Source organism: Lolium perenne, chromosome 5 (genome assembly GCF_019359855.2).
Source record: "Lolium perenne isolate Kyuss_39 chromosome 5, Kyuss_2.0, whole genome shotgun sequence".
In the NCBI taxonomy this organism is placed as follows: domain Eukaryota; kingdom Viridiplantae; phylum Streptophyta; class Magnoliopsida; order Poales; family Poaceae; genus Lolium; species Lolium perenne.
In genome coordinates this window covers 170,162,267-170,234,355 of record NC_067248.2, presented here as the reverse complement: position 1 = coordinate 170,234,355, position 72,089 = coordinate 170,162,267, and the positions used below count along the sequence as shown (strand labels likewise).

Genomic DNA, 72,089 nt, shown 5'->3' with positions numbered 1-72,089 from the left:
GTATGTGGTCTCTTATGAACTTATTCATATGCTTGCAAGACATTAGACGACATTCCACCGAGAGGGCCCAGAGTATATCTATCCGTCATCGGGATGGACAAATCCCACTGTTGATCCATATGCCTCAACTCATACTTTCCGGATACTTAATCTCACCTTTATAACCATCCATTTACGCAGTGGCGTTTGATGTAATCAAAGTACCTTTCCGGTGTAAGTGATTTACATGATCTCATGGTCATAAGGACTAGGTAACTATGTATCGAAAGCTTATAGCAAATAACTTAATGACGTGATCTTATGCTACGCTTAAATGGGTGTGTCCATTACATCATTCATACAATGATATAACCTTGTTATTAATAACATCCAATGTTCATGATTATGAAACTAATCATCCATTAATCAACAAGCTAGTTAAGAGGCATACTAGGGACTCTTTGTTGTTTACATATCACACATGTATCAATGTTTCGGTTAATACAATTATAGCATGGTATATAAACATTTATCATAAACATAAAGATATATATAATAAACACTTTTATTATTGCCTCTTGGGCATATCTCCAACAAGGCTCTGGTTGTGATGGTTCATCCACACCACTTTTGCAGAAAACCATGCAGGGAGTACAAATTATTAATACTAGGATAATGATTCAGTTGGAACTTGGAATAAGAAAAATCTTTGTTGGGTCGTTGTGGACTCAAACACGCACCAAAAGAAAATAAGCTAATACAAGCATGCATGTTAAACTAATGTCTGCGAAGGACTTAAGCCCCAAAGTTAGCACTTGTATGCATTGAGTAAAAAATACTCCCTCCTGTCCAAAATATTTGCATATAAGCTTTGGTCAGAGTCAAACTTCGTAAAATTTAATCATCTATATTAATAAAAATATAAACATAGATAACAAAATAATAATATTTTTAGAATTGATATGAAATATATTTTCATATTATATGCATTTGACATGGTAGATCTTTGTATTATTATCTATATTCTTGATCAAAGTTTGCACAGATTGACTTGCACAAAAAATGATGCACAACATAAAATAGGAAGGAGGAAGTATTGCATCCGTTCTAAAATAAAGCCATTTCGAACAAAGGTAATAACAAATACATACATGCGCGCTCTAGAAAAGAACAGTTGTATCCACAAAAGGTATTAATAAGATGTTGGTGCACCCTCCACCGAGCAGCCTTGGGATATGTCTCACCCTGTGTCCGCTGGGGCTGCAGGGCTGCCCCATCTAATGGAAAACCAGAGGGCACGGTTATGAGCCACGGGACATCTACTTCCATTACAACCTTATCGCTAACAGTTGGACCAGATAAATCTTAAATTATTTAAAGGGTCGTGCTGACCCCGTCGGGCGACCGACGCTAGGAAAAAGATCGGTTGCTTTCCGCAACGTTGGATTAACATCGTACGTCAGGAAAATCTCTCACATGGTCTAGTTACTTTTCCTACTGTTGCGCTGTCAGATGGTCACGTCGCTTTCTCGCTGTCGCTGTTGTGGTAGTGTGTTGTTGTTGGATGTTTATACGGAGTACAACAAAAGTAATCCAACTTAGGTGCTTACAAAAAAAAATCCGGTTGTGTTGTTTACAACAATAGCTAGCAATAATTATCCATACCATCTTTTTGGGTATTAACAACAAATCAGTAAACCATTTACAACAATAACTGTTAACAAAAATACCAAAACATTTGAGTATTTACAACAATATTCAGAAAATGCTTTTACAAAAAGCAACAATTTCAGCACGAATAATTTTTTGTGCCAAAATATCTTTACAACAAATATTCAATATATTTACAACAAGAAAATTAACAACAAAATCAACATTTTTATTTGTGTGTTTACAATAAAAGAGCTTCATGTGAGAAAATATCTTTACAATAAATCAGCAACATATTTACAACATTAATTAACAACAAAAACAACAAATTATTTTAACAAAAAATAATCTAATATCATAAAATATCTTTACAACAAATCATCAATATTTTTACAACAAATAATTAACATTAAAACCAACAAAAAAATATTACCGTTCCATGCCCCACACCTCCTGAACCCACACCTCCTTGACCATCTCTGCCAGTACCTCCCGCGCCGACGACAGCACCGGTGTCGACATCACAACAAAGATACCTGGAGGTCAGGGTGGTGCCGTAGCCATACGGTTCGAGGCAACGGGCGCCGTCGCCGGAGGTGGAGATGCAGCTAGATGAGGAGCAAAGGTGCACTCGCCAGGAGGAGCAGGGTGACACGCTCACCGTAGCCGAGCGGTTGGAGGCAGAGAGCTAGCTCGCCGGAGGTGGGGGCGCAACTAGATGGGGAGAAAGCGGCGCACTCGCCGGGAAGAAGCTGGGGCGGCGCGTTCGCCGGGAAGAAGCTGGGGCGGCGCGCTCGACGGGAAGAAGCTAGGGCGGGGGTGGCGCGCTCGACGGGGGGGGGGGGAGCTGGGGCGGCGCGCTCGACGGGGAGGAGTTGGGGCGGCGCACTCTCCAGAGGAGGAGCAGGGGTGGAGATCTCGTTGGGGAGGAGTTGGGGCGGCGAGCTCGCCGGGGAAAGTGCAGAGGCGACGATGTGCTTCTTCCGTAGGTCCGAGTAGAGAAATAGAGGAGATGAAGAAAGATTTCCGTCGCGAGCCTTAGGATAAGGCAAGGTGGGGCCCATCCACGTGCGGGTCACGAGCGATTTTGTGAGCTTGATCGGTGGGCTGATGGAAAGCGTTGCTGACCGTCGGGCGACCGACGCTAGGAAAAAGATCGGTTGCTTTCCGCAACGTTGGATTAACATCGTATGTCAGGAAATTCTCTCACATGGTCTAGTTACTTTTCCTACTGAGGCGCTGTCAGATGGTCACGTCGCTTTCTCGCTGTCGCTGTCGTGCAATGCTCGGGTCGCTGTCTAGCTGAACTATTGGGCAGGGAGCTCACATGGTAGTGTGTTGTTGTTGGATGTTTATATGGAGTACAACAAAAGTAATCCAACTTAGGTGTTTACAAAAAAAAATCTGGTTGTGTTGTTTACAACATTAGCAAGCAATAATTATCCATACCATCTTTTTGGGTATTTACGACAAATCAGTAAACCATTTACAACAATAATTGTTAACAAAAATACCAAAAGAATTGAGTATTTACAACAATATTCAGAAAATGCTTTTACAAAAAGCAACAATTTCAGCATGAATAATTTTTTGTGCCAAAATATCTTTACAACAAATATTCAATATATTTACAACAAGAAAATTAACAACAAAATCAACATTTTTATTTGTGTGTTTACAATAAAAGAGCTTCATGTGAGAAAATATCTTTACAATAAATCAGCAACATATTTACAACATTAATTAACAACAAAAACAACAAATTATTTTAACAAAAAACAATCTAATATCATAAAATATCTTTACAACAAATCATCAATATTTTTACAACAAATAATTAACATTAAAACCAATAAAAAATATTGCCGTTCCATGCCCCACACCTCCTGAACCCACACCTCCTTGACCATCTCTGCCAGTACCTCCCGCGCCGACGACAGCACCGGTGTCGACATCACAACAAAGATACCTGGATGTCAGGGTGGTGCCGCAGCCATACGGTTCGAGGCGCCGGGCGCCGTCGCCGGAGGTGGAGATGCAGCTAGATGAGGAGCAAAGGGGCACTCGCCAGGAGGAGCAGGGCGACACGCTCACCGTAGCCGAGCGGTTGGAGGCAGAGAGCTAGCTCGCCGGAGGTGGGGGCGCAACTAGATGGGGAGAAAGCGGCGCGCTCGCCGGGAAGAAGCTGGGGCGGCGCGCTTGCCGGGAAGAAGCTGGGGCGGCGCGCTCGACGGGAAGAAGCTGGGGCGGGGGTGGCGCGCTCGAAGGGAGGGAGCTGGGGCGGCGCGCTCGACGGGAAGGAGCTGGGGCGGCGCGCTCGACGGGAATGAGCTGGGGCGGCGCACTCTCCAGAGGAGGAGCAGTGGTGGAGATCTCGTCGGGGAGGAGCTGGGGCGGCGAGCTCGCCGAGGAAAGTGCAGAGGCGGCGCTGTGCTTCTTCCGTAGGTGCGAGCAGAGAAATAGAGGAGATGAAGAAAGATTTCTGTCGCGAGCCTTAGGATAAGGCAAGGTGGGGCCCATCCACGTGCGGGTCACGGCCGATTTTGTGAGCTTGATCGGTGGGCTGATGGAAAACGTTTTCCTTAACTAAAGGGAAACAGTTCGTTTCAATCGGCCTACCGTAATAGAAAGATCGGTCATGGGCTCCCACGCGGGGTGAGTACGTGATGCGGTGAAAACTCTAGCCGAGTGCACAGGTTTAACACATGTACTGTTGGGTCGTATCAGTGTCTTCGTCCGTGTACGAGTTTTTTTTCTCCATTCATGCATGTACATGGACATCGCATCAGCGGCTAGTGCAACCGATAGTTAGCTTCCACGTACGAATTAGATGGAATTTGTTGTTAGCTATTGTAATAAATAGATAATTATTTAATTGGACTTTTTTGTTCATTATTGTTATAAATAGCCAACTTTTTTTTTGTTAGATTTCTTGTTCCTAACAATCAAGTGAATCAATCTTCTGCGAATTTTTGTAAAAATAGTTAGTGATTTTTGTTGTAACTCAATCTGTAAAAACTTAATTTTTTCTTGACCACTTCAAACTATTTTGCAAACATATGGATTTTTGTTGTTGTAATAGTCTATGGTTTTTTGTGAATTTGTTGGCGACTTTTGTTGTAAATCAATTTGCAGGAAAAAATGTTGGTTTAACCACTTTATTGGAATTTATTTTTTGATAAATTTTGAGATACTTTTGTTGTATAGTATACGTTTTTTGTACACGGGATAATAATTTTTATTGTAATACTCTCTGCCGTAGGGGTAATGATCGCGGTGGCATATTTATTGTAAATATCGGAAAGTTCAGAACCAAAGTGACATACCCGTTCGTTTTAGTAGAGAAGGAGGGTACCACGGGTTACGGGTTGACTTTCATAGAAACAGAGGGGGAAAATGCAAAAGTACACTCTTGCTTATTTCAGACGTTGGACTTGATCCAATGGAGAAAATACGACCGATTTTGGGTTGGCCGGTTGGCAGACCGACGCCTAGCGTCGCCCTTAACCGAATCAGCTCTGGCTAGTGGCAGAGAAAGAAGAGAATAGCAATGAGGCCAACTTGTAAGCAATGTCATTGTGGGGAGTAACTTATACTAGTTTATGTTATTGCCTTCATAGTGAATGGTAACTTATATGTGATTTATTTATTATGTTATAGACTCATTTTGTCTTGGGTGTGTGATGTTATGGTAATATAGCTAGTTGTCACCACACACTCTTTCTTTATTTATTGCGATGTCATGTCACTAAAATATCTTGGGGTGTATGATGTTACTACCTTGGGCCTTCGATGCCGGTATATCATCCCACTTTGTCCAGTAATCGGTGCTCCAACCGATTCATTTGTTCTCTCGGAGCTTTCAATGTTAAATAATGACCTAAATTTAGCGTCAATAATAAGATTAGTTATAACAATCATCTTCCTAATCTTGTTATTTTTTCTCTCCTAAAGACCATTATCGTCAATCTCGTCAGTGCAACACGCAGATGGCCGCCAATTCCATCTTATCACGCCGATTGCCGCTGTCGTCGCTGGCTTCGATGGGAAACACAGCTCCTACGCCTTCAAAACAAGTGTGACATCACGACATGTGCTCACTGCAGCATGTTCGCTACAGGTAACGCAGCTCGGCGGCGACTCGCCTTCATGTTCACCACTGGTGTCGCAACTCATGAGTGACTTGCCTCCATGTTGCCGCTGATGACTCGCCTCCATGTTGCCGCACATGACTCGCCTTGTCGGTGAGTTGGACATGGAGGATGAACTCCTTATGGCAATGCCCTCCACAACATGGTCATCACCTCTTTGCCACTGGTGGCGCAACTTATCGAGCAGCAGGCCTATCTCTTTCGCTCGTGACACAGCTCGACGACGATGGAACAAATGCTCCGACACCAAATGCTAAATAGTGATGTAAACTTAGCACTAGTAACAAGATTAGTCCCAACATTGAATTGAAAGGGAAAACAAATCCAAAGCCTCTTCAAGCCTTCACAATCAAGTCGTCGCTAAAACTATAGCATATATATCTATACTATGATAAGAAAAATTCTTCATCTGATAATTTTCATATAGTGTTCTGAGAATATATCATTTAGGCCATTAACTCAGGAAAAAAAATATTACACATGTCATAAGCGTTTTGAGTGGGAGTTTCACAATAATATCTGATCCGCATTTTGAGCTCAGTCGACTAGCTTGTTGAACATTTGTCAAACTGGTGCACTGCACATCAAATATCCTAGGATTATATTTCTGATTGTTCTAAGGAAAACATATCGTTTCCTTGCTTCACGCATGATAAACACAAATTGTGCGCCCCATATCCATATGGCGCCATGGTTGAAGTGATTAACTGCAACGCAACAAAAAATGCATGTACGAAGTGGAAGGATTGACCGCCAAAAGCTTCAGTGCTTTCAGCCTAAAAGGATATACACATTTCTCCGGACAAAGGATTAGCATCTGCGTCCCGAGTGATCGGTTCTGCGTTAGACAATATTGTCTTGCCCACCATGCTTTCTGATTCATGCACAAGTGGTAGCACTGCTGACTTATTTTCCGTAGCCTCTCATCCCCCAATTGGTTCACCTAACACGAGCACGAAAACAATCGCTATTGACTTTGTTCGAAGGAGCTTTTAGGCTGCTTAGTCGAGGATATGCTCGGTATTGAACTTCCGGATGGTCCTTCGATCGATCCTCTTCGTATTGGTATCAACAGATGGGCCGGGGGAGATAATTTTAGATGGTATACATATATATACCCATAGACAAACCCATCTCCTTGCCCACATACACTAAAACCTATTGGCCGTAATAGGTGGTGGGTGAAATAATAAATTAGTGACGTGTAAATTTTTGATGGGTGAGTAGGTAAAAAATGTGGAGTCCAATTATTCACAAAAGAGTTGTGTGCGTCAAAATTAGGTCGTAAATTCCCTATTTCTGTTCGGCCCAATTGTCGATTTGGGGGTCGACCAGACAATTTTAGATTACCAACTTTACCAAGGTTCCTAAGGGGTGCAACCAGTTTTTCATTTTCGGTTCTACTAAAGCAAGATATTCGCTAAAACCTAATATTTGAGTATAAATATGAGAATATATATGATCTATGGCAATTCAAAAAAATGATATAGTTTATATTCAAATCGAAAATATTTAAAAATACCTCAATCAATAACAAGCTTGTAATTGCAAATTCACAACAAAATTAATTTAGCGGTGGGTGAAACACTAAATTAGTGACGTGTAATTTTTTGGTGGGTGAGTAGGTAAAAAATGTGGAAACCAATTGTTCACAAACGTGGTTGTGTGCATCTTATTTAGGTTGTAAGTTGCCTCTTTTTGTTCGGGCCAATTGTCCTTTGGCGGGTCGTCCGGATAATTTAGATGAACAACTGTACGTACCATGCTAGTACCTAGCTAATGGGTGCAATCATTTTTCATTTTCGGTTCTACTAAAGCAACATGTTCGCTAAAACCTATAGATTTGAATATAAATATCAGAATACATATAATCTGCAACAATTCAAAAGTTTAAGTGACATAGTAGTTTTAATTGAAATACGATTGCAAATTCGTAGGAATTGGTCTATTTTTTTGTACTAACTCCGTCTAAAAATATGTTTCTTAGTTTTGTTTAGATGCAAACACATTTTAGTTATAAATACATTTGTATATAGAAACAAATTGAAATGCTAATTTTTAGACGGATGGAGTAACAAATAGTGTACATATTTTAATTCACGGTCAAATGCTATAAGAGAAATATTTTACAAATTGCATCTCAAGTTCACAATCAAATGTGATAGCTAGGTACAAGCAGAATTGCTTTGAACTCGAGGCCTGGTCTAGCATTGTCTCCTCCAGCGAGAAGATTGTTGGGATATGGAACGGTTGGCTATCTGTTTTAGGAATGAGTCCGCGCGCTGATCGAGTTTTTATCCGATTCGACCTATCCGAACGCGCGGAAGCGGGATGGGTCGCCGCGTTGAAGATGCCCTTAGTTAGCTAGGAAATTTGCTTGTAGTTAATCCTTGGATGAATGGCAGTCAATAGAAAGAGTAAATAGGCTTTGCTTGTAGTTAATCCTGGATGGTTCAATGGAAGGAACAACCGGAGCGAGTAGCCCTGCTGACTTGTTTTCCCGCTGCCTCCGATTCCCATATGTTGCATCTATAGACTAGCAGACATTTTCTTGGCTTTGCTTGTAGGGGCTTTTGAGGCAGGCGTAGACTGAAATAACATGTGTGGTATATAACTATATATTCATCCATATGCATCTCATCCGCTTCAGAATTCAGAAAATATATAAAAATGATTGTATAATAACTTTGTATATAGTAGGTGAGATATATTATTACGCTGGGACATTTGTTATACCGTGTCAATTTTTTTTCCTGGAATGACCGGAGCTTTCAATCAATCACAGAACTCTCTGTTAGAGGACCCATACAAATGGAACTGAGGGCATCTCCAACGCGGCGACCCATCCCGTGCCCGCGCGTTTGGATTTTGGATGGGTTCAGCCGAACAAAAACGCGGTCCAACGCGGCGACGCACCGCGAATGCGGATGGCCGCGGTGTCCGGAACGACGCAAACCCGGCCCAAATCTGGGCTAGGTTTGCGTGGCCATGGAAATGCACGCGGCGTCCAATCGCGTCCGGCCGCTGGGCTGCTCGTCTCCCTTGGGCCCACCCGTCGGTGATCGGGGAGGCTTATTAAATGTGGACTGGAGGGATCTGTCCCTCCAGTCCACTCTCCACTCCACTGTCCACTCCCTGAGCGCAACCGCCGCCATGGCCCCGAAGCGACGGTTCGCTCCCGGAGCCAACGACGAGGAGGCCAGCAGCAGCCGCCGTCCTCCACCGGTGCTGTGGGCCGGAGGAAACCGCGGCGGCCTCCATATCGGAGAGGCCGCTCGCGGCGGCGCGGCATTGGCGCAACCGGCGCCGTTGCTGCTCCAGCCCAAGCCGGAGTGCTCGGAGGAGGACCCCGACCTTCGCGCCGCTCTCATCATCTCGGCGGCGGAGGAGGAAGCGAAATGGCCGCAACTCCAAGCGGCCATTCGCACCTCCGCGATGGAGGAGGAGGCCAGGCAGGCGGTTGAGGACGCCGAGGCCTGGGAGTTGTTCGCCCAGGCCCGCGCGGCGTGGTGGCAGGAGGAGGAAGCGGCACGGCGGCAGGAGGAGGCCAGGCTCCGGCGCGAGGACAAGATGCGGCAGGAGGCCAGGCGCCGCGCGGACGAGGAGCGGCGCCAGAAGGCCAGGCGCCTCGCCTGGCAGGAGAGGGAGCAGTGCCTCAGGGAGGAGGCGCAACTCCGCTCTACCGCGGCGGAGCAGCGGGCGGCTCCGGACCCCCATTCCGCCTGGGAGGAGGCCCTGTGGTCTCCGTAGCCGGAGTCCCCGGCGCGGTCGAGCCACAATAGTGCCTCGCCGCCCGGGGACGTCGTCGAGGCCGACGCCGACGACGCCCACAGGGACTAGCCACCGCGTCGTCGAGCAAACCCTAGCTTAGGGTTTTTTTTTAAATTTGTTTTAAATTTTAAAGCCCATATAGAGGGCTTCTTTTGTTAGTTATTTGCCCAAAAGGACTATGTACAAATTTGCCCGAAATATTTTACTCCTTGTCCCCTCGGATTTGGCGTATTTGCCATGGGCCATGGAGATGTAGTCATCATGCCACATCGGCCCTGCGGAGTGAGTCGCATGACGAACAACTGGCCAAATGCTTATAAGGAGTAAAACGAGGCACAATTTTCATTAAATGGGGTAATTCAGAGAATTTTCTGTTCCAAAAAGAGTGAAAACCAAGAAATGATTTGTTCTGAAATTTAAGGATACTATGTTGTTTTATCTCTGCAATATTCTAAATTTGGTGTATACTGAATCAAAGGAAATCATACTTTTTTTTCATTGTGAAGTGTATTCCCCACTTCGATCAGTGCATTCTACAATCTCATTCACATGCATTGTTGTACCATATTATGATGAGCCTTCGGTAAAAAAAAAAAATGTTTTTTCTCTTCCTCTCTGCTGCATTACTATTACCTGTGCGCAACCATTTATAACTCAAAAGAGAATTCCATTATAAGGGAAAATTTTAAAACCATAAAGTAGCTATTATTTTCAACCTATGACAAATACTCTCCAAATGAGCTTAAAAGTTCAAACAAAAATACCACGAGCTTCTCCTATTTATGTCTAAAGGTTCCATGAAGATTTTCACATTTTTTTTCCATGTTTGAATCGCCCAACAAATTCAGAAGGCTGATTTGGTTTTGAAACATAAATAGTAATAGTTTTTCTCTTTCTCTTCAATCCATTTTTCTTTTTCCTGCCTGTGCCTTCTTGATGTTTGGAGAGAATTGCATTGGGGGAATTCTAAAACTATAAAGTAACTACTAGGGACCCTAAAACTATACTAGTATTGTTTTCTCTGTGCTATAAATATATTTTCAAAATTGTCTGAATATTTTTTTTAAATCAATACAGGCTTCTCCTATATGGCTATATATTTCTTGAATACTTATATTTTTTCCAGGCTATATTTGTACTTAAAACACCGGAGGTTGGAGCCAACGAGCTAGATTTTTATTGAAAATGGCAGGTGTCGAGCAACAATAACACTACACTTACGAAATTTCATTACCGGATGAGGTGGAGATCTGTGAAGACATCGTGGGCCTAAAATCACGAGAGCAACCGAATTTGCAACAAACGAGCTGCAACCACCTAATCCCGTAGGTAAGTGTAGCATTTCTCGTCGAGCAACCAGTGGCAATGCTAAGAGCATGTCTAACAGACCTCCTATTTTTCTGCCCCGTAAAACGCGAGTAGAGGGCCCTGTATTCACTTTCCACCGGCCGAAAACTCGTCCGAGCTAGCAAACCCTGTATCCCCACCTCGTAAAACAGAATCGGAACGTTTTACGGGGTGGGGATACAGGGTTTGCTAGCTCGGACGAGTTTCCAACCCCTCAAAATAGGGTTTTAGACAACAATTTCTGACAACAATTTGTGATCAAACATAGCACATCCAAAACATGTGATGCATAATTTATAGTTTTAACATCACAACGCGATCAACGCGCTCATAGCCAATGTTCAAGCCACCACCAACACCATCAATGCGATCAACCATCAACGAGTCCATCGCCAGCGCCGCCACCACTCGTCGGAGACTCACCTTGAGGAGTCAACGCACCAACAACACGTGCAGCACGAGCTTGACGCGCAAGCATCTTCCTCGCCATGATGTCCGCCTTGGTCTCCTTCCACCACGCCAGCTGATCCTTGTCCATGTCCTCGGTGCGCATCATCATGATCGCCCTCTCCTCGGCCAAGAGCTCCTTCATGGCCTTGGCTTCTTTGAGTGCGAGCATCCTCGATTCCAGTTCGGCCTTCACCTTGGCGTCTTCCCGCCTTGCTTCCACCTTGGCAAGCTTCACCTCCTTCTTCTTCTCGGTGATGAGGAGCTTGGTCTCCAATGTCTTCATCGGCAATGCCTCCTTGGACTTCATGAGTTGATCCAACTTCTCCTTGAAGCTAGCTGCTCCGCCTTCTACCTTCACCCTCTCCTTGGCTTTCTTGGAGCCCTCGGGCTTGTCTTTGTTTTCCGCACTCATGTCCTCCGCTTCATCATCCATGTTGAGAAGAGCTTCCTTCTTGCACTTTGGTTCATTGTCCCTCAACTTCCACTTAGGAAGATGTTGAAGCAAGGAAAAGCAATGTTGGAACTAAAATTCCTCGTTCTTGGAGCCGGCCATGTCTTTGTACCTCAATTGAGCATACTTGGGCTGCACAACAACAATATTAATGTGATGTTTGCACATCATCAACACATAGTATGGACAACAACAAAGTTGGAAAACTTACATAGTCATCCGGCACGCATCCATAGGGGGGGGGGGTTGTCGGCCACTTGGTCCATGGCAGCACTCCAACGAGAACAAGCTGGTTTGATGGTGTTCCACCGGCCTTCAAGGGAGCGGTAGGATCTGTCGGCGATACTCTTGGTGCGAGGCTGCAGCTGATGGTAGAGATCCTCGATGCGCTGCCAATCGCGCTTGCCAACTTGATCCACTCCGGTGCACGCATCCATCCTCACCCTACCCCAAGCACGGACCAAGGTCACGTCTTCAATCTCGGTGTAGTTTTAGGTGCGTGGCTTCGGCATGGAAGAACCAGCGGCAGATGGATCAACCTCAACCACCTCCTCGTCATCGACCGCTTCGTCACCCTCACCCTCACCCTCCTCCTCCTCGGCATAATTATCATCAATCCCTTTGCCATTGTCCTCCCCATTGAACGCATCGATGTCGGTGCCCAAGTCCACCGAGAAAATCGTTGAGCATGTCCATGTACGATGTTGTGGACTCAACATCGAACACCTTGTCTACGTCCATGGAGGGTGGAGGCGCGAGGCCGATGCGGCTGATTTCCTTTGTCTTCACCTTGCTCGGCGGGGCACCCCTCGGCCCGACCGCCTTCGCCTTCGTCCTTCCCCCTTCTTGGTAGCTCCGGCAGTCACAACCGGCGGAGATGCGGCCGCCGCGGGGGCTTCGAAGACCCTCTTCAGGATCCTCTTCCTCTTCAACGGGATGGCGGCGGAGATCATGGCCGAGATGTCGCCGGTGTTTGGCGGACCTCCGATGGGGACATCAACCACCGCGGGCAAAGGTGGTGCAACGCCGGCGGTCGGCGGGGCTTGCGGGCGATTCATGGCAGCGAGATCCGGCCGCGTCGTCGCCGGAAAGGGCGGGGCGGAGGAGATCGGGAGGCCGCGGCGACGGTTGGGTTTCGCTGAAACCCTTCGCGCGCAGTGGAGGGGAGAATGGTGGTTTGGCCCTCTATTCCCCTTCCCACCCCGCACAAGTAGGGGGCGAAGAGCCGCCCCGTAGCCAAAACTGGAAAAAATCGATACGGGGGGCTGATTTACGGGGTCTTCTAAACGGCCGGGTAGAGCTCTACCCCGTATATCGTCGGTTCTTTTACGGATGGCTTTTAGGAGGTCTGTTAGACATGCTCTAAGGGCATGTACAACGCTCCTACGTCAGCCTTCTCTTAACAGCTCCACGTAGGACATTTGCAAACGTGGAGGCGAGAGATAGCGAAGAAAGGCCCGAGCCTTCCCTTCCACAAGGGAACTTCTCTTATCAAGAACGGGAAGGCAACTCTTGGCGTTGTATGACTTGCTTTCCCTTATCAACGCGTTTGCCAAATCCAGTGCTCCGAAGCGCGGAATAACTTTGCTCGTCGCGCCAAATTCTTCCTTCTTCCCGTGCTGAATCGTCCTTTCTGATAGCATATATCCACGTTCAATCAGAGGAACCACAAATCCTACCGCTGCCGCCGCAAATCCATCCCAGCCGCCCTGCTCCGGCCATGTCTCGCCGGCCGGTGCGGAATGGATCTTCTGCAACTCTGGGCACGCGCAGACAAGGTTCTCAATCCCCAATTCCCATGTGTGCCCCCACCGCCGGACTATGCCGGATTTGGCACCAGCGCCTGACACGTTTGGTGGGACGGGTCTGCTGCTAGTAGCTGTCGGAGACCCCGGGAGGTCGAAGGCTAGACAAACCCAGATCTGCATCTGGCATAAGCCTAACCTAGATCTCTAGGGCCTACAGGGTGACAATCGGTAACACAACAGTGACTCTACGACTCAAGAAGTAATACAAGCTCCAGAAGATTGAGCAAAGAACCAAAGTATTACAAGCAGAGGTCACTGACCTGACATTTCATCAATCAACGGAAGCGAAGTTATGCTATTCTAAATAGTAAGATAGCAAAAGGCCTAAGAGGCCAGGAGCATAACGGCGACGTCCTAGCCCATAGATTCCAGGCTGCCACCTGGGAATCCCAAGCTACTCGTCGATGTCGACCTAGAAACCACCATTTGTTGGAGAGTCTTCGTCTGAAACAAAGCATGCAAAGCTGAGTACAGGGACTCAGCAAGACTTAGTACAACCTGTTAGCAAAGCTGGTATACGAGGCTTTATGTGGAGCTTATTTTGCAGAAAGCCAGTTTTCCTTTGTAAAACAAGAGGGAGCAGAAGCTCGTCTACTCAGATAATTTTAAAAGGGGATAAGCGAGCGATATCTCTAGCTCTACTGATAATCATATTGAATCCACCGAATCTTCATAATCCGCTGAACCTATCAACTAGGAGCACCCCCTCGATACCCTGAGGAGGGATCCTTATCACACATTGATTCCAAGTTTTACGATTAGATTCAACTTGTCTATGATCAACACGTCCTTCCCCAAGTCGTCCATAACCGTGGACACGGCTTTTCGAAAAGATTTAACCCTGCAGGGGTGTACAACTTTACACACACGCGCCGACCGACTCTTAATGCCAGAACGTTAGCACACTTCCTTGGTGTGCCGGCAGAGGGTGGTCGACCAAAATCTTTCCCTTGCTTCGCCTATTCCATGAGTCAAACTAACTGGGGAGCTCCGTCATCGTAGGTAGCCATTCTCCGAGGCGGTCCCGGTCATTGTGCGCAGGGGATCCAGTTCAATGCCTCCAGCATCCTTCACCCTAGCCACGTCCCTGTATGATGCACCTTTGAAAACCTTTTCCACGCCTTCGCCATGCAGAATGCCAAATGGAACTCGCAAACTAATTGACTCATGGGTAAGCTAGGCAAGTTCGGGCCAAGGGGTTCCCATGGGCCCCGTGTGGCTGTACGCTCAGTCTTGGTTCCGAAGGCGAGAACCTCAGGTCCTAGTATCGGCGAGAACGAGTCAAATCACCACATCCCCATGTGGCCGCCCATCCAAGCCTTTAAGCATGTTTAATTATCATCACTGATCTTACCACGTCATCCTGCCATACTAGGTTCATTCGCAGCTCTGATTCATCAACCGGATGGATCAGGATTCGTCAACTAAGTATGGCTAAGCATATCCGATATAACGGCTCTAGCGATGCACACATAGCCCAAACCTAGTCTTGCTGGGAGCAGTGGATCATGATATTTAGGCTACAAGGATGGTAAATGCAACACACATAGGATAACTATATCTGCCGATAAAGCATATTGGAATCGAATGCAGTATGTAGAAACCAGAAGTAAAAGCATTTCGAAATCATAATATGAACCAGGCTAGGGCTTGCCTTTGTCCCTGACAAACCGATATGGATCTTCGGAGATCCCATGCTTGAGTTGTTCGTCGATGGACAAGACAATTATTGACCTTCGTCGTTGTCGATCTTCATCGTCTCGAGCACTTGCTCTATCGATCGCGAAGAAGCAAACACCGGAAAGGTAAAGGAACAATCAACACATGGCATCGATGCAATGCGCATACAAGTATGATGATATGACATGTTAATTAGGTACTGAAATAACCCTAAAACATCATCAAATTAACTGGGGTTCGACGGAACTAGGGTTAGTAGTTCCGCAGCGGGGTCCATTTTAGTTCTTGTAAAGCAACTAGGGTTCAAGTTGTTCAATAATGCATGATTTAACCAAATTGTAGATCTCATTTTTCTGAAAATTTTGATATATTATACATATTTTTTTAATTTAAACTGAAAAAGTTACGAATTTTACAAGTTTCGGTATTTTCTGAAAACGCTGCAGACTACGAAATTTGTATTCTAAACTCTCTCAAAAGGTCTCACAGTTTAGATGTTAGTACTGTAGCTTTAAACTGAAAACATGATTACTGCAACTAGTTAAAACAGCTGATGGTTTCCTGGTTTTTAGTATTCTCCTAGAAACCTGAACATCGCCACAGAACTACAGCTAGTTCTCTGCACTAGCATCATCTTGCAACTGAATGTTGAATTTCGAAAAGAAATGTTTCAGGCTGACAGCTATATGCACAACCGGAGAAGGATTTTCAGTGGGCATACTTATGCAGGTGTTGAACGTATTGTACCGGTTCAGATTGGTTCTCTCCTGGCAGAAATAGGAGATACAATGCAACTCCAATACATAGACGTGTATGTACATGGGTTAAACATGGAGATCAATCCAGTAGAAGCTACATCCAGCCATTTGGACGGAGTTGTTTTATCAAAACTGAAAGGGCCGCTGCTATCTTTCTCTATGTAGCTTCAAACTGAAACAAAGTACACTAGCTCTCTCTGGCAGTGCAGGGACTCAGCGATTGAGCGCAAACGGGGATGAGGGCTGGAGCGCGTTGGATGCAGCTGAGCATGGCAAACCAGATGGACGCGAAGCCCGCCGCAAATGGTTGCCGGAGGCTTGCCGGCGGCAGGGCCGAGCATCGGCGGATGGACGTGCACGACGCCGCGACGCTACAGAACGCGAGGGAGACCGTGGATGGGTCCGAGCGAACCAGAAGCTCACCAGGAGTACGCAGGTGGCGACGGCGAGGGCGGGGGAGGTCCGTAGCGCCGGCATCGGGCCGGGTGCCGGCGGCCGGACGTGGAGAAGAAGGCCACGACGGCGGCGATTCACGGCATCCTCGGCCGATTCCTTTGGCCAGGAGATGGAGGAGGACGCGGCGGTGCTGATGGCGTGCTCGTCGGGGCTCGGGGATGGCCGGAGCTGCGGGGCAAGGTGTCGGCCGGCGAGCTAGGGTTTCGGGCTCGCAGGATAAGAGGCAGAGAGAGCGAGCGAGAAGGGGATCTGGCCGCTAGGGTTCGTCTTGGCGGCGATAGGGGATCTTATAGGCGGCGAAGAGCGGCGGCGAGCATCTTGGCGCCGGCGACGACGTCGACGGGCGACACGCAGGTGCTTCCTGGAACGGGAGGTTGAGGATGAAATGGCATATTTCACATAACCCCCTGGGGGATTTGGTGGGCTGAAAGAGGTGGCAGTTGGGCCGGCCTGCTGGGCTGCTGGCGCTGGAGAGAGGAGGGAAAGGATTGGGCTGCGGCCCAGGGAAGGGAGAGAGGGTTTCTCTCTCTTTTTTCCAAAATTTGTTTCTATTTCTGTTTCCAAACTCTTTTTGGTATTTGAAATCTATTTGAAGTTTCAAACTTCTTTAAAATTTGGAAACTATCCATGGCCTTCAAAATATTATGGCCATGTATTTTGTTTGAAAACTTTTGGAAACACTTTGGAGAATTTGAATTTGAGAGAGATTCAAACCGACATTAGGGTTTTCAAAATCATTTCCTTATGCAATTTTCTTAGGAAAAATAATCATGATGCTCATGATGCACAATCAAACACTAATTAGGTTTAGCTAAAAGAGGGGTGTTACAGATCTATCTCCCTTAAAAGAATCTCGTCCCGAGATTCCAAGGTAGGAATAGAGAAGCTAACAAGGACTACACCGGTCTTCAATGATATTGTCGATACCACGACAATGTTCCTTCTTGAAGAGGTTGATTCACGACATCATGAAGAAGTTGATCCATAACACCATGAAGAGCTCTTCATTTGGCTTTCTTCACCCTAAAGGAAAGAGGGAATGACACTGGACGGCGGATCTTCATGAAGATCGAGTATCTCATGGTCAACTCATGGAAGGAGTGCTTAGAAACAACTCTTGAGCTGACAAACATGAAACATGTCGAGGTAACGGAGAAGACGGAAGAAGTTTCAAATTTTGGTAGTCAATTGCTTCACGCTTGACAAGATTACGAAGGGACAAGGTAGTGAGGAGTTAAACTTCCTTAAATACCATAACAAGACACTCTTAGGGAGGGCGACTCGTAGAAGCACAAATGATTATCCAACGAGAGCAACTTTGGATTTTTTCCAAAATCATAGTCACTCTTCGGGCAAGGATACACTAAACGATTGAAGCGTACCCAAAAGACTGGGGCCTAGATGACTGACGAATTCACACAACGTGTGAATTGATTAGAACTTCGGGTACAAACCAAAGGAAGGGGAAGAACACTGGTTACTAAAGTGCCAAGGTTCATGATATTACTTAATGTTACTTGAACGAATAGACAACAGAGATTTGGCATCCTAAGAAGATATACTTCTCCCAGGATTTGGACTTTGAATATGGCAAGAGGAGTATCGTTCGGTTAAAGCTTGCTCAAAAGTACCGGGGTCACATATGACTGACGAATTCACACAACGTGTGAATTTAAGAGAGCTTCAAGTAAAATCCAAAGGAAAGGGAAAAGCATTGTTGAACTACGTAGCAAGGATCACCAGGAGGTGAAATTTTCTCCTGACAGAATTGTTGTCATAAGGGAAGTGGTTTCGAGGGATTGACCGAGAGACATTTAGTAACTCTGCTTCTAATGTTTGCCTTGATGTTCTAGACACCAACATCAGGCTTTTGAAAAGCCTTCAATAAGTCATCAAGTGAAGGTTAGACTTTCGGATTGAAAAGACATCATAAGGGCAACTCCTAGAATAAGTCGCACAAGGTCCTTATGGGGAGTGGTTATTCTTGTTGATTCATAAGATTATGACATTAGACCTTCCGACTAATTTGGGTTAACCACAACATCAATCTTGTCGGATTTACAAAGAAACCTATGTCATGAATCCTTGAGAAACACCAACCATCATTGCTGCTTGAGATTCAACTTAGGTTAGGTGACTGAACATGTCCGAATAGAAATTTGCAACAGTTACCAAAAAGGTAAAGTCGCTAGATTCTCAAGTTATAGACTAGAATGTCAAGCTCACAAAGATTGAGCCAGATTGTGTAATACATATGATTGTGATTGTCAAAGACAATTGCGTGCATATGAACTTGCAATGTAACACAGTTGAGTCCCGGTGGGGACGTCAAAGAAGATAATGAAGTTATTAAGCTTCTTCTCTTTCTTGAACAAACCAGTTAGGGGTTTGGTGTGCATAGAGGAACATTTCAAGAAAATGGAGGTAACAACCTGCCATCTCAAGAATATTCCGCACATGTATAACTGACTTGTGATGATTCCCGAGGAAAGGAAAGGGAACTCTACTCGGATCCACAGCGACATCTTTCAGCAAATGCACGTGAACCAGAGAAGATCAGTTCTAATATCCAGAACACATATTTCGTGATAACACAAATATGGTTCTTAAAAGTTTCCAACATTAGTGCCAGATGTTCAATATAAACCTCTTTGGACATGGAGGAAATAAGAATGTCATCGATGGACTCAACAACAAACTTATCAAGATACTCCAATGAGAGACTCGTATGTTGCATGAACAAGACAAAAGTATTGGTCAGATCAAAGGACATGAAGATGTATTCAGGTAAAACACCATAAGTATAAACACCATCAAGATAGTCCTCAGAACTGAATTTGATTTGACGATAGCCCAAGCTCAAATCAAAGATTTGAGAAATATCATATCCATAAAGGAGATACTTCCTGACTTCAACACGAACAAAACTAGACACCCCTTTAAGAAGGACCAAAGTCAGATAGAGCATTTGTCTTTCAACTCTCCAAGTTGTTGTTTAAGCTCAACCAACTAGTCCATGGTATCTAGTATGGTTCCTTGGAGAAGGAGTGATTCAGAGAACCAACTTACTCACGAACTTGACAACACGGTCATGTGTCAACATGGCGATACTTCTAGAAAGACATCCAGAATATCACGAACCACCGATATGTCACTGAGTTCGAGAGGAAACTTGCTTCACAAAGCAAAGGATGTGGTCTTGAGAGCTTCGGCGTGAACCTAACTCTTTGACCGAAGAAGGTGCACATGAACAACGGACTTGGGAGCACTGTCAAACTTCGCTTAGTGATTGGTTAAACAATCATGCTAAGAATGACACAAACGTCCTTGGATTTCAAAGCAATGAGAATTGCTAAGAATCTCGGATGGCCACATCAATACAAACACCCCAACATTCCCAAGCACGGACAGCTCGGAGGAAGGGCGAGTAAAGATATGTAAGAGCATCACTTCATCAATAAGGCCATGATACTCAGCACGACCTATAGATATAAAAGAGTGTGATACTCTAAGGTAGAACCGAAAATAAGGTGCATAAACCTTTTAATCTGCGGATTACAACACTTTGACCGAGTCCTAGAAATGGATGAGGTACTATAGTTTGTTTCTCCTGACATCTCGAAGTGAAATGTCTTGGGAAGAACACAGGTGTAATGTAGCGACCTGGAAAATCCCTAATAATAGTTTTTCTTCGTTGCTTGTTTTTCCGCGTCGTTCCGGCGTCATCATCATACATGCATCATATCATCTACATGTTTGGCCAAACTAAAATTATTTGAATAAACATTATTTTTCCCCCTCTCGTATGGTTCTAAATAAAAACTCTCTCTTGTATTCTTATTTCATTTAGAAAACTAGAATCAAAGTATTTGCAAACTTTAAATTGTTTTTAATCAAAATCCAGTTTTAAATTTCTTTTCCAAACTTTTCCTCCTTCTCTTTTTTCTTTCTTTGATTTCTATCTTTCTCCCGTTTATTCTTCTCTGATTTTGCAAAATCCCAGCAAATAGAGAAATATGCCAGATAGCTTCCTTCCTATCCTTTCACTGGCCGGTTCAACCTTCTCCTCTGGCTGGGGACCTTCTCAACACGCAGGAGGCGTGACCTCTACCACCGCACCCACCTGCTCTCTCCTCAAGCAAATTCTCACCTGCTCCCCTCCTCTTTTCCCTACCTTTTTCCTTCCAGATCGAGGCTCTCCAAGAACCCTAGCCCCCCTTTCCTCCTCTTGTTCCGCCGCCACTAAAGCTCCCTCTGTCCTTCCCCTCTTCCACGCAAAGCAGAGACACAGAGCAAACTTCAGATAAAATTCAGTTAAACATCACCGGGAAATCCTCAAGCTCGTCGTTGCCTGGAGCCACCGTTCGCCGCACCGAGCTCGTGGATGGAACCACCGTGGTGTTCTCGTTCTCTGCGCTGAAGGTCAGGAGCGGAGGCTGCTCCTGGACGACGCCACGGACCTCGCCGTCACCGTCCTCTTCTACACCGATGGTCACCGCTCGCCTCTACTTCCTCTTCCGCGACTCCGCCGTCGCCGTGTTGTTCCGTCTTGGACCAACACCAGGGTGAGCGCCACAACCTTTTCCCCTGCTATCTCGCTTGTTTGCATCCAGTAGTTGAGGTCGTGCTCGCGGCCTATGTCGTGTCTGCCGAGAACACCAGCTGCGCTCGTTCTGTATCTTCCCCGTCCTGGCGCCTGGGGATGTTTCTGTTGGCCGCGTTCTTGTTTCAAATCACTAGACGAAGCTAGCCCAGATAACCCTGCTATTGGTTCAATTCCTACAGTTCCAGTTCCAGGATCAAATCCCAGTGAAGACGCACACCTTTTTCCTTTTCGTTGTATCTGTTCAGTTTCCGTTAACACCTGCTCCTTTTCGTCAGTTAAAATTTCAGATATCTGGGCTGTCACTTGACCTTGTCTGTTCTCTGCTTAATTTCGAAAAGAAAAACCATCCATCAGCTCCACTGACTACCCACTCGATCCTGCCAGCATACCCAATATCAATTCTTAGGAGAAACTAACGCCCCATCTTCCTTTCTTGTTGTCAAAAGACACGCACACCCATATTGTTATGTGCCGTCGCTTGGTTCAGTTTCAGAACAGTGCTCTTGTACTACTTTCAGAAAACATGCACTTTGGTCTTGCTGGGTAATATGTTGCACACCCGTTTCCAGACAAAACTTGAACCAGCACCACTGGCTGGAACCTTGCCCATCTTCTGATCCACACGTTTTTGAGTCTCCAGATCTTGCAGCTACCTATCGTTTTATTTCCTATTAAATCTTTTGAGTAAATAATCTATGTTCTGGAATCAACAAAACGAGAGTAATCCAACTCTAGCATGTGTTTTACTGTTTTTACAAACTAAAATTTGACCAAACAATTAAATACTTCTCTAAATATTAAATTTGCAATATGCATAACTTGAGTTCTACTTTTCCAAATGCGATAAATAATATATTGTTTTTGATCAGTAAAATGTGAGGAACATGAATATGCCATCCATGCTTGCTGTTGCATCATGCATCATACAATTTCGTGCTAGTTTGCATTATCATCTAATATGTAACATATGGAATATGTGGGATATAAATTAATTTTTGTCCTTGTTCCATTTAAATTTGCGTAGCGCACCCATGCCATGTGTTGCCATGCTAATCAACATTTAATATGCAGGGTAGATAAATAACGCGAACCTAATAATTGTTTGTTCGGGGTTTCGATCCCGCTTAATATGATAAGTTGCACCGCATCATCGTTGCCATGCCATGCATATCATCTTCATCATGCTGGTTCTTATCCCGTAGTAATAAGACTTGCATCCGTTGTTTGTCCAGCATTTACTTCTTCCCGGATAGGATCGCGAAGTGGTGATGTGAGATACGACGAGTTCTCCGGATGTTCCTCGGCAAGCTCTAACAGGCAAGCATTTCCCCTATACTCCTGTCCCTGCAGGAGTCGCTTACCTATTTTATTTTGCCTTCTCCCTCATGCTATCCTTAAGTTGCGTTCTTGTCACGTGTCCCTTCCACTTGTTACCTCAAGCAGCCCATATTGCCACCACCAACCACCAACCTCCTACAGCTGTTGTTTGGTTATCGGGTCTGCCTTGCGAGTCATAGTGCATGCTAGTGCTGTTTTATCTTGTTACCGTTATTGTTATCTTATCTGTTTATCTGTTGGGGAATCATAACACATGGTTTATGGATATATTGTTGGAGATAATCATGCTTTACTTATTGTTAACAACTAAAATGATAAGCAGAGGCATCTGTGAGCCCCTTTGCGAAAGCATCGGAACTTTGACTCACTAATGTCCCCTAGGACCCGAGTTCTTGTTATCTGTTCCGAGACTGAGCGCTCTAACCACACGTGGGTATGTTTCTGGGTCTCCCCTCGACCACTGCCGGAATCTACAGCTTTGTCCAGTGGCCACAACTAGTTTGCATGTTTTACCATTTGTTGTTGCGTGCATGCCAGCCTGTTACTTATTTACTTTGGGAAGCCCCTGGGTGCCTTGTATCCCTTGTTTCTGGTATGCACGTATAGGTGCGGCACGAGCGTTTATCGCGTGCTGAAGCGGGTCATTCGCCCCAGTGTGTGTTTTGACCCTCGGAAGTCGTGGTCGCAAATAGCTAAGTCCGCTTCGGAGATACGGCCGGACTTCGATACGGGTTCAACTTGGTTAGGTGGCTTCCTGGACATTGTTGTCGTGAAGGAGAGTGCGAGCCGTGATAACCACCTGTCGTAAGTGGATTGAGCGGTGCGTGTGGGTACATTTGGGCAACCCCTGCAGGGTGTACATCTTATCGATAAGCCGTGTCCGCGGTTATGGACGACTTGAAGCTGTATGACTCGACCATAGACAACTTACACCTGTTGTTCATTAATAATAACTTGCGTAGTAAGTTAGTACAACTTCAATAATAAATGGTTAAAACTTGATAACCGTGTGAGTGCCCTTGTAAGTACTTCCTTGCGAGGGGGGAACACATCGGCTGTGTTATGGTTGCAGAGTATAGAACTGTTAGTTATGCGCTCTCTCACCTTCTCTGATTAGACGAATGTTGTAGAGTGTCTCTATAGGTTTTTAGTGCTTGCGCGCTGCCGCTTAACCCCACCATATTGCCTATGACGTTCCTCTTGCGTCCTCTAAGTCCCCTGCGTGCCTCAAGTACAAAGGACGACTGGTTGACGAACGCTTATACGTCTTGAAGTCTTGTTAAGTACGAACCCGTACTTATTGCTGCTTCTACGGGATATAACCGGGCAGGTATGAAGATATGTTCGAAGAAGACGACGCTAGCAAGGTTACCCTTCCGGCTTGGCCTGGGCAGGGTTATGGACGCCATCGTTTATCTTCAGGACTCTTAGTCCAAATTTGTATCTTGTCCGTACTCGGATGTATTTGGTCTTCTGTATGATTTGGATCTTTGTATGTATCTATTTGTATCTTGACTCGTTGGAGTCGTTGTTGTAATATATCTGTATCCCGTGGGCTCTATTGTAATCCTGTTGTAATGTTACCTCTCTTGATTGATTCCACCCGCATCGCGTGCATGCTTCGGCGTGTACGAGGCGCTTGGTGGTGCGTCTCCTAAAATCGATATCGTGCGGATTTCGGCGGATTCGCTGGGATCCTCATGGTACCGGTTTTGGGGCGTCACAAGTTGGTATCAGAGCATCAGGTTGACGGTACCCCACTAGTCCAGCCTGTAGGATAACCTTGCTAACGGTCGTTGAGTATAGTGTGTCAAAACCTATTTTCAAAAATTCGTTGGATAGTTCTGACTAGCTCTGATTTTCTCCTTACCTCTATTCTTTCTCATCTTACCTTTGCGAGTTTTGAATCTTCTCTTATCTGCTTCTCTGAGTCATAGGTCTCTACGCGGGTTGGACGATCTTTGCCCTCACCTATTAGGTCCGATCTTCGGAGGTTACGATAGAAGCACATCATCATCAACGGAGCAACAACTCTTGTTAGTGGTGTCGAGAAGATCAACACCTTGACAGAAGAAGGTCCCACGCCAAGGTCGGGTGTTTGTCAACATGGTACAAGAAGATCCGATAGTTTAACCAACTCCCCCTTAGGTTGACGTGGAACCTCGGGGCGAGGTTCCTTGTTAGTGGTGTCGATTGTAGCGACCTGGAAAATCCCTAATAATAGTTTTTCTTCGTTGCTTGTTTTTCCGCGTCGTTCCGGCGTCATCATCATACATGCATCATATCATCTACATGTTTGGCCAAACTAAAATTATTTGAATAAACATTATTTTTCCCCCTCTCGTATGGTTCTAAATAAAAACTCTCTCTTGTATTCTTATTTCATTTAGAAAACTAGAATCAAAGTATTTGCAAACTTTAAATTGTTTTTAATCAAAATCCAGTTTTAAATTTCTTTTCCAAACTTTTCCTCCTTCTCTTTTTTCTTTCTTTGATTTCTATCTTTCTCCCGTTTATTCTTCTCTGATTTTGCAAAATCCCAGCAAATAGAGAAATATGCCAGATAGCTTCCTTCCTATCCTTTCACTGGCCGGTTCAACCTTCTCCTCTGGCTGGGGACCTTCTCAACACGCAGGAGGCGTGACCTCTACCACCGCACCCACCTGCTCTCTCCTCAAGCAAATTCTCACCTGCTCCCCTCCTCTTTTCCCTACCTTTTTCCTTCCAGATCGAGGCTCTCCAAGAACCCTAGCCCCCCTTTCCTCCTCTTGTTCCGCCGCCACTAAAGCTCCCTCTGTCCTTCCCCTCTTCCACGCAAAGCAGAGACACAGAGCAAACTTCAGATAAAATTCAGTTAAACATCACCGGGAAATCCTCAAGCTCGTCGTTGCCTGGAGCCACCGTTCGCCGCACCGAGCTCGTGGATGGAACCACCGTGGTGTTCTCGTTCTCTGCGCTGAAGGTCAGGAGCGGAGGCTGCTCCTGGACGACGCCACGGACCTCGCCGTCACCGTCCTCTTCTACACCGATGGTCACCGCTCGCCTCTACTTCCTCTTCCGCGACTCCGCCGTCGCCGTGTTGTTCCGTCTTGGACCAACACCAGGGTGAGCGCCACAACCTTTTCCCCTGCTATCTCGCTTGTTTGCATCCAGTAGTTGAGGTCGTGCTCGCGGCCTATGTCGTGTCTGCCGAGAACACCAGCTGCGCTCGTTCTGTATCTTCCCCGTCCTGGCGCCTGGGGATGTTTCTGTTGGCCGCGTTCTTGTTTCAAATCACTAGACGAAGCTAGCCCAGATAACCCTGCTATTGGTTCAATTCCTACAGTTCCAGTTCCAGGATCAAATCCCAGTGAAGACGCACACCTTTTTCCTTTTCGTTGTATCTGTTCAGTTTCCGTTAACACCTGCTCCTTTTCGTCAGTTAAAATTTCAGATATCTGGGCTGTCACTTGACCTTGTCTGTTCTCTGCTTAATTTCGAAAAGAAAAACCATCCATCAGCTCCACTGACTACCCACTCGATCCTGCCAGCATACCCAATATCAATTCTTAGGAGAAACTAACGCCCCATCTTCCTTTCTTGTTGTCAAAAGACACGCACACCCATATTGTTATGTGCCGTCGCTTGGTTCAGTTTCAGAACAGTGCTCTTGTACTACTTTCAGAAAACATGCACTTTGGTCTTGCTGGGTAATATGTTGCACACCCGTTTCCAGACAAAACTTGAACCAGCACCACTGGCTGGAACCTTGCCCATCTTCTGATCCACACGTTTTTGAGTCTCCAGATCTTGCAGCTACCTATCGTTTTATTTCCTATTAAATCTTTTGAGTAAATAATCTATGTTCTGGAATCAACAAAACGAGAGTAATCCAACTCTAGCATGTGTTTTACTGTTTTTACAAACTAAAATTTGACCAAACAATTAAATACTTCTCTAAATATTAAATTTGCAATATGCATAACTTGAGTTCTACTTTTCCAAATGCGATAAATAATATATTGTTTTTGATCAGTAAAATGTGAGGAACATGAATATGCCATCCATGCTTGCTGTTGCATCATGCATCATACAATTTCGTGCTAGTTTGCATTATCATCTAATATGTAACATATGGAATATGTGGGATATAAATTAATTTTTGTCCTTGTTCCATTTAAATTTGCGTAGCGCACCCATGCCATGTGTTGCCATGCTAATCAACATTTAATATGCAGGGTAGATAAATAACGCGAACCTAATAATTGTTTGTTCGGGGTTTCGATCCCGCTTAATATGATAAGTTGCACCGCATCATCGTTGCCATGCCATGCATATCATCTTCATCATGCTGGTTCTTATCCCGTAGTAATAAGACTTGCATCCGTTGTTTGTCCAGCATTTACTTCTTCCCGGATAGGATCGCGAAGTGGTGATGTGAGATACGACGAGTTCTCCGGATGTTCCTCGGCAAGCTCTAACAGGCAAGCATTTCCCCTATACTCCTGTCCCTGCAGGAGTCGCTTACCTATTTTATTTTGCCTTCTCCCTCATGCTATCCTTAAGTTGCGTTCTTGTCACGTGTCCCTTCCACTTGTTACCTCAAGCAGCCCATATTGCCACCACCAACCACCAACCTCCTACAGCTGTTGTTTGGTTATCGGGTCTGCCTTGCGAGTCATAGTGCATGCTAGTGCTGTTTTATCTTGTTACCGTTATTGTTATCTTATCTGTTTATCTGTTGGGGAATCATAACACATGGTTTATGGATATATTGTTGGAGATAATCATGCTTTACTTATTGTTAACAACTAAAATGATAAGCAGAGGCATCTGTGAGCCCCTTTGCAAAAGCATCGGAACTTTGACTCACTAATGTCCCCTAGGACCCGAGTTCTTGTTATCTGTTCCGAGACTGAGCGCTCTAACCACACGTGGGTATGTTTCTGGGTCTCCCCTCGACCACTGCCGGAATCTACAGCTTTGTCCAGTGGCCACAACTAGTTTGCATGTTTTACCATTTGTTGTTGCGTGCATGCCAGCCTGTTACTTATTTACTTTGGGAAGCCCCTGGGTGCCTTGTATCCCTTGTTTCTGGTATGCACGTATAGGTGCGGCACGAGCGTTTATCGCGTGCTGAAGCGGGTCATTCGCCCCAGTGTGTGTTTTGACCCTCGGAAGTCGTGGTCGCAAATAGCTAAGTCCGCTTCGGAGATACGGCCGGACTTCGATACGGGTTCAACTTGGTTAGGTGGCTTCCTGGACATTGTTGTCGTGAAGGAGAGTGCGAGCCGTGATAACCACCTGTCGTAAGTGGATTGAGCGGTGCGTGTGGGTACATTTGGGCAACCCCTGCAGGGTGTACATCTTATCGATAAGCCGTGTCCGCGGTTATGGACGACTTGAAGCTGTATGACTCGACCATAGACAACTTACACCTGTTGTTCATTAATAATAACTTGCGTAGTAAGTTAGTACAACTTCAATAATAAATGGTTAAAACTTGATAACCGTGTGAGTGCCCTTGTAAGTACTTCCTTGCGAGGGGGGAACACATCGGCTGTGTTATGGTTGCAGAGTATAGAACTGTTAGTTATGCGCTCTCTCACCTTCTCTGATTAGACGAATGTTGTAGAGTGTCTCTATAGGTTTTTAGTGCTTGCGCTGCCGCTTAACCCCACCATATTGCCTATGACGTTCCTCTTGCGTCCTCTAAGTCCCCTGCGTGCCTCAAGTACAAAGGACGACTGGTTGACGAACGCTTATACGTCTTGAAGTCTTGTTAAGTACGAACCCGTACTTATTGCTGCTTCTACGGGATATAACCGGGCAGGTATGAAGATATGTTCGAAGAAGACGACGCTAGCAAGGTTACCCTTCCGGCTTGGCCTGGGCAGGGTTATGGACGCCATCGTTTATCTTCAGGACTCTTAGTCCAAATTTGTATCTTGTCCGTACTCGGATGTATTTGGTCTTCTGTATGATTTGGATCTTTGTATGTATCTATTTGTATCTTGACTCGTTGGAGTCGTTGTTGTAATATATCTGTATCCCGTGGGCTCTATTGTAATCCTGTTGTAATGTTACCTCTCTTGATTGATTCCACCCGCATCGCGTGCATGCTTCGGCGTGTACGAGGCGCTTGGTGGTGCGTCTCCTAAAATCGATATCGTGCGGATTTCGGCGGATTCGCTGGGATCCTCATGGTACCGGTTTTGGGGCGTCACAAGTTGGTATCAGAGCATCAGGTTGACGGTACCCCACTAGTCCAGCCTGTAGGATAACCTTGCTAACGGTCGTTGAGTATAGTGTGTCAAAACCTATTTTCAAAAATTCGTTGGATAGTTCTGACTAGCTCTGATTTTCTCCTTACCTCTATTCTTTCTCATCTTACCTTTGCGAGTTTTGAATCTTCTCTTATCTGCTTCTCTGAGTCATAGGTCTCTACGCGGGTTGGACGATCTTTGCCCTCACCTATTAGGTCCGATCTTCGGAGGTTACGATAGAAGCACATCATCATCAACGGAGCAACAACTCTTGTTAGTGGTGTCGAGAAGATCAACACCTTGACAGAAGAAGGTCCCACGCCAAGGTCGGGTGTTTGTCAACATGGTACAAGAAGATCCGATAGTTTAACCAACTCCCCCTTAGGTTGACGTGGAACCTCGGGGCGAGGTTCCTTGTTAGTGGTGTCGATTGTAGCGACCTGGAAAATCCCTAATAATAGTTTTTCTTCGTTGCTTGTTTTTCCGCGTCGTTCCGGCGTCATCATCATACATGCATCATATCATCTACATGTTTGGCCAAACTAAAATTATTTGAATAAACATTATTTTTCCCCCTCTCGTATGGTTCTAAATAAAAACTCTCTCTTGTATTCTTATTTCATTTAGAAAACTAGAATCAAAGTATTTGCAAACTTTAAATTGTTTTTAATCAAAATCCAGTTTTAAATTTCTTTTCCAAACTTTTCCTCCTTCTCTTTTTTCTTTCTTTGATTTCTATCTTTCTCCCGTTTATTCTTCTCTGATTTTGCAAAATCCCAGCAAATAGAGAAATATGCCAGATAGCTTCCTTCCTATCCTTTCACTGGCCGGTTCAACCTTCTCCTCTGGCTGGGGACCTTCTCAACACGCAGGAGGCGTGACCTCTACCACCGCACCCACCTGCTCTCTCCTCAAGCAAATTCTCACCTGCTCCCCTCCTCTTTTCCCTACCTTTTTCCTTCCAGATCGAGGCTCTCCAAGAACCCTAGCCCCCCTTTCCTCCTCTTGTTCCGCCGCCACTAAAGCTCCCTCTGTCCTTCCCCTCTTCCACGCAAAGCAGAGACACAGAGCAAACTTCAGATAAAATTCAGTTAAACATCACCGGGAAATCCTCAAGCTCGTCGTTGCCTGGAGCCACCGTTCGCCGCACCGAGCTCGTGGATGGAACCACCGTGGTGTTCTCGTTCTCTGCGCTGAAGGTCAGGAGCGGAGGCTGCTCCTGGACGACGCCACGGACCTCGCCGTCACCGTCCTCTTCTACACCGATGGTCACCGCTCGCCTCTACTTCCTCTTCCGCGACTCCGCCGTCGCCGTGTTGTTCCGTCTTGGACCAACACCAGGGTGAGCGCCACAACCTTTTCCCCTGCTATCTCGCTTGTTTGCATCCAGTAGTTGAGGTCGTGCTCGCGGCCTATGTCGTGTCTGCCGAGAACACCAGCTGCGCTCGTTCTGTATCTTCCCCGTCCTGGCGCCTGGGGATGTTTCTGTTGGCCGCGTTCTTGTTTCAAATCACTAGACGAAGCTAGCCCAGATAACCCTGCTATTGGTTCAATTCCTACAGTTCCAGTTCCAGGATCAAATCCCAGTGAAGACGCACACCTTTTTCCTTTTCGTTGTATCTGTTCAGTTTCCGTTAACACCTGCTCCTTTTCGTCAGTTAAAATTTCAGATATCTGGGCTGTCACTTGACCTTGTCTGTTCTCTGCTTAATTTCGAAAAGAAAAACCATCCATCAGCTCCACTGACTACCCACTCGATCCTGCCAGCATACCCAATATCAATTCTTAGGAGAAACTAACGCCCCATCTTCCTTTCTTGTTGTCAAAAGACACGCACACCCATATTGTTATGTGCCGTCGCTTGGTTCAGTTTCAGAACAGTGCTCTTGTACTACTTTCAGAAAACATGCACTTTGGTCTTGCTGGGTAATATGTTGCACACCCGTTTCCAGACAAAACTTGAACCAGCACCACTGGCTGGAACCTTGCCCATCTTCTGATCCACACGTTTTTGAGTCTCCAGATCTTGCAGCTACCTATCGTTTTATTTCCTATTAAATCTTTTGAGTAAATAATCTATGTTCTGGAATCAACAAAACGAGAGTAATCCAACTCTAGCATGTGTTTTACTGTTTTTACAAACTAAAATTTGACCAAACAATTAAATACTTCTCTAAATATTAAATTTGCAGCATAACTTGAGTTCTACTTTTCCAAATGCGATAAATAATATATTGTTTTTGATCAGTAAAATGTGAGGAACATGAATATGCCATCCATGCTTGCTGTTGCATCATGCATCATACAATTTCGTGCTAGTTTGCATTATCATCTAATATGTAACATATGGAATATGTGGGATATAAATTAATTTTTGTCCTTGTTCCATTTAAATTTGCGTAGCGCACCCATGCCATGTGTTGCCATGCTAATCAACATTTAATATGCAGGGTAGATAAATAACGCGAACCTAATAATTGTTTGTTCGGGGTTTCGATCCCGCTTAATATGATAAGTTGCACCGCATCATCGTTGCCATGCCATGCATATCATCTTCATCATGCTGGTTCTTATCCCGTAGTAATAAGACTTGCATCCGTTGTTTGTCCAGCATTTACTTCTTCCCGGATAGGATCGCGAAGTGGTGATGTGAGATACGACGAGTTCTCCGGATGTTCCTCGGCAAGCTCTAACAGGCAAGCATTTCCCCTATACTCCTGTCCCTGCAGGAGTCGCTTACCTATTTTATTTTGCCTTCTCCCTCATGCTATCCTTAAGTTGCGTTCTTGTCACGTGTCCCTTCCACTTGTTACCTCAAGCAGCCCATATTGCCACCACCAACCACCAACCTCCTACAGCTGTTGTTTGGTTATCGGGTCTGCCTTGCGAGTCATAGTGCATGCTAGTGCTGTTTTATCTTGTTACCGTTATTGTTATCTTATCTGTTTATCTGTTGGGGAATCATAACACATGGTTTATGGATATATTGTTGGAGATAATCATGCTTTACTTATTGTTAACAACTAAAATGATAAGCAGAGGCATCTGTGAGCCCCTTTGCGAAAGCATCGGAACTTTGACTCACTAATGTCCCCTAGGACCCGAGTTCTTGTTATCTGTTCCGAGACTGAGCGCTCTAACCACACGTGGGTATGTTTCTGGGTCTCCCCTCGACCACTGCCGGAATCTACAGCTTTGTCCAGTGGCCACAACTAGTTTGCATGTTTTACCATTTGTTGTTGCGTGCATGCCAGTTACTTATTTACTTTGGGAAGCCCCTGGGTGCCTTGTATCCCTTGTTTCTGGTATGCACGTATAGGTGCGGCACGAGCGTTTATCGCGTGCTGAAGCGGGTCATTCGCCCCAGTGTGTGTTTTGACCCTCGGAAGTCGTGGTCGCAAATAGCCAAGTCCGCTTCGAAGATACGGCCGGACTTCGATACGGGTTCAACTTGGTTAGGTGGCTTCCTGGACATTGTTGTCGTGAAGGAGAGTGCGAGCCGTGATAACCACCTGTCGTAAGTGGATTGAGCGGTGCGTGTGGGTACATTTGGGCAACCCCTGCAGGGTGTACATCTTATCGATAAGCCGTGTCCGCGGTTATGGACGACTTGAAGCTGTATGACTCGACCATAGACAACTTACACCTGTTGTTCATTAATAATAACTTGCGTAGTAAGTTAGTACAACTTCAATAATAAATGGTTAAAACTTGATAACCGTGTGAGTGCCCTTGTAAGTACTTCCTTGCGAGGGGGGAACACATCGGCTGTGTTATGGTTGCAGAGTATAGAACTGTTAGTTATGCGCTCTCTCACCTTCTCTGATTAGACGAATGTTGTAGAGTGTCTCTATAGGTTTTTAGTGCTTGCGCGCTGCCGCTTAACCCCACCATATTGCCTATGACGTTCCTCTTGCGTCCTCTAAGTCCCCTGCGTGCCTCAAGTACAAAGGACGACTGGTTGACGAACGCTTATACGTCTTGAAGTCTTGTTAAGTACGAACCCGTACTTATTGCTGCTTCTACGGGATATAACCGGGCAGGTATGAAGATATGTTCGAAGAAGACGACGCTAGCAAGGTTACCCTTCCGGCTTGGCCTGGGCAGGGTTATGGACGCCATCGTTTATCTTCAGGACTCTTAGTCCAAATTTGTATCTTGTCCGTACTCGGATGTATTTGGTCTTCTGTATGATTTGGATCTTTGTATGTATCTATTTGTATCTTGACTCGTTGGAGTCGTTGTTGTAATATATCTGTATCCCGTGGGCTCTATTGTAATCCTGTTGTAATGTTACCTCTCTTGATTGATTCCACCCGCATCGCGTGCATGCTTCGGCGTGTACGAGGCGCTTGGTGGTGCGTCTCCTAAAATCGATATCGTGCGGATTTCGGCGGATTCGCTGGGATCCTCATGGTACCGGTTTTGGGGCGTCACATGTAACATGCACTAGAAGATTCCAATGCACAATTACCACTTGGCTGCTAACTAGCAGACAAAGGTCGGAAAGTAACTAAGACGAGGAACATGAACATGATCAGAAATCCTAAGATGTAGCTGCATAAGATAACTCTCTTGCGAGACTCGGCAGGAAAAGGGAGGTGTGGCAGAGTCACAGACATAGATGAGGGACTCACAAAGAGAACTCTTGTCATGATCCATTTGGTTCCATAAAAGAACCTCTGCCATAGCTAATGATAGGAAAGATCTTTTGTTGCCGTAATTCAATCACGACAATGACCACAAGTTTGAAGGCTAGCTGGATTTGAAGTTAGCGATCCTGATGTATGGTTTGACCATGGACAACAGGGGTCAACGGAATGGATCTTGGGTTAAAGGTCAGCATCATGTACTGAGATTCACACTAAGAGAACCCAACACAATCTGGGACCTTCGGTTCAAGTCCAAGGGTTAAAACACGGAGAAAGGAGTAACTACCATCTGAGTGTTACAGAGGACACTACGAGGTAGTAATCACAAGGTAACTTTCAAGAAGCCATACCTAGCTTCATAAGTATCCAAGAAAAAGGAAAGGAGGCATCCATGGTGAAAGGAAACCATGAAGCCTAGAAAAAGATGATGTGGAACCCAAGGAATAGAGAAATCATGATGGAAGGAAATCTTTCGATTGAAACGAAACAAAGAGAGAACAAAGAACACACAAGAGTTTAGAGAACTCAAAACTAGGTCAACTGGTTAAGAAACGACCTGCTATTGAGGCACCTAAGTTTTGAAAGACCAGAAGAGATGGCAAAACTTTTTCAAATCAACACAAGGTAAGGTGTGACTCTGAATTAGAGCGATACCAGATGAGGAGTAAAAAGAATACTAATCAGATTTTTGCAAATACTTTTAGCTTTCAAATAATTTTCACAATCTCTAGACTCAACATCGACCAATAGAAAGGGTTTCCTACAGGCAGTCCTGCTCTGATACCAAAACCTGTCGGAGATCCCGGGAGGTCGAAGGCTAGACAAACCCAGATCTGCATCTGGCATAAGCCTAACCTAGATCTCTAGGGCCTACAGGGTGACAATCGGTAACACAACAGTGACTCTACGACTCAAGAAGTAATACAAGCTCCAGAAGATTGAGCAAAGAACCAAAGTATTACAAGCAGAGGTCACTGACCTGACATTTCATCAATCAACGGAAGCGAAGTTATGCTATTATAAATAGCAAGATAGCAAAAGGCCTAAGAGGCCAGGAGCATAACGGCGACGTCCCAGCCCATAGATTCCAGGCTGCCACCTGGGAATCCCAAGCTACTCGTCGATGTCGACCTAGAAACCACCATTTGTTGGAGAGTCTTCGTCTGAAACAAAGCATGCAAAGCTGAGTACAGGGACTCAGCAAGACTTAGTACAACCTGTTAGCAAAGCTGGTATACGAGGCTTTATGTGGGGTGGCCCGATCTTCTCAGTAAGCAACGGTGGTGATGATGATCACGGGGTGATGGCAGCGGAGATAAACGACGATGAAGTGGATATAAACTTGTATGACGCAACGAGATCTCTCGAGTGGTCCCTGTCGCCAGTGCAACAGCTCTCAACCCTGCAAGATATTCGCAACTCCACACACTTGCGCACGTAGCCGCCGACCACGAAGCAGTAAGTTGCAACCGTCTAATTCCCAATGGAACAGCAGATCACACAAGACTTTTTCAGGATCTACACAATATCAAGCAATATGGTGTAGGGATTCAATAGTTTTGCTAGAGCAAACAACTAAGAACTAGGGTTTATCTTAAACGTGGTCTAAAACAGCTAGGGGGCGTCCTGGCCACTTATATAGGCGTCCGGGACGAATTCTGGTCGAAAAGATACAAAAATAACCGACCCAGAATAGATCTGGTCGAGACAGACTCGGACAAATCCGGTCTGGAATCCGGTCAACCGGGCCAGGGACCGGGTCGGCCGGTCTGGGGTCCGGTCAACCGGGCGGCAACCGGATCGGCCGGTCTGAGGTCTGGTCAACCGGGTGGCAACCGGATAGTTGCGAGGTTTTCCGGTTTTCATCCGGTACGATAAATCTCGTCCGGTTGGCGCCCGGTCGACCGGGTCAGTGACCGGGTTGGCCGGTCTGGCGGCCGGTCGGACCGGGTGCTGGACCGGCCTGGACGTCTTCTTCTCCTCTCTCGCATGCCTCCCTCTCCTCCCTCGCGCGTCCATGAGATATCTTCATGTCCAGCTCCATGTCGGCCATCTTCACGTCCATCTTGACGTCCGTCTTCATGTCCAGCTGCTCCTCTCCTCCTCGTGCGATGCTCGTCTCTTCTTGATACCTGATGATACATAAGTAATAGGACTTAGGCAGTATAAAGTTCTCATCAATCAAAGTACCGTTTAGAAACAAGTTCACCTATTGTTTAAGTAGCTTCGCACGAGCCCTTGTAATTGGTCCAATCCGAACTTTTTTGGACTTGAGCTCCACAGCAGGTTCATCTTCATTTATTAATGATGGAGGTAGTGGTGTAGTAGGGATGTCCTCATCATCTCCCCCCCTTCAAAAGGCGTCGACCCCGACGCTCCAAGGTCTTCTCCGTCATATGGTGTCAAATCAGCAACATTGAAAGAATTACTGACACCAAACTCATCAACTGGAAGATCTACCGAGTATGCATTATCATTGATCTTGGCAAGCACTTTGTAAGGACCAGCACCACGAGGCTTCAACTTCGACTTCTGCAGCTTCGGGAACCTATCCTTGCGAAAATGTACCCAGACCATATCACCAGGCTTGAACAACATCTCTTTGCGCTTCTTATTCATCCTTGCAGCATTGCTCTTGCCTTTCTTTTCTATCAACTCTTTAGTCGTCACATGTATTTGGCGCACAAAATCTGCCCTCTTGGATGCCTCCATATTAACTCTCTCATGTATGGGCAAAGGCAACAAGTCAAGTGGAGTAATAGGTTTAAAACCATACACCACCTCAAAAGGACATAGCTCCGTGGTAGAATGTACCGCCCTGTTGTAAGCAAACTCTACATGCGGCAAACACTCTTCCCACTCCTTCAGGTTCTTCTTGATCATGGATCTCAACAGTTGTGACAAGGTTCGGTTCACCACCTCAGTTTGACCATCAATTTGGGGATGACAAGTAGTACTGAACAGCAGCTTTGTCCCAAGCTTGCCCCAAAGTGTCTTCCAGAAGTAGCTCATGAACTTCACATCATGATCAGAAACAATAGTCTTCGGGACTCCATGTAGTCGAACAATCTCCCTGAAAAACAGGTTAGCAATATGCGACGCATCGTCACTTTTGTGGCAGGCAATAAAGTGTGACATTTTAGAAAATCTGTCCACTACCACAAATATAGAATCATGGCCTCTTTTAGTACGTGGCAAACCCAACACAAAATCCATACTAATATCTTCCCAAGGTGTAGTAGGTGCCGGTAATGGAGTATACAAACCGTGATGCTTCAGCTTGGACTTGGACTTGTTGCAAGTAATGCACCTCTTCACATACCTGTCCACATCCTGCCTCATCTTTGGCCAATAAAAGTGATCAGCGAGCATGAGTAGCGTCTTCTCACGCCCAAAGTGACCCATCAAACCTCCAGCATGTGATTCCTGCAATAAGAGCAAACGCACAGACGATTCTGGAACACATAGTTTGTTAGCTCGAAACAAGAACCCGTCATGTATGTGATATTTTTCCCATGCTTTACCAAGAGCACATAAGCGATATGGTTCAGCAAAATCATAATCAGTCGCATATAAATCACATAACACCTCTAATCCAGGAATTTTAACATCAAGTTGAGTTAATAGCATATTCTTCCTAGATAGAGCATCAGCAACAATGTTATCTTTTCCCTTCTTAGAGCATCTCTAGTGGAAGGTGCAAATTTGGACGTGTATATCTCTATATACACGTTCATATACAAATTGCTAAATTTAACACCTCCTAGTTTTTCAGTGGAACGTGTATCAGGACGTGTAAATCAGGACGTGTATATTCCAACGGCTATATTTGATCACCATCCATCTGCAAACAATCAACAAAAACACACAGTCAACATCAAATTAGTAACCAGAGAGTTCTTCTTGTACACTTCAGGTTGTACATCAGTACAAAATCTGTAGCAAAACACTATCAAAGCACAACTATTTTATGCGCAGACCACAATCGTGCATCAAATTGACATGGAGAAGCCCCAAATTAACATGGACATATACCAAATCGACATTGCCAAGCCGGCCTCCCCACTGTCCACGGCCGCACCCGCACCCGCCGCCACCCTCCGGGCCGCACCCGGCGCCTTCCTTTTCTCCAGGGCGAGCGCCGCCGCCTCCAGGCCGCACCCGCCGCCTTCCCTTTCTCCAGGGCGAGCGCCGCCGCCCTCCAGGCCACATCGGCCGTAGCCCCCCAGCCCATCTCTCCGCGGCCGCCGCAGCACCACAGGCCATCTCTCCGCACCCGCCGCAGCACGCCAGCCCCTCTCTACGTGCCCTCCCATCTCCATGGCGCGCTCCGCCGCATCTGGCGAGCCAAGCGGCCGCCGCATCTGGAGATGGGGGCTGGCCACCGCGCGACTCCCCGCGCCTCCCCTGACCTCTTCTCTACATGCGGGAATAAAAAAGGGGCGAGAGAGAGAGCTTACCGGAGGGGAGTGGCCGCCGGCGAGCTTCGATGGCTCCGGACGGAGGTGGGATGCGAGCGGGAGCAGAGCTGGGGAGAAGAGGTTCCGTTTTCACGAGCGTGGCTTGGGCGTGTTTACTTCCACGATGAGTAGCATCGTGGATGGACGTGTAAAGCTTCCACGACCGTATACACGATCCACTGGAGACTGATTTTGGGCCAAAAACGTGTAAACGGGCTTTACACGTCCATATAGACCATCCACTAGAGATGCTCTTATCTATACCTAATAATAAAGGAGCTAACGTTTCCGTGGTTTGGTCCGTCTTTGTGCGCTTTCGTCCACCCCATAAGGCGCTTTCGTCCGTGAGTCCTACCATAGCGTGAGTCCTGTTCGCTCCGGTTTCTAATCGATGTATGTGCAGTCGTGGTTGGTTCAGTTTCCTAATTGTCGTTAATAATAACCCTGAACACGATCGAGTTCTATTTCCTACAGGGCTTCTCCCTTCCGCCTGACCGCGCGCCTCCCATGAACCAAACCCTAAACTAAACCGGGCGGCTGCGCTGGTTTCCTAGGCTCCTGGTTACGTCAGCCAGGAGAGGCGAGGAGAGCATCGCGAGGCTCTGTGGCGTTGTTCATCGCCGCCCGAGGCTGCGTAACCGGCGGCCACCGTGGCAGTGCGCTGCACCGTTGGCCAGCACGAGAGACTACCGAACCAGAAGTGGATGTGTACGACGACGGCACGCATGGAGGAAAGATCAGCGCACGGCGGGTAGTCTCATCCAGTGGCAGAAACTCATCTAGAATCGTGGAAAAGCTTTGCCTGATAGCACGAACACAAGGATGTGGAAGTCGGGTGCTCGGAAACACAGGCGTGGCTACTGGCTACCGGCGCGGGCTCAAGGTCGCGACCTCAGCAGTCTTTGGCGAATCCCCGATCTGATACAGCGATCATGCAGCCCATATGCTCGATTCCCGCTCTGTAGTTTGCGGGTAGGAATTTGGGGGAGTTCAGATTAATGAGACAATGCTCATCTGCACGATTCCCGCTCCCTACACCAGACGAGAAGGCGAGAAGCCTTTTCCGTGGAGCGATCAGGCAGCCCTTTTTTTTGCGAATAGATCAGGCAGCCCTAGACGCCCCCGCCTCAGACGTCATCGGCACCCTAGCTTTGAGTTGCTAACAAATGAGACCCTCATGCTGCCGACTTGTCAGGACCCCGGTGGGTCAAGACTTGGCCATGGCCGGAGAGGAGGAAGAAGGTGGAGCTCCGGCGGCTCAGATCTACAACTAGGTAAGGTAAAGTGCAAAACAGGAATAGAAATTTTAGGTTTTCATTAGCGTGCCTCCCATCCTCCCACTCCTACTCCTTTATATCGAAAGAGTAGGACCACGCTGATTAGCAAATCTGGTTTATTACAGCTTAAGCACGATTAACGCGCGAAAAGGTAATGGTTCAAAAAAGGGGTACATCCTGGGAGTTGGCTTCTGAGCGACGCATCTGCACCGTCCGTTGTCGATGATCCTGACACTGCCCCCTCCTGAAGACAAGACTTCAGGGCTTGAATTCTGGAAAGGTTGCCTGCATGAATTCGGCGTCTTCCCATGTCGCCTCTTCTTCCGTCATACCGTCCCAATGTATCAACCACTGTGGCACGGCGACCTCGTATTCTCCATTGCTCCTGGGAACCTGTCGACGCTGCAGTATGGACAGAGGCAGTTGTTTGAGCTTACCTGATGGAGTGAGCAGCGGTAGTCTGGGGTTTGGGACTGCAGAATCGCCGATGTGTTTCTTGAGGTTGCTGACGTGGAAGACGTCATGGAGAAGTGTACCAGCCGGTAGTTGCAGCTTATATGCCCGGCGACCCACTGTTTGGATGATTTTGAAGGGTCCATACCACTTGGAGGCAAGTTTCAGGGGATTGCCTTTGCCCAAGGCAGTTTCCCTGTGTGGTTGCATTTTGAGGTACACCATGTCACCGAGAAGGAAGGTTCTGGGAGTTCTGTTTTGATCAGCATATTTCTTCATGGATCGTTGTGCCTTTGCCAGGTTTTGCTGCAAGGTTGTGACCATATTTTCCCTTTCTCCCAATGTCTGTTGTGCTTCTGGTGACAGTGTTGTTATAGTAGGTAACTCTGTCAGCAAGGGAGGAGGGTATTCATAGAGAGCTTGAAAGGGAGACATCTTGATGGCTGTGTGGAAACTTGTGTTGTACCAAAATTCAGCAGCAGGTAACCACTCACTCCACTTTTTTGGCTCTTGAAATGCCATCCATCTGAGGTACTGCTCCAAACATTGGTTGACCCTTTCAGTCTGACCATCTGATTCTGGGTGATAAGCAGTGGAAAAATGCAAGGAAATTTTCATGGCAGAGAATATTTCAGTCCAGAGCTTGCTAAGAAAAATTCTGTCCCTGTCTGTGATTATGACAGTGGGAGGACCATGGAGCTTGAGGATATTATCCATGAAGATGTGAGCAACTTTCTGGATAGTGTATGGATGAGCTAGAGGAAGGAAATGAGCATATTTGGTTAGTCTATCCACTACCACCAATATGACATCCTTTCCATGTGACTTTGGTAGACCCTCTACAAAATCCATGCTGATTGCTCCCCATTTGGTTTCTGGAATTGGAAGAGGATCCAGTAAACCAGGGTATTGTACTCGTTCAGTTTTTGAAATTTGGCACACTGGGCAGGCAGCTATTAATTGCTCCAAGTACTGCTTCATCTTTGGCCAGAAGAACAGGTGTTTGAGTTTTTGGTATGTAACCCTGTTGCCTGAGTGACCCCCAATAGCAGAGGAGTGGAAAGTGTCAAATAATTTTTGCCTCAGGTTAGTGGAAGATCCAACCACTATTCTCCCCTTGTATCTGAGAACTCCAGTTTGTACTGTGTAATTTGCATGGCTATTAGGGTTGAGAGCCACTTCCTGTAACAGTTTGGAACATTCTGTGTCTCCAATATAGGAGTCAGTTACCTCTGTTGCCCAAGTAGGGGTGGCTAGAGTAATTGCCATATTTGTATCTGTAGGATCTGGGTCTAGAGGTTGGAATTTCCTGGACAGGGCATCAGCTGCTGTGTTATCACATCCTTTTTTGTATTGGATGGAATAGTCAAATTCCAAGAGCTTCAGCATTAACTTGTGTTGTATTCCCTCTAGTAGTTTCTGGCTGGCTAAGTATTTGAGACTGCTTTGATCAGTTTTGATGATCAGCTTGTTACCCAGAAAGTAGTGTCTCCATTTTTTGAGGGCTTCCAAAATGGCCATGGCTTCCTTTTCATAGACAGACTTCTCTGCATTTTTGGGACCCAGACATTTGCTGAAATATGCCAGAGGCTTAGATTGTTGCATTAGCACTGCTCCTAACCCAGTGTGGCAGGCATCTGTTTCTAAGGTGAAAGGAAGTGTGAAATTGGGTAAGGCCAGCAGAGGTGGCTTGGACATCACTTGTTTTAGTTGCTGAAATGCTCTATTTTGGTCAGAAGTCCACTGGTATGCATTTTTCTTCAGGACAGCATGCAAAGGTTGACAGATGTGAGCATATCTAGGAATGAATCTTCTGTAGTAACCAGTGAGTCCCAGAAAGCCTCTGAGCTGCTTGATGCACTGTGGTGTTGGCCAATTAATAATGTCCTGTATCTTGGATGGGTCAGTGGCCACTCCTTTGCCAGAGATAATATGCCCAAGGTACTCTATCTGTGGTTGCTCAAATTGGCACTTGGATATTTTTGCCTTGAGTTCATGCATTCTGAAAATATTGAGGACAATTTTCAGGTGTTCTAGGTGCTCTTCCTTGGATTTACTGTATATGAGAATATCATCAAAGAATACCAGAACAAACTATCTCAGATATTTGGAGAATATGTTGTTCATTAATTCCTGGAAGGTAGCAAGAGCATTGCACAAGCCAAAAGGCATTACCAAGTATTCATAGTGGCCCATGTGTGTGGAGAAACCAGCTTTGTGGGAATGTCTTCCTCATGCATTCTTATCTGGTGATATCCAGATTTTAAGTCCAATTTAGAGAAAATGACTGCTCCTTGCAATTCATCCAGTAAATCCTCTATGACGGGGATTGGAAATTTATTTTTGATAGTGAGTGCATTGAGAGCTCGAAAATCAACACAGAGTCTCCAAGACTTGTCCTTTTTCCTAACCAGAATCACAGGAGAAGAAAATGGACTTTTGCTTAATTTGATTTCCTTATTCTTCAACATTTCTTTGATCACTTGCTCAACAGCATTTTTCTGGCCGTGTGACATCCAGTAAGGCCTGATGTTGGGTGGTTTGGCATCAGGAAACAATGGAATTTGATGGTCACAGTGTCTTGGGGGAGGAAGGCCTACTGGTGGTTGGAAAATATCCTGGAATTGCTGCAGCAAGGTATTGACTGGTTCAGATACTGGTGGTTGTAGTCCTTCAGTGTTGACAGTGTCAGGTTGTACACTGCAGAGCCAATACCCAGAAGCTCCTTTGGCAATTAATTTGTTGCATTTCTCAGATGAGATGAGGAGTTTATCTGTGGGGAACAGATGATCCTTTAGAGTAAGGACCTTGCCATCTACTCCAATTACGAGTTGCCTCTTCAGGAAATCAAAAGTGACTGGATTGTGTTGTTTGAACCAGTTAACCCCCAAGATGATATCTGCTCCTTGTAGCTCTAATATTTTGAAGTTGGTAGTGAACTTGTGGCCTTGTATACTGAACTGACAGTCATAAGCTGTAGCTGTAGAAGAGAGGGTACCACCACCAGCTACTTTTACACTTCTTTGTTTGGTAGCAGTTAGGGGAATATTGTGAGCTTGAGCAAATTTCAGGTCCATGAAAGTATCAGTACTGCCAGTGTCGGCCAGAGCCACTGCTGAAGCTTTGTTCAGCTTCAGTAGGAGAGAAATTGTGGAGTCACCTGGACATCCATTGTAAGCTGCAGATGATATATTCATTAGCTGTTCATGTTCTTCTGGAATCTCAGGAACTGCCTCTATTGGTGGGGCTTGCTGTATGGCAACAGGTTGGTGCTGGACTTCCTCTGCTGCTGGGTTCTCCATGTCATGATCATTGCCTTGCATTTCAATCACCTGCAGGGCTCTTATCATTGGTTGGCATTTGTGCCCAATTATCCAATTTTCTGGACAATACCAACACTTGCGAGGTTCTCTTACTCTGTCGTTTGCTGCCCTGTTTCTGTTATCTCTGGGTACTATAGGTCTGTTTGGTGCCAGGGGAGCTCGAGCTGGAGGGAGGATTTGTCCAGGTCGTCTGATGACAGAGTTGGACGCCTTTTCGTATTGCCTGGCATACCAGTATGCAGACAACAATGAATCAGGTTTTTGACATTGCACTTGATGCTTGATGCTTTCCTTCAGACCACTGATAAAACGGTCAACAAAGAAGTCCTGAGGCAGGTAATTTCTGTCCCTTTTCATCAGAGTCATCCATGATTCATATGAGTCAATGTATGTGTTTACTGTCGTCAGTTGCTTCAGTAGTTGCAGTTGATCCATAGGATCATTAGAGACTGCATCAGGGAAACGATCTATGAGGACTTGACTGAGTTGTTCCCAAGACAGAGTTCTCAAATTTAGTCCCGAGGTACTTATCCACGTTTTAGCCTGTCTTCTGATGTGGGCCAAACCCCATTTCACTCTGTGCTCTACTGGAATGTTGACCAAGTCGAGAATATCTTCACACTCAAGCAGCCATGCTCTTGGGGCTTCACCTAAGAAAATAGGCAGCTCTACATGTGGTGTCCGCAGATGCACCTCGTAATTGTTCTGAGGTTGCTGTGGGTGAGGAAATCGTTGACTAGGTTGTGGTTGTGAGTAGATGGGGTGGTTTTGCTGTGCCAGTTGTGGGGTATGGATTTGTGGTTGAGGCTGTGGTGTAGGAGTCGGTGGTGGTAGGAATTGGGTTTGGGTGAAAGGTGAGTGGTACTGTGGTGGATAGTATGGGTTTTGGCTAGTGTTGGGAACGGAGGAGGGATTTGCTTGTGGAACTGATGTTTGTTGATACATCTGTGGGTTGGTGTTTGGGTTTGAAACTTGGTGGTTGTGGTGGATCGGTGGTGATGTGGTATGTAGGATGGAGGTAGCGACGAGCGGTGCCGTGTATGTGTAAACTGGCTGCGTGGGTGGGAAAAAGGTGGTGGCTTTGGGTGGGTAGGTTGGGTGTGGCAAGTTCTCCGGCGTCAAGGCGCCGAATTGGGGTGGTATAGGAATGGTGGTGACCGGAGTTGGCATCGGTGTGGTAACCTCCGAGATCGGTGATAGGGAAACGTGGGACAGTGGTGGTGGTGTGGCAAGGAGGTTGCTTTGGGTGGCGGTGAGGCTGGGGAGGGAGGGAGTTGCGATCCCGGCGGCACTAGCGTACGGTATAGAAGTAAATAAGGCAGCCAGCATCTGAGTCATACGGGACATCTCACCTTGCATCGCGGTCAGGGCGGCGGACGTGTCAGCGGCGGATTGCTCGTGCTTGTCCAGCCGGCGGCGGATGGCGCGGACCTCTCGCGGTAACCGAGCCATGCGTTGCTCGTCTTCCTGATCGTCTTCCTCCGTTGTGGCGGCGCGGGCCTCGCCACGGCCGTGTCGATCGCGAGACGTAGATCGCGATCTGTTGTCTGGTGGCATGGTGATGGGGGTTGGGTAGGAGGGTGGAAACAGGGACGGGAGGGAGGGAGTCGTCTCGCTCTGATACCAACTTGTCAGGACCCCGGTGGGTCAAGACTTGGCCATGGCCGGAGAGGAGGAAGAAGGTGGAGCTCCGGCGGCTCAGATCTACAACTAGGTAAGGTAAAGTGCAAAACAGGAATAGAAATTTTAGGTTTTCATTAGTGTGCCTCCCATCCTCCCACTCCTACTCCTTTATATCGAAAGAGTAGGACCACGCTGATTAGCAAATCTGGTTTATTACAGCTTAAGCACGATTAACGCGTGAAAAGGTAATGGTTCAAAAAAGGGGTACATCTTGGGCGTTGGCTTCTGAGCGACGCATCTGCACCGTCCGTTGTCGATGATCCTAACACGACTTCGACGAGATATTGCAAATTTGTGATCACCTGTGAAGCGTCCAATCTCGCCGGCCGTTCGTCTTGCCGTTGAATTCGCTGAAGTACTTCCACAAATCTTTTACTTCCTTCCTCGCTCCCCCACACAGGAAAAGGCCGATCCGCTGCCTGAACTCGATCTCGCCAACAAGAAGCAACGGAAATCAGGAGGAAAAAAGTGACTCAGGGTTATTCAGAATCAGCTACGCCTGGGTATTCGTTTGAAGATCCTTGATTTCTCTTCCCATCGCCGCTCACGATGATGCCCATTATGACTAAATCTTTGTCAAAGCTATTAACTGTTTGATTTATGTTTTGAGCTCCATGATTAGGCACCGCAGAAGTATTCTGAAATTCAGGATGAGTTATTGGATGCACTGAAGTTGGGTGGAAGAATACATCCGTCTTCTACTTATACAGAATAAAAGCTCATACTCTTCAAATTCAGTCTCTCTGTCGACCAGTGATCTTATGTTGGAGAATGGAGAGGTTCTTCACTTCGTCGGAATTTCATAGGATGTTTTCGTTATAGCATTAGCATATTAGCAGTTTGGTTTTTTACCTACAAGAAGTTCCATGTTTTTAGGTTTATTATAAGCTACAAAATTGCGAGGTTAAAGCACATGATCATTAAACGTGATCTGGCATGTTTTTATATGCATTCACCAATAAATTTATTGCATGCCTTATTTATACTACTCTGAAGTCTTTTAAACATATTTTTTAAATCTTGATCAAGTACACTTCAAGATAAAAAAACCAGGGTATATTTTGTAAACATTTAAAACATTTTATAAAATATTATTATGTTGGTGCATGAATGTTTGGACCATAGAACGAAGAGATATATGCCATTTAATTTTTTGTAGACAAATGCTTAGAACCATTTTCTTCTATTCTGAAGTATTTTCATACTCGATTGCAAAATACATTACCATATTAATCAATTAGTGATAACCCACAAGTATAGGGGATCGCAACAGTATTCGAGGGAAGTAAAACCCAAATTTATTGATTCGACACAAGGGGAGGTAAAGAATACTTATAAGCCTTAACAACTGAGTTGTCAATTCAGCTGCACCTGGAAAAACACTAGTGCTTAATAATGTATGGAAAAGACTCAATGAACTCAACCCACTTAGCAAGACGCCTATGCAAAGTAGATTGTGCTTTCAGATATTTCAAAGCTTCATGATCAGAATGTATGATAAATTCCTTTGGCCACAAATAATGTTGCCAAACCTCAAGAACTCTAATCAAAGCATACAATTATTTATCATATATTGGATAGTTCAGCTTAGCACCAGAAAGTTTCTCAGAAAAATATGCAATTGGACTGCATCAACACACCACCAATTCCAATACCACTAGCATCACATTCAATCTCAAATTGCTTATTGGAATCAGGAAGTGCTAGCAACGGTGCAGAAGTTAACAATCGTTTCAGTTCATCAAAAGCATGATCTTGGGCAACGCCCCACTCAAAAGCAACACTCTTTTTAGTCAATTCATTCAAAGGTGCAGCAATAGTAGAAAAATTGGGCACAAAACGGCGATAAAACCCAGCTAGATCATGAAAACTTCTAACTTGACTCACATTCATGGGAGTAGGCCAATTTTGAATAGCTTCAATTTTAGACACATCTACTTCTACTCCATGCTTAGAGACAACATAACCCAGAAATATGACCTTATCTTTGCAGAATGTGCACTTCTCAAGATTACCATAGAGTTTACTATCACGCAACACTTGCAAAACATGTCGAATATATATAATATGATCAGATTCATTGCGGCTGTAAATTAATATATCATCAAAATACACAACCACAAACATGCCAATAAATTCACGCAAAACATGGTTCATCAGTCTCATGAAAGTGCTAGGTGCATTAGTCAAACCAAAAGGCATTACTAACCACTCATATAAACCAAATTTTGTTTTAAAGGCGATTTTCCACTCATCCCCTTCTTTCATCCTAATTTGATGATAACCACTACGCAAATCAATTTTAGAGAACACAGCAGCACCACTCAATTCATCTAGCATATCCTCTAATCGGGGAATAGGGTGACGATATTGAATAGTGATATTGTTTATAGCTCTACAATCTACGCACATACGCCATGTACCATCTTTCTTAGGAACAAGAATAACAGGAACAGCACAAGGACTAAGGCTTATGCGGATATAACCTTTGTCGAGTAGCGCTTGTACTTGCTTATGTATCTCCTTCGTCTCTTCGGGGTTCGTTCTATATGGTGCCCGATTGGGTAGCGAAGCTCCGGGAATCAAGTCAATTTGATGCTCAATACCTCGCAATGGTGGAAGTCCTGCGGGTACCTCATCCGGAAACACGTCGCCAAATTCCTGCAAAACATTAGAAACACCAAGAGGAAGAGGGGTCATGTCGTTAGAAACCAAAACCGTACCCCTGTACAAGAGCACAAGAGGCATGGCTGTAGGAACCTCACTAAATTCTCTCATGTCTTCTTTGGTGGCTAATGAGACTAAGGAATTCACTCTCTCACTTTTCGTTATATCACTCACAACAGTACAATTCTCTCGCCTATCTAAAGAAGCATCCTCCAAGTTGACTTCAACTTTCTGACGAGACTCATTGACAATTTGCTGTGGTGTCATAGGCTGTAAATTGATTTTCTTGCCCTTGAACTCCAAGTGATATATATTGGCACGACCATTGTGTTGCACAGAACGGTCATAGAGCCAAGGCCGACCCAATAGTAGGTGACACACCGTCATAGGAACGACATCAAAATCAATGCAATCCTTATACGGTCCAATAGCAAACTCAACACGCACCATGTGGTTTACCTTCATCTCACCATTGTCGCTCAACCACTGAATATAATATGGATGCGGGTGCGGTAGATACTTCAACTTCAGCTTGGTACACAACTCCTTGCTTGCTAAATTGCGGCAACTCCCGCCATCAATAATGACCTTGGAAGCCTTGTCAGGACCAACTAAAGCCTTTGTTTGGAACAAATTGCAGCGCTGAGTAGATGCACTAGGCAACACATTAAGAGCACGCTGCGACACAACAATGGTGCGAGCATCAGACGGATATGCATCTTCACCATCAGTGTCATAGTCATCATCTTCTGGAGCATTAGGATCAACATCTTCTCCAGTCTCGTACTCATTGTCCTCATTAATAACCATGACTTTACGGTTAGGACAATCTCTCTTGAAGTGACCCTTGCCACCACATGTATGACAAACCATATCACGGTTACGCGCAGTAGACACATTAGAGCCACTCATACTTGCAGCAGATTCGGACTTCTTTGTGTTAGACACATTGGAAACCAACTTACTAGGCGGAGGGGCGGAGCACGTCGAAGGCGCCGGCGCCATAGATGGGGCCGCGCGGGGTGTGAAACGCCCAGCTCCTGTAGCTCGAACTTTGATCTTTGCTTCGTCAGCCAACTGTGATTCAGCTTCTCTTGCATGATGTAACAATTGATTCATATTGGTGTAGCTGTAGTGACAAACAATGCCTTTGATGTCATACTTCAAACCATTGAGGAAATGCTGCATTGTCATCTCAAGAGACACACGGACACGGCTGATGACGCGTAAAGCACACGCTCGTTGGGAACCCCAAGTGGAAGGTGTGATGCGTACAGCAGCAAGTTTCCCTCAGTAAGAAACCAAGGTTTATCGAACCAGTAGGAGTCAAGAAGCACGTTGAAGGTTGATGGCGGCGAGATGTAGTGCGGCGCAACACCAGGGATTCCGGCGCCAACGTGGAACCTGCACAACACAACCAAAGTACTTTGCCCCAACGAAACAGTGAGGTTGTCAATCTCACCGGCTTGCTGTAACAAAGGATTAACCGTATTGTGTGGAAGATGATTGTTTGCAGAAAACAGTAGAACAAGTATTGCAGTAGATTGTATTTCAGTAAAGAGAATTGGACCGGGGTCCACAGTTCACTAGAGGTGTCTCTCCCATAAGACAAGCAACATGTTGGGTGAACAAATTACAGTTGGGCAATTGACAAATAAAGAGGGCATGACCATGCACATACATATCATGATGAGTATAGTGAGATTTAATTGGGCATTACGACAAAGTACATAGACCGCCATCCAACTGCATCTATGCCTAAAAAGTCCACCTTCAGGTTATCATCCGAACCCCCTCCAGTATTAAGTTGCAAAGCAACAGACAATTGCATTAAGTATGGTGCGTAATGTAATCAACAACTACATCCTTAGACATAGCATCAATGTTTTATCCCTAGTGGCAACAGCACAACACAACCTTAGAACTTTCATCATTGTCCCGGTGTCAATGCAGCATGAACCCACTATCGAGCATAAGTACTCCCTCTTGGAGTTACAAGCATCTACTTGGCCAGAGCATCTACTAGTAACGGAAAGCATGCAAGATCATAAACAACACGTAGATATAACTTTGATAATCAACATAACAAGTATTCTCTATTCATCGGATCCCAACAAACGCAACATATAGAATTACAGATAGATGATCTTGATCATGTTAGGCAGCTCACAAGATCCGACAATGATAGCACAATGGGGAGAAGACAACCATCTAGCTACTGCTATGGACCCATAGTCCAGGGGTAGACTACTCACACATCACACCGGAGGCGACCATGGCGGCGTAGAGTCCTCCGGGAGATGATTCCCCTCTCCGGCAGGGTGCCGGAGGCGATCTCCTGGATCCCCCGAGATGGGATCGGCGTTGGCGGCGTCTCTGGAAGGTTTTCCGTATCGTGGTTCTCGGTACTGGGGGTTTCGTCACGGAGGCTTTAAGTAGGCGGAAGGGCAAGTCAAGAGGCGGCACGGGGGGCCCACACCATAGGCCGGCGCGGCCAGGGGTGGGGCCGCGCCGCCCTAGGGTTTGGCCACCCCGTGGCCCCTCTTCGTCTCATCTTCGGACTTCTGGAAGCTTCGTGGAAAAATAGGCCCCTGGGCTTTGATTTCGTCCAATTCCGAGAATATTTCCTTACTAGGATTTCTGAAACCAAAAACAGCAGAAACAAAGAATCGGCACTTCGGCATCTTGTTAATAGGTTAGTTCCAGAAAATGCACGAATATGACATAAAGTGTGCATAAAACATGTAGATAACATCAATAATGTGGCATGAAACATAAGAAATTATCGATACGTTGGAGACGTATCAGCATCCCCAAGCTTAGTTCTGCTCGTCCCGAGCAGGTAAAACGATAACACAGATAATTTCTGGAGTGACATGCCATCATAATCTTGATCATACTATTTGTAAAGCATATGTAGTGAATGCAGCGATCAAAACAATGTATATGACATGAGTAAACAAGTGAATCATAAAGCAAAGACTTTTCATGAATAGCACTTCAAGACAAGCATCAATAAAGTTTTGCATAAGAGTTAACTCATAAAGCAATAATTCAAAGTAAAGGCATTGAAGCAACACAAAAGAAGATTAAGTTTCAGCGGTTGCTTTCAACTTGTAACATGTATATCTCATGGATATTGTCAACATAGAGTAATATAATAAGTGCAATAAGCAAGTATGTAGGAATCAATGCACAGTTCACACAAGTGTTTGCTTCTTGAGGTGGAGAGAAATAGGTGAACTGACTCAACATTGAAAGTAAAAGAATGATCCTCCATAGAGGAAAAGCATCGATTGCTATATTTGTGCTAGAGCTTTGATTTTGAAAACATGAAACAATTTTGTCAACGGTAGTAATAAAGCATATGCATCATGTAAATTATATCTTATAAGTTGCAAGCCTCATGCATAGTGTACTAATAGTGCCCGCACCTTGTCCTAATTAGCTTGGACTACCTGGATTATCACCGCAATACATATGCTTTAACCAAGTATCACAAAGGGGTACCTCTATGCCGCCTGTACAAAGGTCTAAGGAGAAAGCTCGCATTTGGATTTCTCACTTTTGATTATTCTCAACTTAGACATCCATACCGGGACAACATAGACAACAGATAATGGACTCCTCTTTTAATGCTTAAGCATTCAACAACAATTAATTCTTTTCTCATTAGAGATTTGAGGATGTTTGTCCAAAACTGAAACTTCCACCATGGATCATGGCTTTAGTTAGCGGCCCAATGTTCTTCTCTAACAATATGCATGCTCAAACCATTCAACTCAGTGTAGATCGCCCTTACTTCAGACAAGACGGACATGCATAGCAACTCACATGAAATTCAACAATGAAAAGTTGATGGCGTCCCCAGTAAACATGGTTATCGCACAACAAGCAACTTAATAAGAGATAAAGTGCATAATTACATATTCAATACCACAATAGTTTTTAAGCTATTTGTCCCATGAGCTATATATTGCAAAGGTGAATGATGGAATTTTAAAGGTAGCACTCAAGCAATTTACTTTGGAATGGCAAAAAATACCATGTAGTAGGTAGGTATGGTGGACACAAATGGCATAGTGGTTGGCTCAAGTATTTTGGATGCATGAGAAGTATTCCCTCTCGATACAAGGTTTAGGCTAGCAAGGCTTATTTGAAACAAACACAAGGATGAACCGGTGCAGCAAAACTCACATAAAAGACATATTGAAAACATTATAAGACTCTACACCGTCTTCCTTGTTGTTCAAACTCAATACTAGAAATTATCTAGACCTTAGAGAAACCAAATATGCAAACCAAATTTTAGCATGCTCTATGTATTTCTTCATTAATGGGTGCAAAGCATATGATGCAAGAGCTTAATCATGAGCACAACAATTGCCAAGTATCACATTACCCAAGACATTAATAGCAATTACTACATGTATCATTTTCCAATTCCAACCATATAACAATTTAACGAAGGAGAAACTTCGCCATGAATACTATGAGTAGAAACCAAGGACATACTTGTCCATATGCTACAGCGGAGCGTGTCTCTCTCCCATAAAGTGAATGCTAGGATCCATTTTATTCAAACAAAACAAAAAACAAAACAAACCGACGCTCCAAGAAAAAGCACATAAGATGTGATGGAATAAAAATATAGTTTCAGGGGAGGAACCTGATAATGTTGTCGATGAAGAAGGGGATGCCTTGGGCATCCCCAAGCTTAGACGCTTGAGTCTTCTTAATATATGCAGGGGTGAACCACCGGGGCATCCCCAAGCTTAGAGCTTTCACTCTCCTTGATCATGTTGCATCATACTCCTCTCTTGATCCTTGAAAACTTCCTCCACACCAAACTCGAAACAACTCATTAGAGGGTTAGTGCACAATATAAATTAACATATTCAGAGGTGACACAATCATTCTTAACACTTCTGGACATTGCATAATGCTACTGGACATTAGTGGATCAAAGAAATTCATCCAACATAGCAAAAGAGGCAATGCGAAATAAAAGGCAGAATCTGTCAAAACAGAACAGTTCGTATTGACGAATTTTAAAGTGGCACCAGACTTGCTCAAATGAAAATTCTCAAATTGAATGAAAGTTGCGTACATATCTGAGGATCATGCACGTAAATTGGCTTAATTTTCTGAGCTACCTACAGGGAGGTGGACCCAGATTCGTGACAGCAAAGAAATCTGGAACTGTGCAGTAATCCAAATCTAGTACTTACTTTTCTATCAACGGCTTAACTTGGCACAACAAAACACAAAACTAAGATAAGGAGAGGTTGCTACAGTAGTAAACAACTTCCAAGACACAAAATAAAAACAAAGTACTGTAGGTAAAAACATGGGTTGTCTCCCATAAGCGCTTTTCTTTAACGCCTTTCAGCTAGGCGCAGAAAGTGTGTATCAAGTATTATCGAAGGGTGATGCATCGTTATCATGAGCTCCCCCATCCATAGTGGTACTAAGGGCTTTGTCAATTTTAGGCCTATAATAATACTTCTTTGGTCTAGGCACTTTAGAGACATACATAAACTTTTGCTCCTTACCCACATAAGCTTTCTCCTTATATTTAAGAGAAGAAAATGTTGAACCCAAGGTTCCCATAGCTTTTTCAAGTTCGTCAATCCTATTGATTTGATCATCATGGACAGCATTAGTTCCTAGGACACTAATTCTTTCATCAATTCCTCCTAAGGATTTATCAAGTTCATCAGTTTTATCAAGTAATATTTCTAATTTAGCTTCAATACTTGGAAATTTTTTCTCTATGGTTTCCAATCTTTTCATAACATCTTCAAGAGAGATTTCAATTTTAACTTTATCAACAGGGGGTATTCCAAATAAAATCTCAATAATGCAACTAGCTTCTAATGCAGGAGTACTTAAGAAGTCACCTTTTGCGAGACTATCAAGAACATATCTATTCCAGCTAGAGATACCAACATAAAAGTTCCTGAGTAAAATAATGGTGGAGTGTTTCTTAGTGCATCTATTATGGGCATCACTAATTCTATACCAAGCATCTCTCAAACATTCTCCCCCTCGTTGCTTAAACGTACGAACTTCATCTTCAGGATTACTCATTTTAGTAGTAGTAAATAAAGCAAACTAGATAAAGTAAATGCAAGTAACTAATTTTTTTGTGTTTTTGATATAGCAAACAAGATAGCAAGTAAAGTAAAACTAGCAACTAATTTTTTTGTATTTTGATTTAGTGCAGCAAACAAAGTAGTAAATAAAACTAAGCAAGACAAAAACAAAATAAAGAGATTGAGAAGTGGAGACTCCCCTTGCAGTGTGTCTTGATCTCCCCGGCAACGGCGCCAGAAATTTAGCTTGATGACGCGTAAAGCACACGCTCGTTGGGAACCCCAAGTGGAAGGTGTGATGCGTACAACAGCAAGTTTCCCTCAGTAAGAAACCAAGGTTTATCGAACCAGTAGGAGTCAAGAAGCACGTTGAAGGTTGATGGCGGCGAGATGTAGTGCGGCGCAACAACAGGGATTCCGGCGCCAACGTGGAACCTGCACAACACAACCAAAGTACTTTGCCCCAACGAAACAGTGAGGTTGTCAATCTCACCGGCTTGCTGTAACAAAGGATTAACCGTATTGTGTGGAAGATGATTGTTTGCAGAAAACAATAGAACAAGTATTGCAGTAGATTGTATTTCAGTAAAGAGAATTGGACCGGGGTCCACAGTTCACTAGAGGTGTCTCTCCCATAAGACAAGCAGCATGTTGGGTGAACAAATTACAGTTGGGCAATTGACAAATAAAGAGGGCATGACCATGCACATACATATCATGATGAGTATAGTGAGATTTAATTGGGCATTACGACAAAGTACATAGACCGCCATCCAACTGCATCTATGCCTAAAAAGTCCACCTTCAGGTTATCATCCGAACCCCCTCTAGTATTAAGTTGCAAAGCAACAGACAATTGCATTAAGTATGGTGCGTAATGTAATCAACAACTACATCCTTAGACATAGCATCAATGTTTTATCCCTAGTGGCAACAGCACAACACAACCTTAGAACTTTCTGTCACTGTCCCAGGTGTCAATGCAGGCATGAACCCACTATCGAGCATAAGTACTCCCTCTTGGAGTTACAAGCATCTACTTGGCCAGAGCATCTACTAGTAACGGAAAGCATGCAAGATCATAAACAACACGTAGATATAACTTTGATAATCAACATAACAAGTATTCTCTATTCATCGGATCCCAACAAACGCAACATATAGAATTACAGATAGATGATCTTGATCATGTTAGGCAGCTCACAAGATCCGACAATGATAGCACAATGGGGAGAAGACAACCATCTAGCTACTGCTATGGACCCATAGTCCAGGGGTAGACTACTCACACATCACACCGGAGGCGACCATGGCGGCGTAGAGTCCTCCGGGAGATGATTCCCCTCTCCGGCAGGGTGCCGGAGGCGATCTCCTGGATCCCCCGAGATGGGATCGGCGTTGGCGGCATCTCTGGAAGGTTTTCCGTATCGTGGTTCTCGGTACTGGGGGTTTTGTCACGGAGGCTTTAAGTAGGCGGAAGGGCAAGTCAAGAGGCGGCACTGGGGGCCCACACCATAGGCCGGCGCGGCCAGGGGTGGGGCCGCGCCGCCCTAGGGTTTGGCCACCCCGTGGCCCCTCTTCGTCTCATCTTCGGACTTCTGGAAGCTTCGTGGAAAAATAGGCCCCTGGGCTTTGATTTCGTCCAATTCCGAGAATATTTCCTTACTAGGATTTCTGAAACCAAAAATAGCAGAAAACAGCAACTGGCACTTCGGCATCTTGTTAATAGGTTAGTTCCAGAAAATGCACGAATATGACATAAAGTGTGCATAAAACATGTAGATAACATCAATAATGTGGCATGGAACATAAGAAATTATCGATACGTTGGAGACGTATCAACGGCCACGCTGCATAAGCATCTCTATCTCCATGTAGTATTCATCCACAGTCTTCACACCTTGTCTCAAAAGAGTCAGCTTATCATATATATTCCGCATGTAATTTGTACGCACAAAGCGAGAAGTCATCGCCTCCTTCATGGCACACCATGTGCGTATAGGCTGCTCACGATCCTCTTCGCGGTTACGAACAAAAGCATCCCACCAACGCAAAGCATAGCCACCAAATTCGGAAGAAGCAAGCTTGATCTTCCGGTCTTCAGTATAATGCGGATGTAAGCTCCACAACTTCTCAATCTTGAGCTCTGATACGTCTCCGGCGTATCCATAATTTCTTATGTTCCATGCCACATTATTGATGATATCTACATGTTTTATGCATACTTTATGTCATATTTATGCATTTTCCGGCACTAACCTATTAACGAGATGCCGAAGAGCCAGTTGCTGTTTTCTGCTGTTTTTGGTTTCAGAAATCCTAGTAAGGAAATATTCTCGGAATTGGACAAAATCAACGCCCAGGGGCTTATTTTGCCACGAAGCTTCCAGAAGACCGAAGAGAAGACGAAGTGGGGCCACGAGGTGGCCAGACACCAGGGCGGCGCGGCCTGGGCCTGGCCCGCGCTGGCCTGTCGTCTGGGCCCCTCGTGTGGCCCCCTGACCTGCCCTTCCGCCTACATATAGTCTTCGTCGCGAAACCCCCAGTACCGAGAGCCACGATACGGAAAACCTTCCAGAGACGCCGCCACCGCCAATCCCATCTCGGGGGATTCAGGAGATCGCCTCCGGCACCCTGCCGGAGAGGGGAATCATCTCCCGGAGGACTCTTCACCGCCATGGTCGCCTCCGGAGTGATGAGTGAGTAGTTCACCCCTGGACTATGGGTCCATATCAGTAGCTAGATGGTTGTCTTCTCCTCATTATGCTTCATTGTCGGGTCTTGTGAGCTGCCTAACATGATCAAGATCATCTATCTGTAATGCTATATGTTGTGTTTGTTGGGATCCGATGAATAGTGAATACTATGTTATGTTGATTATCAATCTATCTATGTGTTGTTTATGATCTTGCATGCTCTCCGTTACTAGTAGAGGCTTTGGCCAAGTTGATGCTTGTAACTCCAAGGGGGAGTATTTATGCTCGATAGTGGGTTCATGCCTCTATTGAATCTGGGGGAGTGACAGAAACCCCTAAGGTTGTGGATGTGCTGTTGCCACTAGGGATAAAACATTGATGCTATGTCCGAGGATGTAGTTATTGATTACATTACGCACCATACTTAATGCAATTGTCTGTTGTTTGCAACTTAATACTGGAAGGGGTTCGGATGATAATCTGAAGGTGGACTTTTTAGGCATAGATGCATGCTGGATAGCGGTCTATGTACTTTGTCGTAATGCCCAATTAAATCTCACTATACTCATCATATCATGTATGTGCATGGTCATGTCCTCTCTATTTGTCAATTGCCCAACTGTAATTTATTCACCCAACATGCTATTTATCTTATGGGAGAGACACCACTAGTGTGGACCCCGGTCCATTCTTTTACATCGAATACAATCTACTGTAATATTTGTTCTACTGTTTTCTGCAAACAATCATCATCCGCACTATACATCTAATCCTTTGTTACAGCAAGCCGGTGAGATTGACAACCTCACTGTTTCGTTGGGGCAAAGTACTTTGGTTGTGTTGTGCAGGTTCCACGTTGGCGCCGGAATCCCTGGTGTTGCGCCGCACTACATCTCGCCGCCTTCAACCTTCAACGTGCTTCTTGGCTCCTACTGGTTCGATAAACCTTGGTTTCTTACTGAGGGAAAACTTGCTGCTGTACGCATCACACCTTCCTCTTGGGGTTCCCAACGGACGCGTGCTGTACACGTATCAAGCTCTTTTTCTGGCGCCGTTGCCGGGGAGATCAAGACACGCTGCAAGGGGAGTCTCCACATCCCAATCTCGTTACTTTGTTTTTGTATTGCTTTATTTTATTTACTACTTTGTTTGCTGCATTATATCAAAATACAAAAAAATTTAGTTATTTGTTTTACTTTACTTAATTCCATGCATGTTTTTATTTCACTAGTTAGGCTTAATGGAAAACAACAAAAATATTAGAGATCTTTATAATATTTATCTTGAGATAGGACATGAGGTGTTTGAAGAGAAAATTAAGAAACCCATGGAACTTTGTTTGCAAAATAGTTGTAGCAATGTTATTAGCATGAACTCTTTGAACACTATTATTGCTAATGCTATGGAAGAATTTAAGCTTGGGGAAGCTGGTTTTGATGAGCATGATATTTTTAGTCCCCCAAGCATGGAGGAGAAAATTTACTTTGATGATACTTTGCCTCCCATTTATGATGATAGTGGTATTTTGGTGCCACCTACTATAGAGGATAAAGTTTGTTATGATTATACTATGCCTCCTATATTTGATGAGAATAAAAATGATAGCTACTGTGTTGAATTTGCTCCCACTACAATTAATAAGAATGACTATGCTTATGTTGGGAGTAGCAATTATTTTATGCATGAGACTCATGATAAGAATGCTTTATGTGATAGTTATATTGTTGAGTTTGTTCATGATGCTACTGGAAATTATTATGAGAGAGGAAAATATGGTTGTAGAAGTTTTCATGTTACTAAAACACCTCTCTATATGCTGAAAATTTTGAAGTTACTTGTGTTTTATCTTCCTATGCTTGTCACTTTGTTCTTCATGAATTTATTTATTTACAAGATTCCTTTTCATAGGAAGTGGGTTAGGCTTAAATTTGTTTTTAATTTGCTTTTTCATGCTCTCTTTTGCTTCAACTCTTACTTCTTGCGAGTACATCATTAAATTTACTGAGCCCATCTTAATGGCTATAAAGAAAGCACTTCTTGGGAGATAACCCATGTGTTTATTTTACTACAGTAATTTTGTTTTATATTTGTGTCTTGGAAGTTGATACTACTGTAGCAACCTCTCCTTATCTTATTTTTATTGCATTGTTGTGCCAAGTAAAATCTTTGATAGTAAGGTTCATACTAGATTTGGATTACTGCGCAGAAACAGATTTCTTTGCTGTCACGAATCTGGGCCTAATTCTCTGTAGGTAACTCAGAAAATTATGCCAATTTACATGAGTGATCCTCAGATATGTACGCAACTTGCATTCAATTTGAGCATTTTCATTTGAGCAAGTCTGGTGCCTCAATAAAATTCGTCTTTACGAACTATTCTGTTTTGACAGATTCTGCCTTTTATTTCGCATTGCCTGTTTTGATATGCTTGATGGATTTTTCGATTCCATTAACTTTCAGTAGCTTTGTGCAATGTACAGAAGTGTTAAGAATGATTATGTCACCTCTGAACATGTAAATTTTGATTGTGCACTAACCCTCTAATGAGTTGTTTTGAGTTTGGTGTGGAGGAAGTTTTCAAGGATCAAGAGAGGAGGATAATACAATATGATCAAGGAGAGTGAAAGCTCTAAGCTTGGGGATGCCCCGGTGGTTCACCCATGCATATTTTAAGAAGACTCAAGCGTCTAAGCTTGGGGATGCCCAAGGCATCCCCTTCTTCATCGACAACATTATCAGGTTCCTTCCCTGAAACTATATTTTTATTCCATCACATCTTATGTACTTTGCTTGGAGCGTCGGTTTGTTTTTATTTTTTGTTTTTGTTTGAATAAAATGGATCCTAGCATTCTTTGTGTGGGAGAGAGACACGCTCCGCTGTTGCATATGGACAAATATGTCCTTAGGCTTTACTCAAAGTATTCATGGCGAAAGTTTCTTCTTCGTTAAATTGTTATATGGTTGGAATCAGGAAATGCTACATGTAGTAATGGCTAAAATGTCTTGGATAATGTGATACTTGGCAATTGTTGTGCTCATGTTTAATCTCTTGCATCATATACTTTGCACCTATTAATGAAGAAATACATAGAGCTTGCTAAAATTTGGTTTGCATAATTGGTCTCTCTAAGGTCTAGATAATTTCTAGTATTGAGTTTGAACAACAAGGAAGACGGTGTAGAGTCTTATAATGTTTACAATATGTCTGTTATGTGAGTTTTGCTGCACCGGTTCATCCTTGTGTTTGTTTCAAATAACCTTGCTAGCCTAAACCTTGTATCGAGAGGGAATACTTCTCATGCATCCAAAATCCTAGAGCCAACCACTATGCCATTTGTGTCCACCATACCTACCTACTACATGGTATTTCTCCGCCATTCCAAAGTAAATTTCTTGAGTGCTACCTTTAAAATTTCTATCCTCTACCTTTACAATACATAGCTCATGGGACAAATAGCCTAAAAACTATTGTGGTATTGAATATGTACTTATGCACTTTATCTCTTATTAAGTTGCTTGTTGTGCGATAACCATGTTCCTGGGGACGCCATCAACTACTCTTTGTTGAATATCATGTGAGTTGCTATGCATGTCCGTCTTGTCTGAAGTAAGGGCGATTTACCACTCATTTAATGGTTAGAGCATGCATATTGTTAGAGAAGAACATTGGGCCGCTAACTAAAGCCATGAATCCTGGTGGAAGTTTCAGTTTTGGACATATATCCTCAATCTCATATGAGAACATTAATTGTTGCTACATGCTTATGCATTAAAGAGGAGTCCATTATCTGTTGTCTATGTTGTCCCGGTATGGATGTCTAAGTTGAGAATAATCAAAAGCGAGAAATCCAATGCGAGCTTTCTCCTTAGACCTTTGTACAGGCGGCATAGAGGTACCCCTTTGTGACACTTGGTTGAAACATGTGCATTGCGATGACAATCCCGGTAATCCAAGCTAATTAGGACAAGGTGCGGGCACTATTAGTATACTATGCATGAGGCTTGCAACTTGTAAGATATAATTTACATAACACATATGCTTTATTACTACCGTTGACAAAATTGTTTCTTGTTTTCAAAACCAAAGCTCTAGCACAAATATAGCAATCAATGCTTCCCTCTGCGAAGGGCCTTTCTTTTACTTTTATGTTGAGTCAGTTCACCTATCTCTCTCCACCTCAAGAAGCAAACACTTGTGTGAACTGTGCATTGATTCCTACATATTTGCATATTGCACTTGTTATATTACTTTACATTGACAATATCCATGAGATATACATGTTATAAGTTGAAAGCAACCGCTGAAACTTAATCTTCCTTTGTGTTGCTTCAATGCCTCTACTTTGATTTATTTCTTTATGAGTTAACTCTTATGCAAGACTTATTGATGCTTGTCTTGAAAGTACTATTCATGAAAAGTCTTTGCTATATGATTCATTTGTTTACTCATGTCATTTACATTGTTTTGATCGCTGCATTCATTACATATGCTTACAATAGTATGATCAAGGTTATGATGGCATGTCACTCCAGAAATTATCTTTGTTATCGTTTACCCGCTGGACGACGAGCAGAAACTAAGCTTGGGGATGCTGATACGTCTCCGACGTATCGATAATTTCTTATGTTCCATGCCACATTATTGATGATATCTACATGTTTTATGCATACTTTATGTCATGTTTATGCATTTTCTGGCACTAACCTATTAACAAGATGCCGAAGAGCCAGTTGCTGTTTTTTGCTATTTTTGGTTTCAGAAATCCTAGTAAGGAAATATTCTCGGAATTGGACGAAATCAACGCCCAGGGGCTTATTTTGCCACGAAGCTTCCAGAAGATCGAAGAGAAGACGAAGTGGGGCCACGAGGTGGCCAGACACCAGGGCGGCGCGGCCTGGGCCTGGCCCGCGCCGGCCTGTCGTCTGGGCCCCTCGTGTGGCCCCCTGACCTGCCCTTCCGCCTACATATAGTCTTCGTCGCGAAACCCCCAGTACCGAGAGACACGATACGGAAAACCTTCCAGAGACGCCGCCGCCGCCAATCCCATCTCGGGGGATTCAGGAGATCGCCTCCGGCACCCTGCCGGAGAGGGGAATCATCTCCCGGAGGACTCTTCACCGCCATGGTCGCCTCCGGAGTGATGAGTGAGTAGTTCACCCCTGGACTATGGGTCCATAGCAGTAGCTAGATGGTTGTCTTCTCCTCATTATGCTTCATTGTCGGGTCTTGTGAGCTGCCTAACATGATCAAGATCATCTATCTGTAATGTTATATGTTGTGTTTGTTGGGATCCAATGAATAGTGAATACTATGTTATGTTGATTATCAATCTATCTATGTGTTGTTTATGATCTTGCATGCTCTCCGTTACTAGTAGAGGCTTTGGCCAAGTTGATGCTTGTAACTCCAAGAGGGAGTATTTATGCTCGATAGTGGGTTCATGCCTCTATTGAATCTGGGGGAGTGACAGAAACCCCTAAGGTTGTGGATGTGTTGTTGCCACTAGGGCTAAAACATTGATGCTATGTCCGAGGATGTAGTTATTGATTACATTACGCACCATACTTAATGCAATTGTCTGTTGTTTGCAACTTAATACTGGAAGGGGTTCGGATGATAACCTGAAGGTGGACTTTTTAGGCATAGATGCATGCTGGATAGCGGTCTATGTACTTTGTCGTAATGCCCAATTAAATCTCACTATACTCATCATATCATGTATGTGCATGGTCATGCCCTCTCTATTTGTCAATTGCCCAACTGTAATTTGTTCACCCAACATGCTATTTATCTTATGGGAGAGACACCACTAGTGAACTGTGGACCCCGGTCCATTCTTTTACATCGAATACAATCTACTGCAATACTTGTTCTACTGTTTTCTGCAAACAATCGTCGTCCGCACTATACATCTAATCCTTTGTTACAGCAAGCCGGTGAGATTGACAACCTCACTGTTTCGTTGGGGCAAAGTACTTTGGTTGTGTTGTGCAGGTTCCACGTTGGCGTCGGAATCCCTGGTGTTGCGCCGCACTACATCTCGCCGCCTTCAACCTTCAACGTGCTTCTTGGCTCCTACTGGTTCGATAAACCTTGGTTTCTTACTGAGGGAAAACTTGCTGTTGTACGCATCACACCTTCCTCTTGGGGTTCCCAACGGACGTGTGCTGTACGCGTATCAAGCTCCCAAGTGAGGTATCACTACAAGAAAAGTTCTGATAGACAACGTCTCAAAATCGTCCGCTAAGGGGTATTTTTCGTCGCCCATGGGCCTAACCCGACGATATGGGTTCTGTTGTGGAAACTGCGTCAGGCAAAGTCCGACGACGTTTTTTTCGGTCCGTCGCGCTTGGGCGCCCTTCCGCCACGGAAAATCGGACCGTTGCGCAAGTGTTTCCGGGAGCCCGTTGACTGCTGACGTCATGCAAACTGACACGTGGCAGACGCCGTTAACTGGCAGTTAACGGCGTTAACCGGCTGAAACCCCGTGGTAGATGGTAGGCCCACACGAGGCCTGCCACGTCTTAAGCGGGCCGGGCCAGCTGACATAGTTTGACCGGTCAACTATATAGCTGGGCTGGCCCATTAGTTACGTGGGCCGGGCCTAACCTCTAAGGTTGACTGGTCAAAACTTAAATGGGCCGGCCCATTTAACATGTGGGGTCCACCTTACAGCTACTGGGCCGGCCCAAGAAGCAAGTGGGCCGGGCCGAAACACAGGTGGGTCCCACTTTCCTGTTAAAGGGCCGGCCCATTTAGTGTGTGGGGTCCACCGTGTAGCAAGTGGGCCGGCCCAAAAACACAGGTGGGTCCCACTTTCCAGTTAAAGGGTCGGCCCATTTAGTATGTGGGGTCCACCATATAGCAAGTGGGCCGGCCCAACAAGATAGTGGGCCGGGCCAAAAACACAGGTGGGTCCCACTTTCCTGTTAAAGGGCCGGCCCATTTGGTGTGTGGGGTCCACCATATAGCAAGTGGGCCGGCCCAACAAGATAGTGGGCCGGGCCAAAAGCACAGGTGGGTCCCACCTTCCTGTTAAAAGGCCGGCCCATTTAGTATGTGGGGTCCACCATATAGCAAGTGGGCCGGCCCAACAAGATAGTGGGCCGGGCCAAAAACCCATGTGGGTCCCACCTTCCTGTTAAAGGGCCGGCCCATTTAGTACGTGGGGTCCACCATATAGCAAGTGGGCCGGCCCAACAAGATAGTGGGCCGGGCCAAAAGCACATGTGGGTCCCACCTTCCTGTTAAAGGGCCGGCCCATTTACCATGTGGGACCACCATATACCAAATGGGCTGGCCCAACAAGATAGTGGGCCGGCCCAATAAGCATGTGGATCCCACTATCGTGTAACCGGGCCGGCCTACTAAAGAAGTGGGCCGGCCCAAAATGAAAGTGGGTCCCACACTACTGTAAGTGGGCCGGCCCAATCTGTTGTAGTGCCCTACTTGTTTGACTAGTCAACATGCATTAAATTTCATGAGCCTAAAATCTGATATCAATGATACACACAATTACATACACAAATAAAAAAAGTAGGAAAATTACAAGGCAATTCATGTGCCCAAATAAAAAAATTACATAGAATCATTGAGGACTTCTATTAGCATCATCAATAACACGTTGACATTTGGCAATCGCCTTGATTGAATCTTGTGTACTCTTTGTCAACATATCAGCTACAGATCTTAAAGCAGCAATACCATGTCTTTTATAAAGTACGACCTTGAGATATTCTTTGTTTGATGAAAGCAATGGTCTAGGTTGACGGCTATGAGAAGATGCATCGAAGAAATATCGAAGTTTTTGTGGGCCTCACTTCTAATGAAGATTGCTTCATCAAAACTGCATTCTGATAATAATGCAAAAAGAGTTAAACGATGAACTATGCAAACATTTATTATGCAATGTAGATATAAGATAATAACAAGTTGCATAAATAAGACAATGTATGGAACTTGTACTAAGCACAAACTTACATCATAATGTTGCACAGGGTCGCTACAGATCCTTTTTTGGCGACTATCTTCTAATGATGACTGCTTCATTAAAACTGCATTCTGGTAACATTGCAAACATAGTTACAACAATTAACTATTCAAACATGTATTACGCAATGTAGAGATCAGATAACGACATGTAGCGAGAAATAAGCACAAGATAAGATAAGATGCATGTACTAAGCACATCTTGGCTCATTTGCGGGTCCTTCTCTTGCGTGCACTAGTCGTGGTCAACATGCCTGTCATTTTAGGTTCAGCCATCAAGTGAAATGCTAATCCTCCTGCTCCATTGTCCTTAATCTGTGTTTAGATATCACATTTAAGACCAAGTCAGCTGGTTTCAAATAACAAAAAACTTGAGCTGCCAAATGAATAAGCCAATATTTACCAGATATCAGATTAAAACCAACTAGATGTTGCTTTGCATGAGATACGAATTTCAGAAATTCAGATTTAGAGTAGGGTAATGCCAAGGTTTTCCACATAAAGTAAAGCGGCATTAAGAATGACCAAATGTCGAGTTCAAATCACCTTCAAGCTTTCTCCAAGACAAGCATATCAAATAGGCGTAAACACAGTAAAGCATGAATGGCATTGCTATGGCAGGGTTCCAAGTGTTAATCTCTTGCATAAGGAACAATGCATATAGGTTATAGATAATAACGGAAGTAAACTGCCAAAATTACCAACCAAGAACTCAGATTCCAACCTTCCCTAGCGTCCCCGCTGTTAATGTTGGATGTTCTAATAAGTGGTTCGCATGATCAATCCCTAGGAAAAATAACATTGACAAGTCAGTCTATGATAATACAAAGACCAGACATGCACGCAGCAATAACTATATAAGCTAAAGACGAGGTATAATAGAAAGCAGATTGGAAATGCACATAGCATGATTATAAAAGCAGTGTGAGAATAGCAGACACGAGAAAACAGCTAGCAGCTAGCGGTGAGCTAATGACGTGGTATAAGAACAAGCAGATTGGAAATGCCCATAGCATGACTATAAAAGCAGTGCGACAATAGCATGCAAGACAAAACAGTTGGCAGCAAATGAATGGGTATAAGGCTATAAATATGTGGATGCACACAGTGTCGATAGAATGAACAGGATGGTAGCGACCGGATAATGCTTTTGTACTTGTACAATATTTAAACAAACTTCATGCGAAGCAACACATCAAGAAAGTTAACGGCATATGAGATCTGCAAATAACTACACAAAACATGGCTAAAGAAACACCGCGATCTAACGGGCCAGCGTACTAACCAAGCTGCGGCGGGGTGGACGGGGGCGGCAACTTGCATTCCAGCGGCGGCGAACGCGGGAGACGATGAATTGACCCTGTTTCAGTAGAAGCGGGCGTTAGTGAAGCAGATCTGGTTGGCTGGCAAGGGATTCGGTGAAGTTGATATAGCCGCTGCGCCGAGGTAGTCGGTGGCGAGGTCGGCGGTGAAGCAGATCCGTCGGTGGCGAAGTCGGCGGTGAAGCAGATCCGTCGGTGGCGAGGTCGGCGGTGAAGCAGATCCGTCGGTGACGAGGGTGGCGGGGGAGCGGATCAGGTGGGTGGACAGCCAACACGATCAAGGCTACGCTGTGGAGGAGTATGCCGGCGGCGAAGCAGATCTAGTACTGTAGAGAGTCAGAGCTTTGGCGTGTGAGAGTATTTTTGAGCTAATGGGGCGAATGGTTGGTGGGTGGGTGTGGGCCTGTGGGGAGGGTTCGGGATCTAGGCAAGATATTTCATTGTTACCGAATGAGCCCTCCATGGTCGGTGGGTTGTAGCTTCCGGACCAGGGTTAAAAGGGTAAAACTGGTCACGGGATTTTCGAATGGATGCGGCGGGATGATTTGGCGCGCGGCCGAAATTTTCAGTTTCAAGCTACGAGCAGAACGACAAAAATAATGTTCTTCCCCAGGGAGCTCTCATTTCTTCCTCTTCTCTTTCTCCCTCGAGTCTTTCCCACTCCCCCGGCTCCTCTCCCCCTTCTCTCCGGCGGCCTCGCCGGCGGAGACGAGGCCGACTTCTCTCTGTATATTGTACACCCTCCGAACTAAATTAATTGATTCAACTTTCCTTAGACGTGTATGTATCTAGAGTAAAAACATGTGTGGATACATCCATATTTAGATAAGCAAAGTTGAGTCAGCTAATTTGGATCCGAGGGAGTTAGTGTTGTTGTAAGCTTAGATCCAGTGTTTCCCATGAGCAGAATGGCGCAATGGAGTCGGGGATCTCGTCATCGGCTTCAGATCTGGCCTGTGGTGAATCTGGCGGATCTTGCCGGCCAAACCCCGATCTGGTGCCATCAATGTGATGGCGCTAACGGTGAGGCTTGCTTTGGTCAGTGCTTCAGATCTGGCCAATGGGGAAGTCAAGCTGCTAAAGTTCACAAGCTCGGGGCATACGACGGCGTCATCCGTCTTGCCCGTGCACATCTTGGCCTTTCAGCGGCCCTTCTCAGAGCCAATATGCCGTTGCTGAGGCCCTTCTTCTCCTTCGTCCTGGCGACTACCGGCGACACCGTCCCAAGTGGTGCGTCCCCGGCGACGGAGTTGCTGGAAAGGATGCGGAGCTGAGATCTGATGTGCGGTCGAGAAGGACTCAATTGATTTTCTTCTATATGTTTTGGGGTCCTTTTTGTAAAGTTGCAGGTTCTATTAGTTATTGTCTAGTACTTTTGGTCCTCTATGTAATTTTTTGGACTAGTTCCATTGGCACTGATAAACTTGAATTTTGACAAGTTCACAGGGAAAAAAATTCCTTTGCACGTATGGCCTATCATGTATAAACATTCTTGAGATTTAAACTATATGTAATGTGCCATGCATTAACCCTAAACCATATATATGTAACTAACCCTAGCTGATCAAACCCTACTTAATTAAAACAAATAACCCTAAACTATACGCATGCACTTTATGCGCAAAGGCGCGGGTGCCTCTAATAATGTGTGTGCGCACTCGATCGATGATCCCTAAACCTTATACAACCCTGAAACCCTAATCCCTAATCCTAAACCCTAAACACCCTAAACACTAAACCCTATACCCTAAACCCTAACCCTAACCCTAAACCCTAATTAAACCCTATATATAGGCCAACGACACTTAATTGTGCATCAAGCAGGCCAGGGGTGCCTCGCGGTCCTCTAATTAAATTAAATGTGCCATGCATTAACCCTAAACCATATATATGTAACTAACCATAGCTAATCAACCCTACTTAATGAAAACACATAACCCTAAAGTATACTAGCTATAACCCGATCTAATAAAAACATGCTCTATATATAGCAGCTAGCTAGCAAACCTTAGATTAACACCAATTAATATATACATGGCCTATATCGATCATGTTGTATAACATATCCCTGAGATTCATTAATTAATTATATAATTATCGTGATAAATTAATTAACTCTAATTTTGACAAGTTCTCTCGAATGAAAACACATTTGATTAAGTTGCCTCATAATATATATATATAATTAGTGTGCATGCATGTCCTACCATGCATTCGTGCATATGTTTTAATGTATATTTGAACATATTCTTGGGGATTTCAATCTCTCTCTCTCGATCATCTATATATCGTTGGTGGCCAAAAAACACACATATATATGCATGCAATTTATGCGTAAAGGCGCGGGTGCCTCTAATAATGTGTGTGCGCACTCGATCGATGATCCCTAAACCTTAAACAACCCTAAAACCGTAAATATATAATCCCTAATCCCTAAACCTAAACACCCTAAACACTAAACCCTAAACCCGGCCTAGACCCTAACCCTAACCCTAACCCTAAACCCTAGCTAACCCTAAACCCTAATTAAACCCTATGTATAGGCCAACGACACTTAATTGTGCATCGAGCAGGCCAGGGGTGCCTCTCGCGGTCCTCTAATTAAATTAAATGTGCCATGCATTAACCCTAAACCATATATATGTAACTAACCCTAGCTAATCAACCCTACTTAATTAAAACACATAACCCTAAACTATACTAGCTAGCTATAACCCGATCTAATAAAAACATGCTCTATATATTGCAGCTAGCTAGCAAACCGTAGATTAACACCAATTATAATATACATGGCCTATATCGATCATGTTGTATAACATATCCCTGAGATTCATTAATTAATTATATAATTATCGTGATAAATTAATTAACTTGAATTTTGACAAGTTCTCTCGAATGAAAACACATTTGATTAAGTTGCCTCATAATATATATATAATTAGTGTGCATGCATGGCCTACAATGCATTCGTGCATATATTTTATTGTATATTTGAACATATTCTTGGGGATTTCAATCTCTCTCTCGATCATCTATATATCGTTGGTGGCCCAAAAAACACACATATATACGCATGCATGCACTTTATGCGTAAAGGCGCGGGTGCCTCGATCTAATAATGTGTGTGCGCACTCGATGATCCCTAAAACCTTAAACAACCCTAAAACCCTAAATCCCTAATCCCTAAACCCTAAACCCTAAACACCCTAAACACTAAACCCTATACCCTAGACCCTAAACCCTAACCCTAACCCTAACCCTAACCCTAACCCTCTGCCCTAGCTAACCCTAAACCCTAATTAAACCCTATGTATAGGCCAACGACACTTAATTGTGCATCGAGCAGCCCAGGGGTGCCTCGCGGTCCTCTAATTAAATTAATTAAATGCGCCATGCATTAACCCTAAACCATATATATATGTAACTAACCCTAGCTAATCAACCCTACTTAATTAAAACACATAACCCTAAACTATACTAGATATAACCCGATCTAATAAAAACATGCTCTATATATAACAGCTAGCTAGCAAACCGTAGATTAACACCAATTAAAATATACATGGCCTATATCGATCATGTTGTATAACATATCCCTGAGATTCATTAATTAATTATATAATTATCGTGATAAATTATTTAACTTGAATTTTGACAAGTTCTCTCGAATGAAAACACATTTGATTAAGTTGCCTCATAATATATATATAATTAGTGTGCATGCATGGCCTACAATGCATTCGTGCATATATTTTAATGTATATATGAACATATATATTCTTGGGGATTTCAATCTCGATCTCTCTCTCTCGATCATCTATATATCGTTGGTGGCCCAAAAAACACACATATATACGCATGCACTTTATGCGTAAAGGCGCGCGCGAGTGCCTCTAATAATGTGTGTGCGCACTCGATCGATGATCCCTAAATTAACCTTAAACAACCCCTAAATTAAACCTTAAATCCCTAATCCCTAATAGTCCCTAATCCTTAATCCCTAAACCCTAAACACCCTAAATGCTAAACCCTAAACCCTAAACCCCTAACCCTAACCCTAAAACCCCAACCCTAACCCTAACCCTAACCCTAACCCTAACCCTACCCCTAACCCTAACCCTAACCCTAAACCCTAGCTAACCCTAAACCCTAAACCCTAGACCCTAAACCCTAGATCCTAAACCCTAACCCTAACCCTAACCCTAACCCTAAACCCTAGCTAACCCTAAAACCCTAATTAAACCCTATGTATAGGCCAACGACATTTAATTGTGCATCGAGCAGGCGAGGGGGTGCCTCGCGGTCCTCTAATTAAATTAAATGTGCCATGCATTAACCCTAAACCATATATATGTAACTAACCCTAGCTAGCTAATCAACCCTACTTAATTAAAACACATAACCCTAAACTATACTAGCTAGCTATAACCCGATCTAATAAAAACATGCTCTATATGTAGCAGCTAGCTAGCAAACCATAGATTAACACCAATTAAAATATACATGGCCTATATCGATCATGTTGTATAACATATCCCTGAGATTCATTAATTAATTATATAATTATCGTGATAAATTAATTAACTTGAATTTTGACAAGTTCTCTCGAATGAAAACACATGCATTTGATTAAGTTGCCTCATAATATATATATAATTAGTGTGCATGCATGGCCTACAATGCATTCGTGCATATATTTTATTGTATATTTGAACATATTCTTGGGGATTTCAATCTCTCTCTCGATCATCTATATATCGTTGGTGGCCCAAAAAACACACATATATATATACGCATGCACTTTATGCGTAAAGGCGCGGGTGCCTCGATCTAATAATGTGTGTGCGCACTCGATCGATGATCCCTAAAACCTTAAACAACCCTAAAACCCTAAATCCCTAATCCCTAAACCCTAAACCCTAAACACCCTAAACACTAAACCCTATACCCTATACCCTAAACCCTAACCCTAACCCTAACCCTCTGCCCTAGCTAACCCTAAACCCTAATTAAACCCTATGTATAGGCCAACGACACTTAATTGTGCATCGAGCAGCCCAGGGGTGCCTCGCGGTCCTCTAATTAAATTAATTAAATGCGCCATGCATTAACCCTAAACCATATATGTGTAACTAATTAACCCTAGCTAATCAACCCTACTTAATTAAAACACATAACCCTAAACTATACTAGATATAACCCGATATAATAAAAACATGCTCTATATATAACAGCTAGCTAGCAAACCGTAGATTAACACCAATTAAAATATACATGGCCTATATCGATCATGTTGTATAACATATCCCTGAGATTCATTAATTAATTATATAATTATCGTGATAAATTATTTAACTTGAATTTTGACAAGTTCTCTCGAATGAAAACACATTTGATTAAGTTGCCTCATAATATATATATAATTAGTGTGCATGCATGGCCTACAATGCATTCGTGCATATATTTTAATGTATATATGAACATATATATTCTTGGGGATTTCAATCTCGATCTCTCTCTCTCGATCATCTATATATCGTTGGTGGCCCAAAAAACACACATATATACGCATGCACTTTATGCGTAAAGGCGCGTGCGGGTGCCTCTAATAATGTGTGTGCGCACTCGATCGATGATCCCTAAACCTTAAACAACCCCTAAAACCTTAAATCCCTAATCCCTAAACCCTACCCTAAACACTAAACCCCCTAAACCCTAAACCCTAACCCTAACCCTAACCCTAACCCCAACCCTAACCCCTAACCCTAACCATAACCCTAACCCTAACCCTAAATTAAACCTTAGCTAACCCTAATTAAACCCTAAACCCTAGACCCTAAACCCTAACCCTAACCCTAACCCTAACCCTAAACCCTAGCTAACCCTAAAACCCTAATTAAACCCTGTGTATAGGCCAACGACACTTAATTTTGCATCGAGCAGGCCAGGGGGTGCCTCGCGGTCCTCTAATTAAATTAAATGTGCCATGCATTAACCCTAAACCATATATATGTAACTAACCCTAGCTAGCTAATCAACCCTACTTAATTAAAACACATAACCCTAAACTATACTAGCTAGCTATAACCCGATCTAATAAAAACATGCTCTATATGTAGCAGCTAGCTAGCAAACCGTAGATTAACACCAATTAAAATATACATGGCCTATATCGATCATGTTGTATAACATATCCCTGAGATTCATTAATTAATTATATAATTATCGTGATAAATTAATTAACTTGAATTTTGACAAGTTCTCTCGAATGAAAACACATGCATTTGATTAAGTTGCCTCATAATATATATATAATTAGTGTGCATGCATGGCCTACAATGCATTCGTGCATATATTTTATTGTATATTTGAACATATTCTTGGGGATTTCAATCTCTCTCTCGATCATCTATATATCGTTGGTGGCCCAAAAAACACACATATATACGCATGCACTTTATGCGTAAAGGCGCGGGTGCCTCGATCTAATAATGTGTGTGCGCACTCGATCGATGATCCCTAAAACCTTAAACAACCCTAAAACCCTAAATCCCTAATCCCTAAACCCTAAACCCTAAACACCCTAAACACTAAACCCTATACCCTATACCCTAAACCCTTACCCTAACCCTAACCCTCTGCCCTAGCTAACCCTAAACCCTAATTAAACCCTATGTATAGGCCAACGACACTTAATTGTGCATCGAGCAGCCCAGGGGTGCCTCGCAGTCCTCTAATTAAATTAATTAAATGCGCCATGCATTAACCCTAAACCATA

General features: G+C 44.4%; 1 protein-coding gene and 1 long non-coding RNA gene across 2 annotated transcripts; one reads left to right on the top strand and one right to left on the bottom strand.

The window, feature by feature from the left end:
• Nucleotides 1-20,200: 20,200 nt before the first annotated feature.
• LOC127300589 (uncharacterized) lies at nt 20,201-31,938 on the top strand. The gene is made up of 4 exons (XR_011745240.1): nt 20,201-21,066; nt 22,340-25,550; nt 26,824-30,032; nt 31,302-31,938. It is a non-coding gene; the product is annotated as an uncharacterized lncRNA (long non-coding RNA).
• A 7,399-nt stretch (nt 31,939-39,337) lies between these two features.
• On the bottom strand, nt 39,338-44,307 carry LOC139831655 (uncharacterized). The gene is made up of 3 exons (XM_071820970.1): nt 41,944-44,307; nt 41,708-41,778; nt 39,338-41,588 (listed from the first exon to the last, which is right to left on the bottom strand). Exons 1-3 carry the CDS (start codon nt 44,305-44,307, stop codon nt 39,338-39,340), a joined length of 4,686 nt encoding a protein of 1,561 aa, XP_071677071.1.
• Nucleotides 44,308-72,089: the final 27,782 nt, after the last annotated feature.

Excerpts from the sequence above, each read along its gene's own strand:
- LOC139831655 (XM_071820970.1), bottom strand. The coding sequence starts at position 44,307 with ATGGCTCGGTTACCGCGAGAGGTCCGCGCCATCCGCCGCCGGCTGGAC. Across the intron at positions 41,779-41,943 it reads TTTCTTCTCCTGTGATTCTG|ATAAGAATGCATGAGGAAGA; the intron begins GTTAGGAAAAAG and ends GGATATCACCAG. Across the intron at positions 41,589-41,707 it reads TGGGCCACTATGAATACTTG|TAAATCCAAGGAAGAGCACC; the intron begins GTAATGCCTTTT and ends TCTCATATACAG.